This window comes from Solanum pennellii, chromosome 8 (genome assembly GCF_001406875.1).
Source record: "Solanum pennellii chromosome 8, SPENNV200".
Lineage (NCBI taxonomy): Eukaryota > Viridiplantae > Streptophyta > Magnoliopsida > Solanales > Solanaceae > Solanum > Solanum pennellii.
Window position 1 is genome coordinate 36,190,671 of NC_028644.1, and position 72,089 is coordinate 36,262,759.

General features: G+C 35.6%; 1 long non-coding RNA gene and 1 pseudogene across 1 annotated transcript; both read left to right on the plus strand.

Moving 5' to 3' along the window:
• Nucleotides 1-584: 584 nt before the first annotated feature.
• LOC114078476 lies at nt 585-2,736 on the plus strand. Its single transcript, XR_003580155.1, has 2 exons — nt 585-1,102; nt 2,561-2,736. It is a non-coding gene; the product is annotated as an uncharacterized LOC114078476 (long non-coding RNA).
• Nucleotides 2,737-35,755: 33,019 nt separating this feature from the next.
• Nucleotides 35,756-44,763, plus strand: LOC107027603 (annotated as a pseudogene).
• Nucleotides 44,764-72,089: the final 27,326 nt, after the last annotated feature.

The window sequence follows — 72,089 nt, forward strand, 5'->3', positions numbered from 1 at the left end:
AAAATGTCTATGTGATAAAGAATATGTTTAATTCTATTTGGAGAGTAAAAAATGTTGACATCTAATTTTGACCGACCTTTAACCAATTTTAGGAATATTTTTCGATTAAATACGTATTTTTAAAATTTATTTAAAGTTTAAAATTTTAATCGATTTTGCAAGAAATTGATATATTTCAGTATATTCTGTAAAAATCATTGTGAAACTTTTAAAATTATTAATGATTTTTCGAATGTTATAAATTTAAGTGATTTCCAATTATAAAAAGTATTTTAATATATGTAGTATTTTCACTAAATAGTAGTTCCTAAATCTTCCTCAAAATTATTTAAATCCTAGCCTATTATATATCCTTTCAATTTCAGCCTATTCAATTTCAATTTTTATTTCAGTCATAGCCCCTCTTTCATTTCAATTATAGCCAAATGAGATTTTAATTTTGGTCAATCTTTGAATCCAAATCTGAAAACCCTATCTATTAATCCTAACCATTGATCTCTTTATTTAATCTCAACCCTCCATAAATTTTTATAATCTATAGTTGGGATCAAATCTCCCAACCTTGCTATCTTAATCAAAAGACCTAGACCTAAACATTTTTTATATTCGTCCCCTCTCTCAAAGCATACCGCCGCCCCTCCCTTTTAACCCTTTCTCCCATCGCCTCTTCCTTTTCCGGCGACGGACAACGGCTTCGGCAAGACTCACCACCAGTAGCTTGTGGCAGCCGGTCCTCTCTTCTTCTTTCTCCTTTCTGCCTTCTCTTTCCGGTGACCCATCTTCCTCTCTCCCTCCACTCTTTTCGGAGCCTCTCTCCTCTTCTTCTCCCCTCTCTCGTAGTCCCCCTTCTCCCTCTTTCTCTCCTTATCTCCTCTCTCCCCTCCCGTCTCTTCTCTTCCCTTTTCTCTTTTCCTTTCTCTTATCCTCTTTGCAGGATCAGCCCAGCAACGATGGACGCCCGCGAGGAGAGCAGCAAGAAGTCGCGGGCGAAAAACCAGCAGTTGCGATCATCGGTGGGAGCAAGCAGCAGCTCCGCCCAGCGTGAACAGCAACCAGAAACAACGAGATCCGGCGCGGTTAAAAGGTTTCAGGTTTCTTGAAGGTTAGTTCTTGTTTAAATTTATTTCATCCTTTAATAAATTTGTTAATTTGACTACTAAAACTTAGGATTTATTTTTCATGTTTGCCTCTATGTGGGTTTACTGGTAGCTTTCTAATACTTGCATACTTGATTATACTATGAATTAGTAATTTCTTGTTCTTAATTTGTTCATAAGATATTAGAAATCTTCTCTTACTCTCCTCCCTTCTTGAATCTGATTCGGTGGCGATATTAATTGGCTCCAAATCGAGCATTTCCTTTTAGCTTTCTTACTTTTTCAATTAATCTTGGAGTTATTGATGATTATATCATTTGACTTACTAATATTGCTCTGTTGACATTTACCGTTGGTGTAAATAACTATAGATTGCTTATATGACGGATTAATACATATTTTTCATGTAATACCGTTCTCTCACTGTTTCTCCTCCCTCTTACTTGCTTGATTGATATCGATTTAGTGGTACTAAGATGATTTTGTTGCCTTGTACGAATCCTAGAAGATTTTGTGGTAAGGTGATTTTTGCTTATTAATGTTTGGTAGTTGATTGTAGATGCCTTAATTAAGGCTGATTTGATGCTTACTTATATATATTCAAGTAAATTTATATTTGGCTGATCTTGAAATAGTATTGTTATTTTGACTTCTCTGTATTTAAGGAAATATATTAGTCTTCCTAATTTATTCTTTTTTGTTTATTTTGGTAACATAATAATAATTTAAAATCTGATTTTGACTCTTCTTTATTTAAGAAAAAAAAATATTACTCTGCCTAATTTAATTCCTATTAGATTCCTTACTTGTCTATGTTTGATATACTATTTGTTTTTGAAAATATTCTGATAAGGAAAATACATTTTAATTGATTCCTTAAAATATTTTTTTTACTTATGTGCACCCCGCTCTTTGCTATATAAAGAGACTCATTTCACTCACATTGAGTCTCTAACAAGTTTTTCTCACAATTTCACATCTTGAAACTCAACACTAACTCTTGCTACAAGTTCTCTCATTCTCTCATTACACTTTACTCTCTCATTCTCTCCTTGATTTTCGGAAATACTTTAAATTATTACTCCCTTTTATCAAAAAGAAGGAAATAATCTAGTAAATCTTTGAATCATCCTTTGGCCCCTTTATTGTTGTGTTGATGTTGTGGATCCAAAACCTTACTTAATACTTCATTGTTGATTCTATAATTCTGCATAATCGGGTATTTCCTTATATTAGTCTAAATTTGATTTTGCATAATTATGAATGTTGTAGTGTATTGAAAAACGAAACAACAAGAAAGTATCCGAGTTAGTTTCATTACCCTTTCCCTTTATGTGCGACAATGATGATTCTTTATCTATTTTGGTGTGTTGTTTCTGTGAAAGCAATCGGTTATTATGAATATTTTATACTATGATTATTTATATTTATTATATATCTGCGTCACATTACCCTTTTAGCAGGTTTGAATTTAAGATTCAAGATTTGGAAGAGTCGCCAAGGGAAGGAAGATTAGAGAAGACGATTTTATTTGGCATATGTCCTTATGTATAATTGTTAATTTTTAATAATTTATAACTCTCTAACTCTAACTCTCAATAATTAAAAAATATATAAAATAAAATATTTGGGGGGATCACCTAAGGGAAGTGGATTTACATGCTACTTGTAGTTAGAAATCACTCCTATAGGTATAATGCGATTTTAAATATTTTAACCACCTAAAATTCTTGTTTATAGGTGTTGTAATCTAACAAATTTTAAACATTCTTAATGCTTTGTTTGTTAATTAGTTTTAAAATAACTAGATTCGAATAATTTTTTAATGATAAAATTAAATCCTAATAATTAAGTAGGATCATCGATTAAATGTTAAAAAATATGTCATAATTTTTCAACATTGTCTTATCACGTAGAAATCATGTCTAAGGATTAAAATTTTCATATCATTTAGAGTTACAAAATCATGCCTATATGTGTTGCTCCGTGCTGAATACCTAGAAATCATGTTTATAGGTTTGTAAATAAATTTTTGGCATATCCATAATTAAAATAAAATTTGTTGTGCATATTTTTGCCTTTTTTAAAATTAGCTAATATTATTAATTAGTAATCTTATTTGTCCTCTTGAAGATTTACGCAATTATGATGCAATATATTTTTTTAATAATAATAATAACAAAAAGAAAGGTCTTGATGCATTTAACAAATTTCTTGAGTTTTAAATACATTTCATAGTAAAATCTCTACATTTAATTTATTGACTACATTAATGATCTACTAGTTTTTTTTTTTTACAAAAATTTACAACGCGTTTTTTTATTCATTGTTCAATCCTCCTTTAAAACTCTAGATTGATTATGACATCTGTTTTTTTAAAAAAACATATATATAAATCATAAGTACTTTCTCCTAACCTATCGTTAGTGGGAAAGTCAAAGGAATTACGAGGTCTAATTCCAATTTTTTTTAAATTAAGCCGACGCGTTCCCGAGAGTACCACCTACCCATGATTTTCAAAAGGGATTATGTGTATTTATATGTAAATATTTATGTACCTATATGCAAAATAAATTCTTTTTTAAATCATCTTCAAAATATAAACTTTTATTATTTTTCTAAGACCGACCTCAAAACCAAATTGTTTCTATTGGTGGAGGAGCGTGATTAACAATATCGTGGCATCATCCCTATAAAGAAATAAATATTTTTTTAGAATAAAAATTTCTATTCAAAACTTACTCAATTTTGCAAAACTTTAGTTTCGAACATCATATTCTTGTTTGGTGTAGCATAATAAATTAAATTGAGCTATTTTCTATATGTTTTGTGCATATTATGTCTTCTTGTTTATCTCTTTATTAATTGCTTAATATTTGCAATATTTTTTTATCACATAGATCGTTTGCTCAAACAATAAATAATTAAAGTAATCTTAATTGTTTAGTAATTTATTTGGGGTAGCTTAAAATAAAAAAAAGTAAAAAATTTATTGGCTTATCGATTTGTCGATTTTGTCTCCTCGCTTATCTTTATTTGATCGATTAGTATTTTTTGTGTTTATTATTTCTATCACATTTTTGCATGCTCAGATAAGCAATTAAAATAATAACATGAACTATTTGTTTGATTTGTTCATCACATAGTCTCGTATATGAAAATAAATAAAAATGAGCTTCATTGTTAATTTATTGCTATCACCAAGCCTTGTATGTTAAATTAATTAAAATAATAAAATAGTCTTAATTGTTTTATATTTGTTATCACTTAGCGAGCATGCCAATTAATTAACTAATAAATGAAGTGACCTTGATTGCTACTTATAACCCCCACATAGATTGCATGAGATTCGGTCGGGACCCACATTTGTGGACCTTAAGGGATGCCTAACACCTTCCCCTCGAGGTAATTTGAACCCTTACCCTAATCTCTGGCTCGTTGACCTTAGCTAGAGTAAGTTTGGTTAGATAGGTGCCCTAACGCGCCTTAATTCATTAGGTGGCGACTCCAAACTCAAAATCCCAAAGGAGTTGTTAGGTCGTGCACAAAACCCGCTTTCACGAGAAAATGGGGCGCGACAAAAAACTTTTGTAATTTTGTACTCCATGTGAAATTTATTTGTGTCTAATTTTTGTAGACTAAAAGATTTTTTGTATTTTTTACTCTTGATAAATCAGACTTTGCAATTGGCTTATATGAAAACTTCAGTGTTATGTCTTGATTTTCTATAAACTTCAACGTTGTATAGAAATAAATTGTACAAATTTTTAGTCCTTATTGTTAGTATTCTAAATAATAAGTGGTATATCTATTTGTAATAGTTGAAAAATACTTGTGACTTAGAGTTTGTGATTTTGTGTCTCTATGGAATGAACTTGACATTGTGTAAACATTGTCAAAGAGAATTGCAGCACTATAATTCTTTCGTAGAATAATGTTTCCAAAATAAGTTTTATGTTAAAATATGTGCAAAAACTAATTTCAAATACTTGAAAACTATTTTTGAGATCATATTTAAAATGTGGATATTTTGTGTATGATAAAGTTACAATTAGACTTGGTGTCTAATTTAAACTTGGAGCACAAGATATTGTTTCTATGATACTTTTGTATTATGTTAGACCCACAAAATTATTAGAGTATATTTGGTATTTTGGTAGTTGATTTTATCGTTTACTAGTATACGTTATGACTAGTATGAAACTACTAACTTATACGTATACTTGTTCAAAATGTTTGTGTTCTTTTATGAAAAAGTGCAACTTGAAGTGATTGATTTTTCTTGAAAGATATGTCTTAGAAAATATAACTATTTGTATAGACATGAATATTGTTAAATAGTCATTTGTCATGTTTTGTAAAAGAAGCATTTGGATTACATTGCCTTTATTGGACCCGATGAAATTTTGTTCATGGGTAGTTCTATTACAATCAAATAAGAAGTTATGGAAAGGTCCTTTTTAAAAGGACATTTGAGGAGGTGATGACTCTAAATAATGTTTGTATCGCACAAAATTATATGAAATATGAACAAAATTTTAGTGAGAAAAAAGATACCTCACGAAGAGCTTGTCAAACTCAATATTTTTATTTGTTCTTACTTGCTTGAGTCAAAGTGTTTGACATAAACAGTTGGTGCATGTCATTTTCAAAACCTTCTAAGGAAAACTGATCAACTTAGAAGTTTTGTCTAACTTCGAGTGCAATAAATAAAAATGTCATATTTGTGTGGAATCTAAGTATGATGAACATTCCTAGAAACTTGTTTTAAAGAATTCTTATCTCTTAGTGACATTTGTTATATGAAGCCAACACCATCTGATGGTGGAACAAAAGTATCTCATAACTTTCATTGACAATTGCATTAACTGTCTATTTGCTGAAAGGTAAGGATGAAGCAATAGAAATGTGTAGACAATATACTATCGAAGTTGAAAATTAGTTGGGAAAAAGATAAAAAGTGATAATAATGGAGAAAATGAATCTCCTTGTGCGGAAATATGTTTGGAAAGTGGATTTATCCATCAAACTACTATCGTATTCACCTCAATCTAAAGAAAAATGGAACATTGAATGAAATAATGGATGCGTTATTATAAGTTCGGGTTTACCATAAAACTTTTGTGGAGGAACTATCCTTACTACAAAAGGGAACAACAAAAAGTTGTCTTTTCAGAAAAAAAGCAATTTTGTTTGTTCAGGAAACAATCTATTCCATATAAGAAATGAAAAGGAAGAATCCAACTTGAAGTATTTCAAAGTGTGGTGGTGTCTATCCAAAGTCCAAGTTTCTATTCCTAAAATGATTGAAATAGGACCTAAGATCGTGGAATGTAAAATTAGACTTGACTAGTCTAGTGAAAGGTCTAAACGACCTTGGAAAGAACAAAAGGAAAATGTACTTAAGAAAGAGGTTTAGAGACGTAGTAAATGTGGACGGATACTCTCTTCGAATATAATTTTGTTATATTTCTTGTGTCTTATGTAGACTCATCCTTTTCGGCAGATGGTGTCAATAGTAAGATGGATTCAATCTTGAGCAATCCTATTAGAAGTTGGTTGATTTTCCTCCAGGAAATAAAATTTTGGGTTCAAAATGAACCCTCATAAAGAAAATGAAAGTCCATGAAACTATTGGCAAATATAGAGCAAGACTTCGTGTCAAAGACTTTAGACAAAAACAAAATTTTGATCTTGTTGATATATATACTCATCAATAAGTAGAATTACATCCATTCGGATACTAATATTATTAGTTGGGATATCTGACCTCCAAATTCATGAAATGAATGTGAAAATATTTCACTTAAACGAAAAATTGGAGGAATAAATTTACATGGAACAACCCGAGGGTTTTATGGTTACTTGTAAATAAAAGAAAGTGTGCGAACTTGTTAAGTCACACCATGAGCTAAAACAAGCACCCAAACAATGACATAAGAAATTTGGTCAAACCATGTTGGAAAATGAATTTAAGAATGGTGGAAAAGATAAATGTATGCACATTAAAATCACAAGGTCATTGTTTGTTTGTATATTGGTGATATGATGATCATTAATAGAGACACTAATGTCATAAATGTTACTAAATGTATTCTAGAAAGCAAGTTTAGAATGAAAAAATCTTGGAGTTGTTGATGTAATCTTAGGTATAAGAATCCTTAGAACTCCATAATGTTTAGCATTTTCACGGTCTCATTGCATTGAAAAGGTACTTGACTAGTTCAAATAGTTGGATGTCAATATTGTCTAGACTCCGATAACTGTGAGTTTAGCATTTCAATAGAGTGAAAGCAAAAGTGACTCACAATTCGATTGTGCTAGAGTATTGGGAAGTATGTATATCATGAAGTGTGTGCAATCAGATAAACTTAGTCAGTTCACAAGTGATCCTAATCAAACTTATTACATAACAATAAATAGTGTTTTGGAGTAGTTAAAAAATACTTAAAACTATGACTTGCATTATAACAATATCAAACAATATTGAAAGGATATAATGATGCCAATTTGAGTCACGAATAAATGATGTAAAATCCACAAGCAGATATACATTTACTCTTGGAAGAGGAGCAACCTCATGGAAATTTTTCAAAAGAGACATGTATCGCTAGCTCTACAATGATCTTTGGGATAGGTTCTCAAGATAAGGTCGGTGAATAAGTTGAAAGACTCCAGAATTTCTTGATAGATATTCTTTTTTGTCCCAAACCATTGGCATAAGTATGCATACACTTTGATGGTCAAGATGCAATAGGGAGGGCATGGAGCATGATGTATAATGAAAAGTCTCGTCATATACGACATAGACATGATACCGTTAGAGAACTACTCCTTAGTGAAATTATCATAATTGACTATGCAAATTCAATAGAATAATTTGTCAGATCCATTTATAAAAATGCCTAACTAGAGAGAAAGTTTAAAGATCATATAAGGGAATGGATTTACGCCTTAGGACAAGTCATCATTGCGGTAACTCTATCTAGCAGACTGGAGATCCCAAGAGCTATATTCAAGGAGAAAAACAAAGTTGTGAATAACGGTTCAACATTGTCAACAAACTCTATCCATTTTCATGATGAAGACAATGCTCGGAGACAAGGATACAACATTAAGGCTTGTTAATGAGTTAATAAAGTTTAATGGTTTTATTGATTTGCTAAGTTTGGCAGAGTTCACCAAATAGTGTTCTTCACGATAACATGGTTAGAAATTGATGTACCGTAGTTTTATGATACTTCTAATGCTTTTTCCTTAATTTTAGTATATGTCTAAGGCCTTTTTTGTAGTAGTTAATATGTTTTTCTCTGTGTTTGCAGGAAAAATGTCCAGAATGAAAACGCTGAAGACTGTGCTGAAATCTGCAAAATTGATGACCTACAGAGCCACCGACGGGCCGTTGATCCTGTGAAGGTCCGTAGGTGATGATCGTCGACTGAAGGTCTAAATAGCTTAAATGAAATCGGGGAAATTTGTCCAAGTGTGGGGCTACGGAAGGAGAGAGGTCTGTCGATGGACCGTCATGGCTAACCATCGGTGGTAACAGAAAGTAGTCCCAGTACCCGACTTGAAGAAACCACTAATTATGGAGGAACGGAGGCCATCGACGGACCGTAGGTCCACAGACGGGCCGCGTTGTTAGTCCGTCATTCCATTGACAAACCGTCAGTAGGGTCGTTAATGGCAGACGCATTTTGGACATATTATTTTTCCTTAAATATAACTCCTTTTTATTTTAGGACATTATTATTTTAAATAGGACTAAAACCCTTATTTTGGGAGTTAGACTCTTTACTAGTTTTCATATTTGTGTTATTGGAAGTTAAACTTTGGTTTTCTGGAAAAACATTAATTTTCCGGAATCGTTTATTTCATATTTTAGTGAATTCATGTGATATTTTTGGGTTTTCTTCAAACTTGTTAAAGTAAGCGCGTGATTTCTTGCTTAACAATTATGAATTCTGTAATTCTTACCATGGGTAACTAAATCCACAACTAGGGTTGTGGGACCATGGGTAATTAAAAAGGAAGTGCATACGTTAGAACTTGCCCTATTTCTACTTTCCAGACCAAGGAGGTAGTTTATAGGAAAACAATTATCAACATAGATTTAGTATACACTATATAATATGCTAGTTTAAATTGGTGCAATGTAGTAACTTAGTCATACATTGAATATGATGCTTAATATGAGGTAAAGGTAAGGTTTAGTAAAGTAGACACACGTAGCCGGACCAAGGTATGGAGTGAAATTCTCTTGTTGCCAAACCAAGGAATTAAGGATACATAACTTACCACTTTGCATACAAGATACTAGGAAAGGATTCTTTTAGCTAGGATTACTGTGTTATGAACCTACGGGGAACACTTACACCCTAGTTTCTCTCATCACTTGATAAACACTAAAGTTATAAACTTGCTATTTGACTTACTTAGAAATAATTAAACATTTTTGTTTCACAACCCCCCCCCCCCATTAAATTAATTGTTTTCATAAAGGACTTGACTAAATAGATGTAATTTTACATTGAAGTTAAGTCTAAATCATTTTCCTCGTTGGATCGACCCCAACCTAACAATTGGGTCCCTTCCTTAATACGCCCGCTTTAACTTCTTCAGGGAAGTATCAATTTAAGCGTATCAAATTTTGGCGCCGCTATCGGGAAAAGTGGCTTTTAGATTAACTTTAAGAACATTACCGAATTTTAGTGTACAATTTCCTAATTTTACTTTTTCTTTTTGGTTTTTTGTCTCTCGCAGGTCTAGCTTTCAAGTATGCCAAGTACATGGAGTTGAGGAGAACCAATACTTTCACTTGATCAAGAACTAAACTGTACACTTCGTAGAATGAATATTCAAAATAATCCTGCTTCTATCGATGATGAGATCAACCATCAACCTCCTCCACCGGTTGATGCTCATAACCAAGTGATAGTGGAGAACCCTAGTTAGGGAACTATAAGGAGGCAACCTCCTGCCCATGCCCTCAAGAATACTATAGGGTAAATGTTAACATTACTGACTATGACGGGCCACTTGTCCTACCTCTCTACCACATGGTCATACCTTAGTGGTGACTAGTAGCTTAATGGAGATGCATAACATTAGAGGATTGTTTTCGGGGCTACCATCTGATGATCCACATGCTTACATCGCCAAACTGAGGTGGATGTGTAAGAGTTGTATAGGGAGACATAACTTGGACATGGACATCATTGGGTTAAGAGTGTTCCCTCTCTCACTTACAGGAGAGGCTGCTATATGGTTTACTGAGCTTCCCTATAAATCGATCTATACTTGGAACCAATTGAGGGATGTCTTCTTAGCACATAACTATCTGGTGTCTAAGAATCTAAATCACAAAGATAGGGTGAACAAATTTGTGGCATTACCAGGGGAGTTAATAAGCAGTTCTTGGGATAGGTTTATCTCATTCTTGAGAAGGCTGAGTAGTTAGAGAAAATCTCCTGAAATAATAAAGCTTGGAGCACTAGGAAGTCGGATGCTGGGAGAAACATTTTTGCAGTGCAAGTTTCACATAACCCAGCACATATGAGATTCGTGCAAAAATGGCTCAAATGAGAACTTAGCTTGGGTTGGTGTTAAAACATGTCACCAGGGGTGCAGAAAAGGTAAATGCGGTGAACTATTTGGCTAAACCACCACCACTGGTTGATGAGTACTACTATGAAGAAGATTCTTATGTAGTGAATGAGCATACGGGGGGTTTCCGGCCAAACGCCGAAGGCTCCAATCAGGACAATTGGCGCCAAGGTCAAGGAAATCAATGTCTGAACTATGGGAATTACAATTGAGAGGGTCACTATGTCCGAGATGGAAACTACAACCGGGAAAACAACTTCAACCGGGGTAACTATGGTAACGGAAACTATTGGAGTGGGCCCTATGTTCCACGTCAAAATTGGGAAGTTGCTATAGGGATAGTGGAGGTAGTATGGCGCGAGTTGATGATATGTTGCAGAAGATGAGGAGGAGGTTTGATGCTAGTGATGAGAATGCCAAAGAGTTGAGAGGTGATTTAGCAAATATTGGGCAAAAAATATTGTTGCACATGCAATATCAATTAAGCACCTTGAGTTGCAAATGGCCCAATTGCCTTCTACTGTGAACCCACGCCAACCGGGTACTCTTCCTAGCAGTACCGTCCAAAATCCAAAAAATGATGGACATTGTATGGCAGTCACTACTCGAGGGGGTTAGCAAGCCATTGACCCACCTATGTCGTCTGGCGTAAAAGATAAGAGGAGAGGAGATTATGTGGTAGAGGAAGTTAGTGGTGATTTGGTAGACAAATTGGGAAAAGAAGCTGAGATACACCAAAGGTGACTCCCATTCCTAGACCACCACCTCCATTTCTGCAAAGATTGGTGAAAAAGACCGAGGATGGTAAGTAACGGTGTTTTATTACTATGTTGAAACAGATTTCCATAAATGTCTCTTTGATAGAAGCTCTTGAACAAATGCCCAATTATGCCAAGTTCATGAAAGATATGGTCACTAAGAAGAGATCGATTATTTTTTAGGATGATCAGCGGATGTAACACTGTAGTGCAATTGCTACAAGGTCTCTTGTGCAAAAGAAAGAAAATCCGGGTGCTTTCACTATTCCATGTACAATTGGGTTGTTACACTTTGCTAAAGCATTATGTGATCTTGGGGCAAGCATTAGTCTCATGCCTCTCTCTATTTAAAAGAAGTTGAGTTTGGGTGACCCAAATCCCACTGTGATGCGGCTACTGATGGCCGATCAAATGGTGAAGAGGCTTATTGGGATACTCCATGATGTGCTAGTAAAAGTGGAGTCATTTATTTTCCAGGCCGATTTTGTGATTCTTGATTGTAAGGTGGACTTTGAGGTGCCCATTATTCTTGGGAGGTCGTTCCTTGCTACCGGTAAGGGTAGATGAATTTTTGGTTGAACAATGAAGAATTGACTTTCAACATTTGTAGGTTCATGATAGAGAGTGGTGAGTTCCAATCCGTATCTGCGATATCCTAGAAGGATGAGAGTTCGTCTGAGGTACAAATAGAAGAGTGTCTTAGGGTCGAGGCACCAGCGGCAGTGATCTGGAATTTTGAGAGTGATTGAATCGAAGAGTATGGGTCATTGGTTGCGGCATTTGATCGAGGTGATGTTTGGTTCAAACCAAAGAAATTGGATTTAGATATGAAATATCACAAATCTCCACCCGCGAAACCATCTATTGAGGAGGACCCAAAATTGGAGCTTAAGGCTCTACCACCTCATCTGAGGTATGTTTTCTTGGGGAAAGGTGACACTTTGCTGGTAATTATTGCATCAGATTTTAATATGCAACAAGTAAAGTGTTTGGTGAAGTGCTGAAGAGGTTCAAGAGAGCTATTAAGTGGACTATTGCGGATATTATTGGGATCCCTCTCAATATTTGTTCACATAAAATAAAACTCAAGCCCGATCATAAGCCCAGTATTGAGCACCATAGACGTTTAAATCCACCTATGCAAGAGGTAGTGAAGAAGGAAATTATTAGGTGGTTGGATGTTGAAGTCAGATATCCGATCGCTGATAGTAGTTGGGTATGCCCTATTCAGTGTGTGCCCAAGAAAGGAGGAATGACTGTGGTCCCTAATGACAATAATGAGCTTGTTCCAATGAGGTCGGTGACCGGATGGAGAGTGTGTATGGATTACCGGAAATTGAATGCATGGACTCAGAAGGACCATTTCCCTATGCCCTTCATAGATCAGATGTTAGATAGGCTTGTAGGAAAGGGGTGGTATTTTTTTCTTGATGGTTATTTGGATTAAAACCAAATCTCTATTGCACCGGAAGATCAAGAGAAACCACTTTTACTTGTCCTTATGGAACTTTCGCATTCAAGAGGATGCCCTTCGGGTTATGTAATGCACCGGTACTTTTCAAAGATGTATGATGTCCATAATCTCCTATATGGTGGGGGACACCATTGAGGTATTTATGGATGATTTTTCTATTGTTGGTGACTCATTTGATCATTGTTTAAATCATTTGTCCGAAGTTCTCAAAAGATGTGAAGATTGCAACCTTGTGCTAAACTAGGAAAAATGTCACTTTATGGTGAAAGAGGGTATTGTATTGGGCCATCGCATCTCAGAGAAGGGCATAGAGGTTGATCAAGCTAAAGTGGAGGTGATAGAGAGACTTCCTCCACCCATCTCTGTAAAAGGTGTAATGAGTTTCCTTGGGCATGCGGGTTTCTACCGGAGGTTCATCAAGGATTTTTTCAAAAATTTCACATCCTCTGTGCAAGTTACTTGAGAAAGAGTGTAAACTTTATTTGGATGAATCCTATCTGAAAGCACTTGGAGAGATTTGAAGGAGAAGTTGGTGTTTGCGCCCATTATTATTTCTTTGGATTGGAGCAAACCATTTGAGGTTATGTGTGATGCTAGTTGGGTTGCTCTTGGTGTAGTATTGGGGAAAAAAAGGTATAAAATCCTTCACCCCAGTTATTATGCCAGTAAGGCCCTTAATGAAGCTCAGAAGAACTATACTGTGACTGAACAAGAGCTACTTGCGGTGGTATTTGTCTTCAAAAATTTCCTCTCCTATTTGCTTTGCATGAAAAATATAGTGCATACTAATCATTCTGCCTTGAGATATTTGATGGTAAAGAAGGATGTGAAATCGAGATTGATTAGATGGGTATTAATGTTGCAAGAGTTTGACTTTGAAGTGATAGACAGAAAAGGGACAAAAATCAAGTTGCCGATCACTTGTATAGATTAGAGGATTAAGCTATTCGAGAATTAGGTGAAAAGGTTGAAATTGATGATACTTTCCCTGATGAGCATGTATTGTTCGCTTCTCAAGACTTGATTCCATGGTTCGCCAATTTTGTGAATTACTGAGATAGTGATATCGTCCCATCAGACTTGTCCTTTCATCAAAGGAAAAAGTTCATGCATGATGTGAAAAAGTTCTTTTGGGATGAGCCACATTTATATAGGAGTTGTTCTTATGGTCTTATTCGCTGGTGTGTGCCGGAATTTAAGATGTTGAGTGTTTTGGAGGCATGTCACTCCTCGCCTGTGGGTGGGCATCATAGTGGTATCCGGACTGCCCATAATATCTTGCAATGTGGCTACTATTGTCTAAACATCCACCAAGATGCTCATGAATTCACAAAGGAATGTGATAGGTGTCAAAGAGATGGAGGTATTTCTAGATGGCAAGAGCTCCCTTTAAATCCTATTCTTGTAATTGAGTTGTTTGATTGTGGGGCATTGACTTTATGGGCTTGTTAGTTCTCATGGGGTTAAGTATATTCTTGTGGCGGTTGATTATATATCAAAAGGTTGGAGGCCATAGCACTTGCAAATAATGAAGGAAAGAGTGTCACCACGTTCTTGAAAAGGAACATATTATCCAGATTTGGCACCCCCAAGGTCCGTTATTAATGATGGGCGATCCCACTTTTGCAACAATTTATTCAAAGGGTTATTGGAGAAATATGGGGTTCGCCATAATGTCGCCACTTTTTTACCATCCTCAAACTAGTGGGAGAGTTGAGGTGTCAAACAGAGAAATTAAGCAGATTCTAACGAAAATGGTGAATGCGAGTAGAATGGAATGGTCACAAAGGCTTGATGATGCTCTTTGGGCCTACCGGATAGCATACAAGACTCCCATAGGTATGTCTCTTTACCAACTTGTATATGGGAAGGCTTGTCACTTGCCGATTGAGTTAGAGCATAAGGCCATGTGGGCAATGAAGAAACTGAAGATGGATTTGACTGAAGCAGCGGACAGAGGTTGAATAGGTTAACTGAGCTTGATGAGTTTTTCTTGAAGGCATATGAAAGTTCAACCCTCTACAAAAAAAGATGAAGAAGTACCATGACCAAAAGATTGAGAAGTGCAATTTTGTGGTTGGGGATTTGGGGTTTTTATTAAACTCTAGGTTGTGGCTATTTTCGGGCAAACTCAAGTCCAAATGGACTGGTACATTGTTGATCACTGAAGTATTTCCTCATGGTGCGGTTGCGTTGGAGAATAAAGAGGTTGTAAGGTTCAAGGTGAATGGACAAAGAATCAAAATCCACATAGGGCATGCAGAAAATGCGAATGAAGTGGTTGAGGCATACCGTCTTGATGAAGCCTGAGTAAGCGAGAGTCCTGCGTCGTGCCGCGACGTTAAATCGAGCGCTGATTGGTAGGCAACCCAATATGTATCCTCTAGCCAACAATAGGTTTTTCTTGATTTTCTAGGAGTAGTGCGTTATTTCGGTTTTTACTTCATATCATGTATGCATTTTCTTTAACTTTCTTTTTGAAGTATTGGCTAGAGAGTAGACTAGGTCCTTGACTAAAAGGTGTCAGAAAACAAAAAAGAAGATTAGCTTATTGGGTGTTCAATGTGCAGGGACCAAATCACATGAAATTTGTAGAAACTAGTCTGGTGCACTGATCGACGGACCAAGCGACGGACCGTCGTCCCATCGACGGACCGTCGATGGCATCCGTGGATCCCAAGTATGATTTCTATTTTTCCTAAGTTAGGGAACAATCGACGGAACAGTTGATGGACCATTGACTAACCGACGGTCCATTGACGGGGAATCGTTATTTCTCCAGACCCAATTACCCGACCCGACCCGACCGGCTATATATTGAATTTTTAAACTTTTCAGTTACCCCACCCTTACAAATCCCCTTCCCAATTGTTTCCCTCCCCATTTTCCTTCAACTCCTCCACTCACTCACCTATTTACTCCCCCCTTAAACACTCTAATTTTCCTCTTCCCCAAATCCCCATCAATCCCAAATGTTTTTCTCTCCCAAATTCCCATCTGTTTTTGTCTTCCTTCCGGTCGGTGTTCAAAATTTGGCTCGGTGTGGTTTCCTGTAAAAATTCATCTCCATAATTACTCCACTACAGTACAAAGGTATGTCATTCTGCTCTACTCAATGAATTCTTGTTCATTTACATGCTAAATTGATGTAATACGTATGTGGGTCTTGACTTTCTGACAAAATTGCATGCTTGATTGTTGAAACTGAGTTCCTAGTCCCGTCGAATAATGAAGAGTGAATGGGTTGGGGGTTTATTGTCAAAATGCACTGTATTTTGAGTTTTGTTGTTTCTGACTTAGGGTTTGAAGGTGCTTTAGAATCTAGGTTTGAAATTGTGATAATACATGCCCTCCGAAAGACGAAATGGTTTTTTAATGCCAGATGAATTTAATATATCTTAGTTTGATTGAACATTGTTCATCGGGGTACCAACCATGGCTTACAAAAAATCTGTCTGACCAATAGTACGAGACCCATCTACGGAGCGTCAGTCAGTCCATGGACCATCGATGGGTTCCGTCGATATCCACTCTCCATATTTGCCGAATTCTTGAACGATTGATGTAGTCTACAGTCCGTTGGTTGGTCGACGGACCATTCTGCACGTCCTTCGTCTTTAACAGAACCCTGATTGCTGAGGGTTCCTAGATTTTTTTTCTAAGTATCTACCTACGGGGGTCCTGCAAGTCCGTCGTCTCTAACAGAACCTTTAATCATGCAGCTTTCAAAATGTTCAGTAGGTGTTCATCGACGGACCTTCATTCCATCGATGGACCGTCTGTAGTGCCCGTCGGTCAGTCTTGTAATTCTGAACTGGACTATATTTTGTGTTTCCAAGTTTGGTATTGCTTCTGTTGGGTGTGTCAGAGGTTTACACTGAAGCTAATAACTCTCTTTTGCACCAATGGCTCCCAAGCAAGACCTAGTCTACTCCAGAGGATGTTCAAAGTCCATTGCACCTTCACATCGTCTGGTGATTGGCTCGGACGATGATGATGATCCAAAATATGTGCCACAAGGCACCTGGACATCGACACGTGCTTCTAGGTTCACTCGAGGCATGCCTGGGAAGGTGGGATCCGGCGTAGTCACTGCCTCCAGTCTTATGAGGAGCGCACACTGACCGACACACTGTCTGGGTCTGCCGCTGGTTTTGAGGGAGTGTCTGGCTCTAAGAAGGCTTCCGGGTCTGAGGAAGCATCAGCTTCACGTGTTCCCACTATTCCTCCTGCACCGGTCCATTCTGCCTCGTCTGATGAAGTTGACAATGTAGATTCCACTCCAGCACCCTTGATCGATGTCTCCTCACCGATTGTTAATTAGCCCAACCGGTGGTTTGTAGAAGGACAATACTAGGTGCACAGGGACGCCAAGTTTCTCGATGATAAGGAGGTCATGACTCAGACTCTGACAGTCGAGCGGCGAGTTCTTACAGGGAGTCTTTACATTGTCCCTGATATACATGCTCTCTTCACCCGCCATCAGCTAGAGTGGATGGACAGGTGCATTGGACGCTACATCAAGGAGGTGGTGTGAGAGTTCTACGCATCTTATGTAGCGACTCTCTGATTTTCCCTAGATAGGCAGTCTAAACCTGCTAAACAGGCACCACTTGATCATCTTCGAGTCCGTGGCCGTAGGGTAGAAATCCCATTACCTACTATTTGACGGTTCTTATACGGCGCTGACATAGGTGCTACAAGGGAGATCCTTACCTCCGAGTTTGACTATCGGTGGAGGCTGATAAAGGGGGCCTTTCAGTGTGATGCGGGGCTGATAGAGACCACCAAGAGGTGGATAGCCACCACCATGTGCCCTTTCCCCTGCTTGATTTTTTAGTTGTGTAGGTCTGCTAGAGTGCCCATATGGCATATTGACATTCTCAGGAATTCTACTGGGACTGTTGATATAGGTCTCATCAAGGATGAGGCAAATGAGGCAGCACCCCACAGAGGGCCCAGAGTAGAGGTGCACCCGCTAGGTGAGAACTTGGAGGAAATGGTAGAGCAAGCCCAAGAGGATAATCAAAGTACATCAGATCCTACCTGAACAACCCCAGTCGAGTCTTTTCCGGGTACTAGCATAGCCTGAGTTACTCCCGCTCCACTCCATCTGCAGCACTAGTCCCGATTTTTAAGGTCGAGAAGTTAGAGTCCTAGATGGCCACACTACTACACCATATCCATCCTTGGGTGCAAAATTCCATTGTTGAGGCGGAGGAGCAGATTGAGAAGAAGATTGCCCAGCAAATTCAGCGGCAGATGCTGGCAGTCAATCAGTGACTTGACGTCTTCGACTTAAGAGTTCTCGCACCGCCATCCCCTACTATTAACTTAACGACTCTCTAGGATGCTTTGGTGAGTGTGAGGGTTGTCGTGGATTCCATCCTAGATGAGGGGGAGTCTGAGTCTGAGGCAACACCTGCAGAGGATACGGTGCTTACTGCACTGTTCTAGACCACCGCTAGTCCACTGCCTTCGCCACGTGAGCATGCCAAAAACCAGAGAGGGTGATGAGTTTCGTGCTACGAACAGAGAGTGTACTGAGTTGGAGGCTTCAAGGAGAGTCTGTTGATGGATTAAGAGGCCTGGCAGATGAAGGCTCATGAGTTGGCTGTTGAGGCGTCTAGCTCCAGGATTGTTGATGTTGAGAGAAGCACTTACGAGGGTGTTGTTATTGGTGGGGACACTACCGATGGTGTCCCTACGTCCGAGGGAGTGGGTTCCAAGAAACTGGACCCGCCAGCTTGTTGATCGTCGGCGCAATGCGCCTTAGGTTTGCTTCACCTACCACCTTGTTTTATATTTCTTATGCATTAGGACAACTGCATGTTTTTTTGTTGGGGGTGGGGTAAATGGAAAGTGAGTGCTAGGGTGAAGTCTGAGTAGCCCAACTCATGATCCTCTCTTGGGGTTTTCTTGCCTGTGTTCTTTTCCCCCAAGAGACTGATTATTTTACTGTTTAATCGGCATGTTATTACCTTGTTCAAAGTATGTGTGAAATCTGAAGCATGATGACTAAAATACAATGATATCCTGTCTAAAATGAATGTTTGCATGATTAGGCATAGTGAATATTGAATTTGTTGGCTCTAAGCATGACATAGAGGTACACCATTGCATGACCCTCGATGTAACGCTCGAACTAGGTGGAAGATAATCTAGTAGGGTAATGAGGTGTTAAATGAGTGTGAGGAAAGTTGAATAGTCCACTGTTGGTACCTATCTAGAACTTTCCCGGTTAGTCCTTGTTAAACATAGGCCCTTGTTAAACATAGTCAATCTTTAGCCTGAATGAAAGAAAACCAAATGAAATTAATCCTTTTTAATCCAAATAATTTGAGATTATAATGGACTTTTCTTTTCTACCCCAACTCATGTTTTCTGGGTACAATGTATTGGCCCTGGTCCCTCCTTGGACATGTGGACCTCAGCTTATGCCAAAAGCATAAGTTGAGGGTGGCTAATGCAGAAACAAAACTCGTCCTGGCCCTGACCCAACCTTGGTTATTGTGTACTTTGACTCATGGCAAAGCCATGAGTTGAGGGTGGCTATTAAGAGGAATGTCCTGGAAAGCGGGGGTTGAAAGAATTATTGAAAGAAGAAAAGAAAAGTGGCTCAACCAAAGTTGAAATCAAGTGAAAATTTTAAAATTTTGAAAATAAAAATGAAAGAAGGGTCATTTGCACAAAAGGAAAAAGAAAGGAGAAAAGCAAGGCAAAAGATATAAAAGATGAAGAGTAGAGCATAATAAATGATGAAAAGGTAGGACGCTTAGCAGTTATGTCAAAGAGGGCAACAAGTTTCTGAATGCATCCAAATGTACCCTACCTGAAATCTGAGCCTACTTTACAAGCCAAGAAAGTCCTTTCGGTGATCCTGAGAGTCTAATATGGTGAACTTAAAGCAGTGAAAATAAGGGCAAGCTATGGACACAAGTATCAACTAGGTGTGAATTGGTTCTAAGAGTGAGTGTTGAAAAGTAATCCTTATACTCAAATTGAAATCACTATGTGAAAAAGGAGGATGTTGTTTGTAAAGTGAGGACACTAGTTGCAATATTGGAAAGTTGGTACCTTGGTGAAAGAAAAAGATGAGAGGTGTCGGTGCGTAGTGAGTCTATGTCATGGTCTAATCCACATGAATAAGCCTAATACATAGATCATGCATAAAAACAATGAAAATAATCGGGATTGATAGCTAGATTATTGTGAAAGCTTAAAAGAAGATACTTTTGTACAAAGGTGTTGTGGTGAGTCATGGTGCGTCACTTGAGGACAAACAACGAATTTAAATTGAGGGTGTTGATGTACCGTGGTTTTACGGTACTTCCAATGCTTTTTCCTTAAGTTTAGTGTGTGTATAAGGCCTTTTTGTAGTAGTTTTAATGTGTTTTTCTCTGTGTTTGAGGGAAAACTGTCCACTACGAAAACACTGAAGAATGTGCTGAAATCTGCATAAGTGATGGATGACCTACGGAGCCACCGACAGACCGTTGACCCTGTGAGGGTCTGTAGGTGATGATCGTCCACTGAAGGACAAAGAAGTTGAAATCAAAGTAGGGAAATTTGACCAAGCGTGGGGCTACTGAAGGAGCGACAGTCCGTCGATCCACTAACAGACCATCATGGCAAACCGTCTGTGGTAACAGAAAGTAGTCCCACTACTCGGCTTGAACAAACCACTCAATATGGAGGAACGGAGGCCATCGACGAACCGTAGGTCCACTGACGGGCCGTGTTGTAGGTCCGTCGATGGTAACAGAAAGTGTTGAAAAGTTGAAGCTGAAAAAGATTTGAAGTATGGACCGATGGAAGTTGTCGACGGTCCGTCGTTCCATTGACGGACCGTCAGTAGGGTCGTCGACGGCAGATGCATTTTGGACATATTATTTTTCCTTAAATAGAACTCCTTTTTATTTTAGGACATTATTATTTTAAATAGGACTAAAAACCTTGTTTTTGGGGTTAGACTCTTTACTATTTTTCATATTTGTGTTATTGGAAGTTAAACTTTGGTTTTTGGGAAACACTTTAATTTTCCAGAATCGTTTCATTGAATATTTTAGTGAATTCAAGTGATGTTTATGGGTTTTCTTCAAACTTGTTAAAGTAAGCATATGATTTTTTGTTTAACAATTATGAATTGTGTAATTCTTAGCATGGGTAACCAAATCCACAACTAGGTTTGTGTGAAGCATGGGTAATTAACAAGGTAAAACTAGCTAAATAACAATTCTAGAATAGGGTCTTGCATGTACTGATAATTCTTTCTTTTAGAAGTCTTTTTAACGAGTGCACACGTTAGAACTTGCCCTATTTCTACTTGCGGTACCAAGGAGGTAGTTGATAGGAAAAGAATAATCAACATAGATTTAGTTTACACTATATAATTGGCTAGTTTCAATTGGTTCAAAGTAGTAACTTAGCCATACATTGAAGATGATGCTTAATATGAGGTAAAGGTAAGGTTTAGTAAAGTAGACTCACGTAGCCGGACCAAGGTACGGAGTGAAATTCTCTAGTTGCCAGACCAAGGAATTAGGGATACATAACTTATCAGTTTGCATGCACGATACTAGGAAAGGATTGTTTTAGCTAGGATTACTGCGTTATGAACCTATGGGGAACACTTACACCATAGTTTCTCTCATCACTTGATAAACACTAAAGTTATAAACTTGCTATTTTTATTACTTAGGAATAATTAACATTTTTGTTACACAACCCCCCCCCCCCATTCAATTAATTATTTTCGGAAAGGACTTGACTAAATAGACGTAATCGTAGATTGAAGTTAAGTCTAAATCATTTTGCTCGTGGATCGACCCCAACCTAACAATTGTGTTCTTTACTTGATACGACCACTTGTACTTCTTTTGGGAAGTATAATTTGAGCGTATTAGAAATCACATATGTGTGTGTGAAGTGTAAGCCGCTTCGAAGAAAATGATTTTTAAAAGCCCATCTCTCTATACACTCATGAAACCAGGATGTGTTCATGGCAGAAATGAACACAACCGTAAGAACCATAAATGGTAAAGGTTTAATTGTGTGACATATGGTTGTTTAAGTATACACCAAAGCTCGACGGTTCAGAGATATCGCATCTACCGATTAACTGAGTAAATCCGACATGTGTTCGCTGCAGAAAGTCCAAGGAGAAACCTACTTATCTAGATGCAATTAATATTGCTTGTAAAGTATACATACTAGTAAGATTCTTCGTCTTGGAGTCATTCCCCATTCATGTAGTGGATTGTTGGGTTTTAAATGGTGTGAATGGAAAATGAAGAGTTGCGACTATTATGAAGAGACGGGACTTTTATGAAAGATTGCGACTTTTATGAAGAGTTGCGACTTTTATGAAGAGTTGCGACTTTTATGAAAAGTTGCAACTTTTATGAAAAGTTGTGAATTTTATGAAGGTGACGACCTTTCCGAAATATTTTGATTTTTTCAAAGGTTTTGTGACCTTCTGGTAAGGTACAATAAGAACCTTTTCGCACTGCCCTTTGTTTTCTATAAATTGAGGGATTTCCTCTCATTTTTAAAAGAGGTTTTTCTGGACTTCTTCTTCTACTACTAAATCTAGTACTCTAAGTGTACTTTACTGTCGTTGACCGACTCACTGACACCAGCGTTTTGGGGATCAATACACTGGTGATTGAGATTATTCTATCTTGGGAGTACATATTCCAAATCAAACCTCGGATATTAGATGAGAATAATTTCCTTAAGGGGACAGTGTGCATTCAGTGGGCTTGATTTTCTTTCTATGCTTCCAAATTCTGGTATGTGTTACAAATTTTAGATTAGTGAATCAATTTTTGTTCTGCTGTTCTTCACTGGTTCATTAAATTTTGGTAACTTCGTGTTTCTACAAAGTTTGTTTGTGTCACGCCCGGATTCTGGAATCCGAACGTGACCGACGTCGTTAACCTCTAAGAGGTCGCAGACAAGCCTCTTAGCATTCGTCATAACATGGGATCATTAAAATTTGCGGAAAAATTAAAAAAAAATTAATATACTAAAGTATACTTAGACTTCATACTTAAGATTTATAAAAACATACGGTAGTCTAAAAAATTGTCTCACATATATAAAATCATCTAAAGAGTACAAATCTAGACATAGCCAATAATAGTTAATATGCCATATTGGCTTTAATACAAAAGGGTCCAAAGAACATAACGGAATAATGTATTCTAAAAACTACTAAATTTTCATAAGGCTGTAAATTGAAAAGGTAATGTCCCGAACTTGAGGACCTACCATGACTTGGAGAAAGAGTTCCAAGCTTCTTCAAATCGACCTCCTTAAGCTTCAATGGACGGAACCTATAGTTGTAGTATTGTAAAGTAATGGTGTTAGTACGCCATATGTACTAAGTATGGGTATATGCACATAACACATAGGGACATGCATGAAAAAGAATCATTTATCATATCTTTAGAAAACATGCCAAGCTATATAAAAATCTTTAATGCACATATCATATAACATATACAAGATAAGGATTTCGTTGACATCAAACATGATTATAATTATCAGAATCTTATCATAAAGTCACATTAAAAATTCATATTCAACACATCATATAAAAATAACATACAAAACACTTACCACTGATCCTATCCCCAACCTACAAGTGCAATGGTCATGTGAAGCCCCATAACCCCACATAACCAAGTAGATAAGATAGGAGACCATAAGTAAAGCTTTGCTTCATATAACAATGTAACTCAATAAAATATTCATTATAAGGATCAACATTCATGTAAGAGTAACATCATATATCATAAACATATATCTTTCACATCATTATATTACTTAAGAACAATCTCCTAGGACTTCCCTTAGAGTCAACTTTTGCAATGTCTAGGTAGCGTCCCATACCACTACCTATACTAAGCAAACTCCACAAGTAACCCTAGTCAATGATCGTTTACTTGTCTTTCATTTTCCATGAGGCAACATACGCATTAACCAACATAGACCATGTGAGCTAAACATGAATTTCGGTGTCATCAAACCCCACACCAAAAAAAGGTGGTCTACTGGCCATAGTAAAACCTACATGACATAGCTTTCTAGGTGGAAACATAGTTCAAGAACTAGGAGATGTATTAGAGACCCATAGTTTCACATTACATGGAAGCCTCAATCTCATGAGAACTATTGTGAACCTACCTTCCCCTGGGCAAGGGACACTTCGCACATCTAGTTCATCGGTACTTAGCTTAAGTCCCTTTTCTTGAAATAACCTTTAATTAATTTTTCATAATAAACTTATCATAGGTCATAGGAGATTATCTCCTTGTATAACATGATCATGAGCTCTTTTAGATTATATGAGAATTGTCCTTTCATAGTAACCCTTCATACGTGAGATATACATGGTATAATCATCTTGTGTAAAGCGTACAAGAGAGTATCATGACTTTCATATTCATGTTCTTATCATAATCTCACGATTTATATGTTCATAGCCAGCATATTCACATAGAAACATCATACATACTTTCATAACATAGCATCAAGAATTATAGGCTAACATAAACATCGTATAGTAATCGCAATTTTAGAAGACTTACCTCTTGCTTCCAAGAATATTATTCATCATGCGATATTCATAATAATACTTGGTGAAATAATCAATAAAAACTCATAAAATAATGTACAAGATCAATACATAGCATAGGAGAAGGTAAACGGGTCATTAAAGGGTTCATTCAAACCTTAAATTCTCACCCTAACAATTACATGTTATAATGTCATAGAAACAATCATAGGAAACCATCATATAGGTAAGAATGTACTTCACACTAAATTCAAACATAATTAGCAGAATATACTAAAAGATTCATGCGAATTCAGATATATAAACATTTACTTCTTATTGAATAACATAAATCTAGGGTTAGGAAGAAAATCTGTTTTGTAGAGTAAAAACCCTAGAATTGAAGCTCTTGAAAACCTATATTGAAAGGACCCCTTCGGGAAAGGAATCCCAAGAGTTATTACCCATACCTTATTGATGAATAATCCACAAAATCTTGATTTGAAACTTTGAAACCCCTTCGTCTTCTTCCTTAAGTTTTTCTTGTTCTTCAATGGAGATTGGAAAAGAGAGCATTCTTGAGAGATTAAGAGAATTTTGTTTGATCTTATTTGGGACGTGTAATTGTGGTATAAAACTGACCTAAAATCTTTATATCGACGTCCCAAGACTTACCCTAAAGAACCTCCACTTAAAGTTCCCAAAACGCCCCTCATAGATTGACTAGAATTAGAAGAACACTTTTATTTAACCGAAATCTGGATATTGCTTAGTGGTTTCAGTTTTGACCAATTAAATTAATTAATTAAGTTGATAATTTAATTAATTAGGTAACCTAGGGTAATTAATAAAGTACCCCTAAGTTGTTAGGACCATAACCAACCCTTTGGACCATCCTAGGTTAGGTACTAGGATGTTTCTTAGTTAGTTACTTGTCTAGTATAAGGATTTTGGTTTGAACATTTTAATTAATTAATTAAGTTTCTAATTTATTTAATATTTAACCTAGGGTAATTACTAAAGTACCTATAACCAACCCTTTGGACCATCCTAGGTTAGGTACTAGGATGTTTCTTAATTAGTTTCTTTTCTTAATGTCACCCGGTTAGGTCTTAGGTTGTCGGGTCCCTTAGCTAGATATTTTTGGTTGGTCATAGGTTAGTTAGTTAGTTAGTTAGGTACATTAGTTAGTACCTTGAATCAGTTAGGAAGCTTGTCCCCACGTGATTCTACATGTCTGCCACCTAACCACCCTCATCGATTCGATTGGGGCTTGTCTCTTGGCCGTTGGTAGCACATGTGTTGCTGCTCATTACTTGTCCAAGGACCCTCACTATGTCCTTGGGCACTGATTAACCTACATGATCATTTTAAATTGTTATGTGCTATGGTACCTAGGCCTGGCACATGGGTGCCTCGTACCTAATGTGTGTAGGCGAAGAAAATAAGAGTTACATAATTTTAGCTTAGGGCCTTCATTTCAGGTACAATCCCTAAATAAGCTTGGTTTAAGTTTCTTGTTTAATATATGAAATTTTCTAACACCCTTAAGCCAATATTCTCCAATATTCCCAATATTACTTAATATTGGATATTGGGATGCCTATGTACCCACAATACCTATTCTAAAAACCTAATAGGCTCTTCGACAAATACATTTTCTGGGAACATCATTTTAAGCATTATTAAATATACTAAGCTCTAATCTAAGTCATGTAATTTCCAGAGTGTTATAGTTGGAATCAGTAAGATTCTTTAAACACATATTAACAACAATTTCATATATATTTTCTAATCTATTTCTGATTCTAGTTTCTCGATTAGTTTTAATTTTCTCGTTGTGAAAATATTCTTAAACTTTTTTGTCTTACCACATTATTCAAAGTTTTGTTCTAAATATGTTAGGATTACAAGTTGAACAACAAATATTTCGTTTGGAGTTCAGGGACTGGCTCCTTGTACCAATCAGTGCACCAAGGTCACCTGCCCTTGCCAATTTTCAGTACATTGCTCTGTCTAAGTTCTTTTAAAGTGTACATTAACTCCCTATCAATTCTAACTACTCTAAAATACTTCTAAACATCTAAAAATCATCCATAACATGAATGATAATCTTGAGTTCATAATTAAAATTTAAGGTAGATGTAAGAATCATGTCTTGAGAGTTCTTCGAGTAATTACAAAAAACCTTTTACAAATTGTTTTAAAACTTGTTTTAAGACTTTACATTGAGTTTGAGGAAGATTAGATATAATTTAATTTTATTTAAAATGATTTATGTGAACTAAGTATTCCCAAGTGAAACTTTTTTGAATTTAAGAAAACAGGAAACATCGATTTCCAAAAGAGTTCATGAGCAATTTTAAGTACTGTCTCTTTTAAGAAAAAAACCTTTTGAGTAACAATCTCAAAGTTTGGGAACAGAAACTATTTTATTTTAAAAATAATGAGAGAACCTTTTGAGTAATAATCTCGAAGTTGGGGAAGAGAATTTAAAAAAAAAACATAACGAGCTAAGTTATATTTTGGGAGTAGTACTGAGTATCGATATGGGTGTGAGTTCTAACAAATCCACCACCACCCCCATAAACCATGCAGCCAGTGTGGGTAGTAAAGGTCGTACTTTATAGATGATTCTTTGTTGCTTTTTAGTATAGACTAGTAGATCAACTTACTTAGTAGGTTCTATACCCCGGCAAAGTATAGGACATTCTAGTACCGTGGGCTAGAAGTTGTATTGTCACATAACTCAAAGTGATAGTTGTCAGTTGAAGAATCTCCCAAATAGAGTTATATTGTATTTTTGCACATAAAAGAGTATAATTGTATTTTTCAAAACATTAATTTGTAATCTATTATTGTTTTTTTTATATTGCATCTTTATTACTACATTATATTGAAATGAGTTGAGTTGTGATGGAATAAGTGTTTCATCAATTCCTATTCAAGCTTATGTCTTGTTTAGATTACCTCTCACATGGTCGTAAATTCCATGTACTTGTGCCATTTGGCCTCCATCTTTTATGATGTAGATACATGTAACTAGGATCAGCATCTAGAGCTTCGTTGATCCAGTTCAATTTTAGAGTATTGGTGAGCCTCCTTTCTTCCGGAAGATCCCTTCTTTACATTTTCTTTTCAAATTTTCAGTTTTTTAGGATGATCGAGAGTCTTGTTCTGAAACCCCTCAAAGTATTAGGCACTTCATAGATAGATAGACATTAGTTCATGAGTCTTTTCATTTTCAGTTGTTCATGTTGAGACTTTAATTGCCTCTTTCATCAAGTTGAATGTTTCTTTAAACATTTCTAAGTTTATCTTTTGAGACATTTGAGTTACAGTATTTTTTAAGTGATTTTAAAATGAGTAAGTCTTCCGCTAAGAGTTAATTCATGCCAAGGGTTCACTTGGGTCCAACAATGATTCTCGAGTGCTGGTCACACCTAAGATGTAAGCTCAGGGCATGAAAAACTTGGTATTAGAGCACAAAATTCAAGAGTCCTAGGGTGTCTATGAAGTCGTGTCTATAGAGTTCTAATTATCGGTGTGAAGCGCGCCACATCCATAATAAGGAGGCTGCGGTATTTAGGAACTATCTCACTTCTTTGATACTTTTTTGTGTGATAGAGTTCATCTCTATAAAATTTTCTTTCTTATTCATGCTTGCATGTATTTTTCAGATCATGCCTCCATGAAGAGCTGTCCGAGATCTTCCTAATAGGAGGAATGTTGAGGATTAAAGGTTACCTAATGCACTAGAAGTGCAACCCAAAGAAGAGTTCACTAATCATGTGTTTCGGGATGCTATCCAGATGTTGAGCCATGTTTTGACTAACCAACCTTGGTAACAACAAAAGAATCAAGAGGATGTGGCTGACACATCAAGGATTGTGAGTTCTTAAGGATGAATCCTTCAGACTTCATCGATTCAAGTGTCAGTAAGCATCCGGAGAACTTTGTGGAAGAGTTAAAGAAAGTGTTTAAGGTGATGCATATTGTTGATGTTGACCGAGCGCAACTACCTGCATACTATGTGAAAGGTGTTTCTAGAGTATGGTAGGACCAATGGAAGAAGAATTGTAATGACCCAAGGGGTACACCCACTACTACAAAAAGGGCTCTAGCGGCAATAAAAAATGACATTAGCGGCAATAGTAAATGTCGCGACATCCTTTACTGGCCATTGATCTTTAGCTGGTGTTTCAGGGGTTGGCAAAGCCTTTGTTGGTCATTCTCATAAAATACGGTAAAGGGTAACATTTATAGCTGCTAAAAAGTATTACTTTTAATGGCAATTGTTTGCGGAAATTATTTTAGTCGTTAAATCAAATTTATAATGGCTAACTATGCTCTTTAGCATCCATTTTTATAGCCACTGGATACAATTGAATTGTCGCTAAAAGCTGATAGTTCTAATTGCAATTTTTCTTTCCAATTTGAATATCTACGATCCAAAAATATTTTATCATCCATTTTATTATTCGAATCCTTTTCGACAATTATTTGGCCACAATTATAAAGGCTATACTATGCATTGTGAAAACATCATAATTTCTCCCTTCAGCATCCATTATATGACCAACAAATTAAATTAAATTGATGCTAAAATTCACAAACTATAACACCAATTATTTGGCTACTACTAATGTTGTTACTGAAGAAACAATTTCCGTAAGTGCTAACATATTACTTTAATATATAAAACAAAATATATCTCATTAAATATATACAAACTAGTAAATAGATAAGAAATATCACAACACAAAAATAAGCTTACATTATTGGAACTAATATAACTAATCCTCTAGAATGTGTCTTCAAATATGTTCCGCGACTCTTCGTCATATTAAAATCTTCCACATTTGCAATTTTTGAATATTTGTATTATTTGAAATAATAGAATAAATTTGTCAAATGGTTGAAGTGTAATGTGAAAATTTAACTTGTAGTACTAGAATATAACTTATTTATAACATTGTTGAAAGAAATAAATAATATATGACAAAGCTTCAAGATGCTACCATTTCTTATCAACAAAATTGTCTACCACAAGTATTGCAGGATTTGTTAGTCATTTACCTTTGTAGTGATCAGTGTAGAGAAAGTAGTTGTTATTGATTTTTCCTACCAACTGAGATGAACTACAAAGTGTTGTCCATCTCATTTTATGATATGATTTGTACAATGATGAATACATTGTCAGTAAGTTCAAGAAATATATGAACATTAACCTTCGCAGTTGGAGTTACCTAATTGCCCTTTAGAGTTGGAGGAGAAGAATTAGGTATCAAAATATCTAGAATAACAGTTGTAGTCATCCAGATATGATAACACTTACTTCATAAACATTGTAAATATTTCTTGAAAAAAAGAAGAATTTAGTTAAATACGAGTAACGTAGATGTCATGCATTTGACCAAAGATACAACAATATCATAATAATTGTTGGGTTATGGGCCTTTTTCCCTTCCTATGTGGATAAATAAAAGCCCAATTTGGACCAACCCATTTTTGCCCATAGGCCCATTCTTATGAGGCAAATATAAGTCTATTTAGGTCTTATTTTCAGACATACAAAGAGTTTTTTAGCAGCCAAAAAGAGAGAAAGAGAGCAGATTTTCGCAGTCAAAAATTCAGCCCTAACAGCCAACTTCAAATTGCGATTCCCGCTTCGTTTCTTGTCCGATTGAGCTGATTTTTGGACAGCATATTATATTCATCTCAATATTTGATTAGGAACTGACAGAGTTGGATTTGGTGGCCTGCAGCTTCAGTTTTGCTGTCGTGAACAGTAGCTGCGAAATTGGTGATTTTGCTCCTTTAATTCTCTAGATTTGGTGCAATCTTATTTTGTTGTTGCTCGTTGTTTGGCACTTGTTTTGTGGCCAATTTTGGAGAACAATATTGTAACTCTTGGTGATTATAGTGGAGCTTTTGGTCCCGTGGTTTTTTACTCTTCACATCGAAGGGTTTTCCACGTAAATCTTGGTGTCTTGTGTGATTGGTTTATTATTGTCTTGTTATATTTGTTTGGTTGAATTACTTGCTGCCTTACTATCATATTGCTTGTGGTTGTTTGTCTTCTCTTGGTTCAAATCGAAAAGGGAAAGTATAGACTTGGGTATTCTTCCGCTGTTATCCTGTCAGGCATTCTTTGTTAGTGCCTTGTCTTTCCCAACAAAGTGGTATCAGAGCATTGGTTATTGTTGATTGTCGTTTTGAATGATGGAGGCAAATATGAGCAAAATGGTGTGTTTAAATGGTAGTAACTATCATATTTGGAAAGGCAAGATGAAAGATCTTCTATTTGTCAAGAAGATGCATTTACCTGTGTTTGCTTCTAATAAGCCTCAGTCTTTGAATGATGAAGAATGGGAATTTGAGCATCTGCAGGTTTGTGGCTATATTAGACAATGGGTTGAAGATAATGTTAGAAATCATATTGTGAATGAGACACATGCCAAAAGTTTGTGGGACAAGCTCGAGACACTTTATGCTTCGAAGACTGGCAACAACAAGTTGTTCCTATTGAAACAATTAATGAATATCAGGTATAAAGAGGGCACTCCTATTTCTGATCATATTAATGATTTTCAGGGTGTTCTTGACCAGCTGTCCGGAATGGGTGTAAAGTTTGATGATGAGATACAGGGACTTTGGCTTCTTAATACTCTGCCAGACTCTTGGGAAACTCTTCGAGTTTCTTTGACTAATTCTGCTCCCAGTGGTGTTGTAACCATGGAATATACTAAGAGTGGTGTCTTGAATGAAGAAATGAGAAGAAGATCTCAAGCCTCATCTTCTTCAGCTTCACACTCCGATGTTTTGGTTACTGAAGATAGGGGGAGAAACAAGTCCAGAGGTCAGAATGATAGAGGTAAAAGTAGAAGCAAGTCAAAGTCTAAATACAAGAATATTACATGTGACTATTGCCACAAGAATGGGCATATCATGAAATATTGTTACAAGCACAAGAGAGATATGAGACAACAAAAGAGAGAAGGCGATAATGAAAATCGTGTTGCTGTTGTTGCTAATGATGATCTTCTTGTTTCTTGTGATGCAAATGCCATTAATCTTGTTCGTGATGAGTCTAGCTGGTTTGTGGATTCTGGTGCTACTTCTCATGTCACGCCAAAGAAGGAATTATTTTCTTCTTATACTCCAGGTAATTTTGGAACGTTGAAAATGGGCAATAATCATGAAGTTGAAGTTATTGGCATTGGGACAGTTTGTTTGGAAAGTAACAATGGTTCCAAACTAGTTCTCAATAATGTCAAGCATGCTCCAGATGTTCGCTTGAATTTGATTTCTGTGGGATATCTTGATGATGAGGGTTATGTTAATACACTTGGTGTTGGCCAGTGGAAGCTTACTAGAGGTTTGATGGTTGTGGCCCGTGGTGACAAGTTGTCTAACTTGTATGTATTTCAGGGCTCCATGTCCAGAGACTCAGTAAATTTGGTGGAGAATGATACTTCATCAGAGTTATGGCATAGAAGGCTGAGTCATATGAGCGAGAAGGGGATTGATAGTTTGGCTAAGAAAAATTTGCTTTCTGGAGTGAAACAAGCAAAGTTGAAGAAATGTGTTCATTGCTTAGCCGGTAAACAGAAAAGAGTTTCTTTTCAGAGTCATCCGCCTTCAAGAAAGCTTGATTTGCTGGAGTTGGTACATTCTGATTTGTGTGGTCCTTTTAAGGTAAGATCTCATGGTGGTGCACTTTACTTTGTGACTTTTATTGATGATCATTCTCGCAAACTCTGGGTATTTCCTTTGAAGTCCAAGGATCAAGTACTTGATGTGTTCAAGAGTTTTCAGGCCTTGGTTGAAAGACAAACAGGGAAGACATTGAAATGCATCCGCTCAGATAATGGTGGTGAGTATATTGGTCCTTTTGATAGATATTGCAGAGAGCAGGGTATTAGGCATCAGAAAACTCCTCCAAAGACTCCTCAGTTAAATGGTTTAGCAGAGAGGATGAACAGAACTCTAGTTGAGAGGGTTAGATGTATGCTTTCAGATGCTAAGCTGTCAGATTCCTTTTGGGCAGAAGCACTTAATACTGCTGCTTATGTTATCAATTTATCTCCTGCTGTTGCTTTAGATGGTGATGTCCCTGACAGAGTTTGGACTGGTAAGAATGTTTCTTATGATCATCTTAGAGTCTTTGGGTGTAAAGCCTTTGTACATGTTCCTAAGGATGAAAGGTCAAAGTTGGATGTTAAAACTAGGCAGTGTATCTTCATTGGTTATGGTCAAGATGAATTTGGCTATCGTTTCTATGATCCTGTTGAGAAGAAACTTGTTAGAAGCCGTGATGTTGTGTTCTTTGAAGACCAAACAATTGAAGATTTTGACAAAGCTGACAAGGCTGATTTTCAGAGTAGTGAGAGCTTAGTTGATGTTGATCCAGTTCCTTTGACTATTGCACCGGAAGAAAATCTTCATAATGATGAAAATCAAGTTGATAATGAAGATGGTGATCATGTTCAGAATGACTGGCATGATGTTGTTGATGCTCCAGTGCAAGATGATGTGGTTGTCCAACAACCAATTATAGATGCTCCAGAGAGTTCTCTCAGACGATCTAGTAGAGAGAGAATTCCTTCATCTCGTTATTCTCCCAATGAGTATGTACTCTTGACTGACGGGGGAGAACCTGAGAGTCTTGATGAGGCCATGGAAAGTGAAGAAAAAGAAAGGTGGTTTGATGCTATGGAAGATGAGATTAAATCCTTGCATGATAATCATACCTTTGATTTGGTTAAGTTACCTAAAGACAGAAAAGCTTTGAAAAACAGGTGGGTTTTTCGGGTGAAACATGAAGATGGTAATCCAGTTCCACGGTACAAAGCTAGATTAGTTGTCAAGGGATTTAATCAGAAAAGGGGAGTTGATTTTGATGAGATATTCTCTCCAGTTGTGAAGATGTCATCCATTCGTGTGGTTCTAGGCTTGGCTGCAAGTCTAGATTTAGAGGTTGAGCAAATGGATGTTAAAACTGCTTTCCTCCATGGTGACTTAGATGAAGAAATTTATATGGAGCAACCGGAAGGTTTTGAAGTCAAGGGTAAAGAGAATTATGTTTGCAAATTGAAGAAGAGCTTGTATGGTTTGAAACAAGCTCCCAGGCAGTGGTACAGGAAGTTTGGTTCTTTTATGAGTCAGCAGGGCTTCAAGAAGACTTCTTCAGACCATTGTGTTTTTGTGCAAAAGTTCTCTGATGGTGACTTTATTATTGTGTTGCTTTATGTTGATGACATGCTTGTTGTTGGTCATAATACTTGCAGGATTCAGAAGTTGAAGCAAGAGTTGAGTAAGTCTTTTGCTATGAAAGACTTAGGACCAGCAAGGCAGATTCTTGGCATGCAGATTGTCCGTGATAGAAAGGCCAAGAAATTGGTATTATCACAAGAGAAGTACATTCAGAAAGTACTTCGCAGATTCAGCATGGACAAAGCTAAGGTTGTCAGTACACCTTTAGCTATGCACTTCAAATTGAGCACGAAACAGTGTCCTTCTAGTGATGATGAGAAGGAAGATATGAAGAAAGTTCCTTATGCTTCAGCTGTTGGTAGTTTGATGTATGCGATGGTTTGTACAAGACCGGATATTGCTCACGCTGTTGGAGTTGTTAGCCGTTTTCTTTCTAATCCGGGAAGAGAACATTGGAATGCTGTGAAGTGGGTTATGAGATATCTCTGTGGCACTTCTAGTCTGAGTTTGTGTTTTGGTACAGGGAAGCCTATTCTTTGTGGTTATACTGATTCAGACATGGCTGGTGATGTTGATACTCGCAAGTCTACTTCAGGGTACTTGGTTACTTTTGCAGGGGGAGCTGTGTCTTGGCAATCTAGGTTGCAAAAATGTGTTGCTCTATCTACTACAGAAGCTGAGCTTATTGCTGTCGTTGAAGCTTGTAAAGAATTGCTTTGGATGAAGAGATTCTTGGGGGAACTTGGTTGTGCTCAAGAGAGGTATGTGCTTTATTGTGACAGTCAAAGTGCTATACATCTTGGCAAGAATTCTACGTTCCATGGTCGGTCTAAACACATTGATGTGAGATACCATTGGATTCGAGATGTGTTGGATTCTAAGTTGCTTGAGCTTGAAAAGATTCATACAAATGACAATGGTTCCGATATGATGACTAAAGCTTTGCCAAGAGGGAAGTTTGAAGATTGTTGCATGGTCGCCGGGATGGCGGTCTCCTCTACATAGTCGTGAGGGGGAGAATTGTTGGGTTATGGGCCTTTTTCCCTTCCTATGTGGATAAATAAAAGCCCAATTTGGACCAACCCATTTTTTCCCATAGGCCCATTCTTATGAGGCAAATATAAGCCTATTTAGGTCTTATTTTCATACACGCAGAGAGTTTTTTCAGCAGCCAAAAAGAGAGAAAAAGAGTAGTTTTCGCAGTCAAAATTCAGCCCTAACAGCCAACTTCAAATTGCGATTCCCACTNGCGATTCCCGCTTCGTTTCTTGTCTGATTGAGCTGATTTTTGGACAGCATATTATATTCATCTATATCTTTGATTAGGAACTGACAGAGTTGGATTTTGTGGCCTGCAGCTTCAGTTTTGCTGTCGTGAATAGTAGCTGCGAAATTGGTGATTTTGCTCCTTTAATTCTCTAGATTTGGTGCAATCTTATTTTGTTGTTGCTCGTTGTTTGGCACTTGCTTTGTAGCCAATTTTGGAGAACAATATTGTAACTCTTGGTGATTATAGTGGAGCTTTTGGTCCCGTGGTTTTTTACTCTTCACATCGAAGGGGTTTCCACGGAAATCTTGGTGTCTTGTGTGATTGGTTTATTATTGTCTTGTTATATTTGTTTGGTTGAATTACTTGCTGCCTTACTATCATATTGGTTGTGGTTGTTTGTCTTCTCTTGTTTCAAATCGAGAAGGGAAAGTATAGACTTGGGTATTCTTCCGCTGTTATCCTGTCAGGCATTTTTGTTAGTGCCTTGTCTTTCCCAACAATAATCCTTATTCTCCATCAGAGACCTGCTTCCAACGCCTAAAGTATTTTCTTAATGCATTGCCCAGGGTAAATTACATTTAACTCTCTTGCTGCTATTTAACTACCAACAACATGTAAAAACTTCTTTAAGGATTTAACCAAAGCCTTGCTAGACACCTTAAACTTCCACAGAAATGTGAAAACCAATTTCGCCCTCCTACTTTGTAGTGCCTAATCAACTATTACTTTAAAAGGTAAATGGTTTTTTTTTTAGTCAATCTTTAGTCTATGGGTACAAGAAGCACAAATAAGTGCGACTCTTGAAAATAATTGATTTAAAATTAGATAAAACTTCAGAGATCAACTACATTTTAGATTTCTCATAAATAATTTTTTTCCATCCTTCCTTGCAAATCAACTTAAGATAAAAAGAAGAAACTGTGATTTTTCCTGTGCCTAGGATTTAGCTTTATGTTCCCTTTTTACTTCTTTTTGAGAAAAATAAAAGAATATCTTCATAAACAATTGTACCTAGATAGGACCAAACATCTTTTTTTCTTTAGTTTGACTGCTTATTTTAAAATTGAGGTCATACAAATACACTAGGATTAAGCAACAGACACAAGTCAATATCCATGTCCTGGTATTCAAAACCCTATAAAAGAATAAAGCTACACACAACCTTTCAGATATTATAAAAAATCATCAAAGTAACACTAAGTAAAGCTTTCAGCAAAAACATTGGCAAAAATTTACCTAAAATTTATTTACTTGGTTAAACATGGGAAGTCCAACAACAAATACTTTATCATACAAAAACTAACTTTACACCCTTTTTTTTAGAAGGTAACAACTGCACTAACTTAAACTTTTTTAATCACACTATATTGTCAAGCCCACCTTACTTCAATAAGAATAGTTATCTTAGCATTTTAATTTCTAAACAATTTTATTGCACAAGGATGAATGAAGTTAAAAAGACTCCATCTCAACAAAAAAATCAAATCGAGCTAATAAATAATCAATTTTGAGGTCTTGTTATGTTGAGATCTGGAAGTAATATAATTTCTTATCGAGGAGCTGATTACAAGTATCCTTATTTCTCTGGGAATAGCTTCAAGAATAGCAGTGGACAAGATGATACCCCAGACTTGTCCATGGGTATGGAAGAGCATATAACTAACTCATCTGGCATGGATGCGGTAAAATCTGATGCATCAGACACAAAATATCCTCCAGGTGTAGGTTCTCCAGACAGAGTTCGATTTGAATTGCCTTCAGAGTCAAAACATACTGAAGAAACAAATAAGTTGCTAGAAGGACTTGGTCCTCGTTTTACCGATTGGTGGGGTTGTGAGCCACTGCCTATCGATACAAATCTTTTTCTTGTTATTATGGAGTAAAACCTAAATTCACAAATAATGAAATGACCACATTGAGGAGACATTTTCCTTGCCATTTTGCATTAGGTAAGTTTAATCTCATTTCAGACTGTTATTTAACTAGGAAACACTTGTTATACTTGTTGGATTTTGAAAAAGTGTGAATGGAAAATGAAGAATTGCGACTTTTATGAAGAGTTGTGACTTTTATGAAATATTGCGACTTTTATGAAAAGTTGTGACTTTTATGAAAATTTGCGATTTTTATGAAAAGTTGTGACTTTTATGGAAAGTTGTGACTTTTATGAAAGGTGACGACCTTTCTGAAAGATTGTGACTTTTCCAAAGGTTTGTTACCTTTCCGATAATGCACAATAAGAACCTTTTCGCACTACCCTTTGTTTTCTATAAATTGAGGGATTTCCTCTTATTTTAATATAGAATTCATGGACTTCTTCTTCAACTACTAAGTCTAGTATTCTGAGTGTACTTTACTACCGTTGAGTGGTTCGCTGACACCGGAGTTTTTGGTATCTATACTTTGGTGATTGAGATCATTTTACCCTGCGAGGTCATATTCCAAATCAAACATCGGATACTAGAGGGGAATAAATTCCTTAAGAGGACACTGTGAATTCAGTGGACTGGATCTTTTTCCTATTAAATATTTCCAGATTCTGGTACGTGTTTTACAAATTTTAGATTTGTGAATTAATTTCAGTTCTTCTATTCTTCTGTTCTTCACTGGTTCATTAAACTTGGTAACTTCGTGTATCTGCAAAGTTTGTTGGAATCAGTAAGATTCTTTAGACACATATTAACAACAATTCTTCTCTAAGAAAAATATTTCGTATATTTTTTTTAAATCTGTTTCTGATTCTAGTTTTGCTACTAGTTTTAATTTTCTAATTGTGAAAATGTTCTTAAACTTTGTTGTCTTACAAAGATGTTCAAAGTTTTGTTCTAAGTATGTTCGGAATAGAAGATGAACAACAATGTTAAGGAAATTATTATACTGTTAATATTTTTTTGTATTCTACTGATTGAGAGAATCTGATCATGGAAGTAGAAGATAAATGCATTACTTATCCATAATTCATTGCTTTGTCTTAGCAAAGTTGAAGTGAGAATGTAACAAAAAAAAATTTATGGTATTCCGTTTAAAGATTACCAGGTAACCTTCTTATTAAATTATCTAAGGAGGAAAATAGTTTCTAAGAGTAATCATCTTTGATTTTTTATTTTTTTTATTATGTGTATCTTTGGAAAAAGATTTGCAAACCATATGTTGTGGAATGAATTTTACTTCGCAGATATTGTTGCTTTTAAAATTCTTTAGTTTGCAAAAATGAGAGATGCATAGTTTTGTTTGATAAAATAGTATGTCAATTGTTATAGTTGGAAGACTATTTGATAAGAAAAACATTTCTATGTGATAAAGAATATGTGTTATTCTGTTTGGAGAAAAAAAAACTTTTGTAGTTTTATACTCCATGAGAAATGTTAGTGTGTCTTATTTTTGTAGACTAAAAACTTTTGTGGTTTTATAATCTGGATAAATTGAACTCTACAATTGGTTTGAAGAATATGAAAACTTCACATAATAAGTCAATGTTGTACTTTTGATTTTCTATAAACTTCAATGTATTATAGAAATAAATTGTACAATTTTTTTTGTCAGTGAATTAGAATTTGTGATTTTATATTTCTATGGAATGAACTTTGACATTGTGTAAACATTGCCAAAGAGAATTGCAGCACTATAATTCTTTCGTAGAATAATGTTTCCAACATTCAAATATATGGAAAAACTATTTTCAAATACTTGAAATATATTTTTGAGATCACATTTGAAATGTGGGGGTTATTTTCTTAGGATTAGACTTGGTGTCTAATTTAACTTTGGAGCAAAAGATATGAAATTTAATGATACTTTTGTATTATGTTATACCCACAAAATTCTTGGAGTATATTTTATTGTGGTTGTTGAGTTTCTCTGTTACTAGTATATAGTGTGACTAGTATGAAACATCCAAATTATATATATACTTGTTCAAAATAATTGTGTTCTTTTATGGTAAAAAAAAACACTTAAAATGTTGTGATTTTTCATGAAAAGATATTTCTATTATAATAAAAGTATTTGCATAGACATGAATATTGGTGAATAGTCATTTGTTATGTTTTTGTAAAAATAACATTTGGACTATATTGTCTTTATTGAACCCGATGAAACTTTGTTCATGGGTAGTTCTATAACAATCATATTGAAAGTTATGGAAATGTCCTTCTGAAAAGGATATTTGACAATCTAAACAATGTTTGTATCACACAAAATTGTAAGAAATAGGAACAAAATATTAGAGAGAGAAAAAAAGCTACCTCTCGAAGAGCTTTTCAAACTCAATGTTTTTATTTGTTCTTACTTGATTGAGTCAATGTTTGTGACATGAACACTTGGAACATGTCAATTACAAAACCAAGTTTTTGTGGAATCTAAGTATGTTGAACATTCTTATAAATCTGTTGAAAGGAATTCTAATCCCTTAGAATTGATTTACACTGACATTTGTGATATGAAATTAACATCATCTCATGGTGGGAAAAAGTATTGTTACTTTTATTGAGAATTTCATTATAAATGACTATGTCTATTTGCTGAATGGTAAGGATGAAGCAATAGAAATGTCTAGACAATGTAATATCGAAGTTGAAAATCAGTGTGAAAAAATATATAAGAAGTGATAAGAATGGAGAGTATAAATCTCATTTTGCAGAAATATGTTTGGAAAGTGAAATATCAAACTACGACCATATTCACATCAAATCTAATGAAAAACCGAACGTTGAAAGAAATGATGGATGCATTATTATAAGTTCGGGTTTACAAAAAACTTGTGTGGAGGAACTATCCTTATTGCAAAAGGGAACAACAAAAAGTTGTATTTTTAGAAAGAAAGCGACTTTGTTTGATCAGAATACAATCTTTTCCATATGAGAAATGGAAAGGAAGGAAATCCAACTTGAAATATTTCAAAGTGCGGGAGTATCTAGTCAAAGTCCAAGTTCCTATTCCTTAAATAATTAAAATAGCACCTATCACTGTGGACTGTAAAATTAGACTTGAGTAGTCTAGAGAAGGGTCTAAAAGGCCTAGGAAATGAAAAGGATAATGTACTTAATAAAGAGATTCAGAGGCTTAGTAAAATGTTAAAGGACATTTACTTCCTTCGAATATGATTTTGTAACTTTTTTGTGTCTTCTGTAGACTCATCCTTTGGAAAGATGGTGTCAATAAACAATATTGAAAGTTGATTGATCTTGTTCAAGAAAATAAACCTTTGGGTTCAAAATGAATCTTTAGAAGGAAAAATAACAGTTGATGAAACTGTTGAAAAATATAAAGCAAGACTTTGTGTCAAAGGCTTTAGAAAAAAAATAAGATTTTGATCTTGTCGAAATATATACTCGTTAGTAATTAGAATTACATCCATTCGGATGCAAAAATTATTACTGTGGTATATGACCTCCAAATTCATCAAATGAATGTGAAAAGAACTTTCTTAAATATAGAATTGGAGGAAGAAATTTACATGGAACAACCCGAGGGTTTTGTGGTACCTGGTAAATAAAGAAAGTATGTGAACTTCTTGTTAAGTCACATTATGGAAGCACCAAAACAATGACATAATTCAATCAAACCATGTCGGCAAATGGATTGAAGAATGATGGAAGTGATAAATGTGTTCACATTAAAATCATAAGGTCATTGTTTGTTTGTATATTGGTGATATGTTGATCATCATAGAGACACTAATGACATAAATGCTACTAAACATATGCTATAAAGCAAGTGGAATGAAAATTATTGGAGTTGCTAATGCGGTCTTAGATATAAGAATTCGTAGAACTCCATAATGTTTAGCATTTTCACGGTCTCATTGCAATGAAAAGGTACTTAACTAGTTCAAATATTTGAATGTCAATATTGTCAAGTGTCCGATAAATGTGAGCTTTGTATTTCAAAAGAGTGAAAATAAAAGTGACTCACAATTGGATTGTGCTAGATTTTTGGGAAGCATGATGTATATATCATATAGTGTGTGCGATTAGATATAGCATTTGCTATTTTAAACTGAGTCCGTTCACAAGTGATCCCAAATAAATTCATTAGATGACAATAAATAGAGTTTTGGAGTATTTAAAATAATACTTAAAACTATGTCTTGCATTATAACAATATCCAACAATATTGAAAGATATAGTGATGCAAATTGAATCATCGGAAGAATGAAGTAAAATTCACGAGTGGATATGTATTTACTATTGGTAGAGGAGCAGTCTCTTAGAAATACTTCAAAAGAGACATGTATCGCTAGCTCTACAATGATCTTTGAGCTAGGTGCTCTAGATAAGGTCGGTGAATAAGTTAAAAGACTCCGGAATTTCTTAATAGATATTCTATTTTGCCCAAACCATTGGCATTAGTATGCATACACTTACACAGTCAAGATGCAATAGGTAGGGCATGGAGCATGAAGTATAACGGAAAGTCTCGTCATATACGACATAGACATGATACTGTTAGAAAACTACTCTCTAGTGAAATTATCAGAATTGACTATGTAAAGTCAAAGGATAATGTGTCGGATCCACTTACAAAAAGGCCTAACTAGAGAAAAAGTCAAAAGATCATCTAAGGGAATGAATTTACGGCTTAGGACAAGTCATCATGGCGGTAACTCTATCTAGCAGACTGGAGTTCCAAGAGCTAGATTCAAGGAGAAAAACAAAGTTGTGAATGACGGTTCAACATTGTCAATAAACTCAATCCATTCTCATGATGAAGACAATGCTCAGGGACAAGGATACAACATTAAGGCTTGTTAATGAGTTAATAAAGCTTAATGATTTTAATGATTTGCTAAGTTTGGCAGAGTTGACCAAATAGTGTATCTACGCGATAACACGGTTAGAAATCATCTATGTGAGTGTGAAGTGTAAGCCGCTTCAAAGAAGATGATTGTCAAAAGCCCATCTCTCTATACACTCATAAAACCAGGAGGTGTTCATGGCTAAAACGAACACAACCGTAAGAACCATAAATGGTAAAAGGTTAATTGTGTGACATATGGTTGTCTAGGTATACATCAAAGTTCGACGGTTCAAAGATATCGCATCTACCGATTGACCGAGTATATCCGACATATGTTCACTACGGAAAGTCCAAGGGGAAACCTACTTATCCATATGCAATTAATTATTGCTTATAAAGTACACATACTTGTCCGATTCTTTGTCTTCGAGTCATTCCCCTTTTATGCGGGGGATTGTTTGATTTTGAAAAGGTGTGAATGGAAAATGAAGAGTTGCGACTTTTTATGAAGAGTTGTGACTTTTATGAAATGTTGCGACTTTTATGAAAAGTTGTGACTTTTATGAAAAGTTGCGATTTTTATGAAAAGTTGTGACTTTTATGGAAAGTTGTGACTTTTATGAAAGGTGACGACCTTTCTGAAAGATTGTGACTTTTCCAACGGTTTGTGACCTTTCCGGTAAGGCACAATAAGAACCTTTTCGCACTACCCTTTGTTTTCTATAAATTGAGTGATTTCCTCTCATTTTAATATAGAATTCATGGACTTCTTCTTCAACTACTAAATCTAGTATTCTAAGTGTACTTTACTGTCGTTGAGTGGTTCGCTGACACCGGAGTTTTTGGTATCTATACTCTGGTGATTGAGATCATTTTACCCTGGGAGGTCATATTCCAAATCAAACCTCGGATACTAGAGGGGAATAATTTCCTTAAGGGGACACTGTGAATTCAGTGGACTTGATCTTTTTCCTATTAAATATTTCCAGATTCTGGTACGTGTTTTACAGATTTTAGATTTGTGAATTAATTTCAGTTCTTCTATTCTTCTGTTCTTCACTGGTTCATTAAACTTGGTAACTTCGTGTTTCTGCAAAGTTTGTTGGAATCAGTAAGATTCTTTAGACACATATTAACAACAATTCTTCTTTAAGAAAAATATTTCGTATATTTTTTTTTAAATCTGTTTCTAATTCTAGTTTTGCTACTAGTTTTAATTTTCTAATTGTGAAAATGTTCTTAAACTTTGTTGTGTTACAAATATGTTTAAAGTTTTGTTCTAAGTATGTTTGGAATACAAGATGAACAACAATACTTACTCATGTATTTTTATCAGGAAGAAACAGAGAACTCAAGGATTGACTGCTGCAATTGTTGCAATTGTGATGCTTTGGGATGAATTTTAAATTGCAAAAGTTTCTATCAAAAGAGGAGTTAAGAACACTAACAGTGAACTGATGGCAGGAGGGTTGAAAGTTCTTGAAATTAGTTTAGTCCTTTGATGAAATACTTTTGTTTTTATTCAACACTTTGGTCTTTTCAAGAAACTGACTATACTTTGTAAAACTTATCCTATTGTGTTTCACATAAAAGTAAAATTTGCAGTGGCTGACTGGAGGAACCTTGCTCTCGAGGGATAGGGAATTTATTGTCTTCTACGAAGGGAAGGACATCTTTCCCTCTGCAGTCTCTTCATAAATAGAAGAACGGAGAAAGCAGGTTTTTTGTAGTGGAAATTGGAACGGTGTAAATTCATCAATAGTAAATGCTAAGGAAAGGAAACAATCCATTACAGGAAGTGTTCCTGATGATGGACATGCACACAAAAATAACCAGAAAGATGTCAAAGAAAAAAAGGAACTTACTTCCATGGAATTTGCTATCAAGAGAACTATAGATAAATTAACGATGGTATGTGTTCGTAATGGTTGTGTATGTCCACTTTCTTTCCGATTCTAGTATTTGTGTTTGAATGTTTTAAGTTTTCATGTCAGGCATTGGAAATGTCGAGGCAGAGAAGCTACTTCTAGAGCTTGAGGAGGATTATGTGTCACAATAATCAGATAAGGATAAAAGGGAATAACTGAAGAGAAAACATTCATGTTGAGGAAGATTGGCTTGAGAATGATGTCATTCTTACTTCTTGGTGAGTGACTCAGTACTGCAAGCCTGTTTCTTTTGCCAACACATTTACGTAAGTTGAATAATGTTTTTCTTTACTCATACGCAGGTAGGCAGGGATTCATTGATGGAACAGACGAGAAAATGCACCTTCATTGGAAGTATAGGGAATTGGTGAAGGTAATAAAGGGAGGAAAAACATTGAAGAGGTCCACCAAATAGCTATAATGTTAGAGGCAGAGAGTGGGGGAATACTAGTTCTTGTTGAGCGAGTTAATAAGGGTTATGTGATCATGTGTTGATAAGGGTTATGACATATGGTTACATTATGCAGGAAGGAAATGAATCTATAGTAATATTTCCAATACTGAAAAATATGAACTAAATTTTTTGAAAAGTATACTACAATGGTAAGGATTGTCAAGATCAACGATGGATTGAGAATCTTAAATGGCATGGGCTAAACAGAGAAATGAGAGAGAAGCAAACGTACAGTATGACACGAGGGATGTACTTATTACATATGACAAGATAGAAACTGCGAAACCCTCCAAGCAAAGTAGAGACATGTGGAGGAAATACTAAGACAAATAGTGCAAGGCTTTTTTAGCAGAGGCAACAGGATAACTTTACTAGTAGATAAACTTAAGTGTTATGAAATATTATCCTTAGAAGAGCAGATTTTATATAGTAGGGAAGATGAGTTCTTAGAAATTGGGTCATTATGTACAACGCGTGTGTGTCTTGATTTGGAATTTCGTTCTTAATCTGAACATAACTCTACTTTGATGATAAATGTTTTACTTTCTATTCTACTGTTTTAATTAGCAATTGTGAGGCTGATGAAGACAGAAAAATAAGCATGTTTCAGGTTCAAAAAATTTGCCCCTCGTTAAAAATTATGGAGGCATTCAAGCACTCTCTAAGTATGTTATGAAGAGTGAACCTATTTGGTGCTTGGACACTCATCAGTTCTAAATTTTGTTCGACAGAAATTATATGTACTTTGCGAAGTTTCATATCTGAAGGACCAAATCTCGGTTCTATGTAAGATTTGGTAAGTGACATATATGTCCTAGTATGTCTTAAGTCTACTTATATAAACATGATCCAGTTTACTTAGTTCTTTTTTATGATTTTTCAAATACTAGTTTCTGGACACGTGCTTCGCACGTGTGTTCCTTGATATGTTAGAATGACTAAAATGCAATGAAAACATATAGTGTGTAAACAACATGTAATGAATAATATAATATAAAAATTATAAATAAATCTTTAATAATATAACCATAAAACACCAATGAGGGGCACATTTTGATGTTTCAAATTAGTTCTTTTTAAGCAATCTACTATAACTTTTAAACTTTGGTTAATAGTTACAAACTGTTAATAAAGTTACACATGGCTAATTTAAGCTCAAACAAGTATTTAGACTTACGACTTCATAGAAAACTAAATTAAGATGTCTAATAGAGACGAAAAAAACACAGAAAAAATAGAGAAGGAAAAAAGTACAACGTATACATGCTTCATAAGACGTTGATCAATAATAATGTAGATTAAAAAATAAATACAAAATTAGTATATAATATTTCGAGTTCTTATTGACTCTTTCTGCCATATCCTATCAAATTCAAGAGTCTTCTTCATGATATACGTCGATAACATAAACTATTTGAACATACATCAATTTGAAAATGTCTCAGTTTTTAAAAAGTAGCTTATCGATTATGAAATTGAAATCTAAATAAAAAATAATATTAAAAGAGAAGTAAACATAAATTGTAAACAAACAAGATATCTAGCAAAATTATGGATGACTAATCATTAAAGCTACAAAAATCTCAATAAGAAGAATGAGTTACTCCATCAATAACCATCAATTTTTTGTACGTGTCCCTACAATCCACATTAATAAAAGAAGTAGAATAATATATTGTGATAATCTATGAGCTGATACAATATGAATAAGAAAAAAGTGATATTTTACGTGACAAAATACAATATACAAATATAAAATTCCAAATAAATTCAAGAATTCATAAAACAACAAACCAGCTAAAAAAATAGTCATCTAAAGTGATAATGATGAAAGTAGGATACAAAATATCACTATTAAAATCTTATATAATATTATTATAATTAAACAAAAAAATAAGATAAATGGTACCTGAAAATCGCCGAAATAATCTCATCAAAAGGAGGTAATTTGTGAACAAAAAATATTCCTCCATTAGTTAGAGATTTATATAAAAGAGGCTTAGGAGCCTCACCATTTAGTTTTTTTTAAAAAAAAAAATATTTATAGGAATTATAAATGGAGACCATAACTTAAGATTATTAATATCATTAACTCATAACTGAGTATTATTAATAATTAAAGAGAAGATGAAAAGTTGTCGAATTTATATATTTAATGAAATAATCATGATCTTATACATGGGGAGATGGAGGGTTGCTCTTTTTACTAACTAATTTAATATAATTTAATTTAATCATAGTAATTATAGATAGAGAATAAAACATTAATCAAATTATTTAGACATTTAAAATCTCAAAAAAGAGAATATATATATATTATATATATATATATATATATTATAGAAAACATGTATTATTAAATTAGATATTTTAATTAGGAATTAACCTAAGAAAGTGCAAAAGTCTATCAACATTTTAATTAAAATGAAACAATTTAATATTTAAATTAAATAGTTAAATGTTTTATAATATTTTAATTTATAGTAAGTGTAAAATCGTAATTCAACTTTTAACTTTTTTTGTTCCCACTTATAATATTATATGATTTGGAGAGAGGTCAGATGGTATACTTCAAAAATTCCTTAATGACATTTTCAGGAATAAGAATATTTTCAAGCGTGTGAATAAATAACTCAAATCCTAAAGACTAAGCTTCAATCACTAACTAGAGCTTAAACTCTCTCCCACAATAACAGTTGATGCAATAAAACTTGGCTTGACCTGAAGTAAGATGTTAACATATGTATTATCTGTAGTCGAAGATGAAACGATAGACGTAATAATTGAGGATGTTTATTCTACTATTGTTCCTCTATCTGTTGAAATAATTACTCTACCCCTTACACATAAGAAACTAGAAACTAGTTTTCATGTCATTACTAAAAAAATTGGGGAGTCTGCTGATCCGCCACAACTTTCGTAATGTAAACAAGGTAGCACACGTTTAGGCGAGCCAACAGACATGTCAACCTACAACAAAACCAAGTCGTCTTTCTTCCATATCCACCTTCTATGTTGATGTTTTAATGATTTGACAAACTTTGGAGATGATTCAACTTGAGTTACCCTAAGAATTCTTTTTGATAGGGGGAACTGGTGAATAAGTATGTTATCATCAAAAAGGGGGGAAAATGTTAGTTCGAAGCTGAGTTAAGATGATAGCTCGAACTTGATAGGAAGTTTTGATGATTTAACAAACTTATCGATCTAACAAGGAACCAAATCCTTGTTATTGGAATTGCTGACAATAAGATGGATGATAAACTCAGTGTGAGGTATATTTGTGTGCTATCATCAAAAAGGGGGAAATGTTATATTCTAGGTGTTTTGATGATCCTCACAAATGCGGGGACCTGGTTCCTGGCAGAGTGCTCTCGTCCAGATACAAATGTGGTACAGTCATAAAAGTTGTCATGTCCGGTGGTAGGTGAAAAGTGCAGTATCCTACACCAATAAGAAAAGCGGACGAGATTGTACGTTCAGTATCTCACAAATGCAGGGACCTGGTACCAGGCAGAGTTTCCTCCATCAAATACATAATTGGTTACAGCTGTAAAGCTGTCACGTCAGAGGTTGGTAAGGCGTCAGTGTACTACACCAATCAGAATGGAGGAGGGTGTTTGTCCAACGGATAATAACTCTTTATGTTTGATACTTTTAGCATGACAAACACCATATTATATTCATTCATCCAAAGAAGGAAGTCAGCCAGCAAGCCTTTTCAAGAACTCATATAGAAGTTTGCAAGGGACCTGGTTCCCGCAAGCAAGGGACCTGGTACCCGCAAGACTGCGACGTGAAAAGGACGAAAAGACAGCTGTCAGAAAAGCTGTCATCTCTGATGCGGTAGGTGCACAACTTTTCCAACAACAGGCCTTCAGCCAATGGGATGACTTCAACGAATTTGTGGGAAATTATATTATCTCTTTCCAACAAACACAAATTCAAGACTTGGCAAATTAAACTTGGATTTTCTCTGAAAATTCACAAGCTTGAATAGAAGGCCATCTTCAAGAAAGAACGTTGCTCAACTCAACAGAAGGACCTTATAGAGTAAAGAAAAATCTTTGTTGTATTTAGAGCTTTGTGTCTATGTATTTACATTGTAAATATGTTCCTAATCTATAAAGGATTCAGATATTTGTTTTGGGTTTGTAAAAGTCTAAATCAGTTAAGGTTAACTGATTTAGTGGGCAACATTGATTTGTTGCCTAGTCAAATTCTAAGTCATCTAGAGTTAGGTGGTTTAGTGGGCGGTGTTGTATCCGCTTAGGCTCTTCAAGTAATAGGTAGATTACTTGATCGTGAGATTAATAACTTTTTCTCACATTGATTGTAACCGGGTTTCGCTTTTGCTTGAGAAGATTAATGAAGACGGTTGTAAATCCTATGCAACAGGTCGTGGTTTTACTCCCTTGAGCAAGGAGGTTTCCACATAAACTGCCTGTGTTGTGTTCTTCATATTGTTTAATCTTCTGCACTGTTTTTGCTGTGTCAATGGACCTGGTCCGTTGACTGGTAGTGGACGCACATATTCCAACAAGTGGTATCAGAGCGGGTGCTCTCTAGTTGGTTAACACCAAGAGAGATTCCTGTGGAAAGATGGTTGCTCCACTCAACAGAAATCAAGAAGCATCAAAGAAGGAGTTGAAGAAAGAGAAGTCTCTAGCTATCAAGATTATATTTGGTGAAACTTTTGATGAAGATAAGGACATGACATGTCTCACGAGAAGGTATCAAAAATGGGAAACGAAACATAGAGGCTTACAAAACGTAGAAAACTCACACAGAGCTGTAAATGCAAACCACCTGTGCCACAAATGCGGAAAGACAGGGCATTTCATCAGAGATTGCCCTATGCATAAGGTTGAAGTTAAAACTTATCAAAGACCTGGAGGAGAGAAAGTCAGAAATAGGGAACTGGTCCCCGATAAGAAAGTAAGAAAAGTTGCTGCTGGCTACATCATGAAGAAAGCTTTTGATGTATGGGGAGACTCCTCAAGTGAGTCATATGAATTAGAATGTCATGTAGATGTACCCATGCTTGCAGTCAAAGGTGATAAAGATGTGTTTGAGGACACATTTTCTTTGATGGCAAAATCTGATGATGAGGAAGATGAAGAAGAGGTAACCCTTTCCGGTCTTAAACAAAACTTGCATGTTTACTGTGTTAAGAAGTTGAGAATTCTAGCTGCTGTTTTGATTGACTCTATCATTGAGTCAACAACTGAAACAGAGTTGATGAAAAATAGCCTAGATATTCTTCATGAAGAAAAGATAGCTTTGGTTGACCAAATGTCTATTGTGAAAGAAAATGTAATAGTTCTGGAAGCTAAAAATCTAGAACTCAAGAAGAGATTGAAGATGTTGAGTGAGAAATCTTGCAAAGGAAAAGAAGAGGCTAGTAGAATGGAGCTAGAAGCTAGTCTGAACACTGCTGAAACAAAACTTGCTATGGCCTTGGAGAGAAATAATCAGTTGGAGAGGGACCTGGTCCGCGTCAAAGAAGAACTGAACAAATATCTCAAATGGTCCACATCTTCAAAACAAAGGTCCTTGTTACAATCTCCAAAACAAAAATGTGTCTATGCATGGCAATTTGTTATGCTTTCATTGTGTTCGTGAGGGTCACTTGAAGAAGGATTGTCCAACTTGTAAAAGGAATCAAGATAACCTCGCAAAATCTTCTGAACAGAGGAACAAGAAAAGGAAGAGACTTGGTCAACAAATCAACAAGCAGAAGAAGGAACCTTTGTCAGCACAAGAACTTGCAGAAGAAGGGACCTGGTAAACAGAAGAACTTGCAGAAGAAGGGACCTGGTAAACAGAAGAACTTGCAGAAGAAGGGACTTGGTCGTTCTTCTGTTCCTAAGTTGAAAAATATCAATTTGCCTCACTGGACAAATAATTCTCTTATCACTCCTTTAACTGCTTACTGGGAACTCCAACTTAAGTGGGTTCCCAAGGCTAACACGTGATATGACATTCTTGTGAGAGGAAGTGGCAACAACCAGTGTCGATTCATGAATGGTGGATGCTAAAAGCACTGTACTTCCTCTCTCTCAAGGCACTTCAAGGTGGAGGTGTTGTATTTGGTGATGGAAAGAAAAGGTATGTTTTTTTTAAAGACATGTTTGGAAATTCTATGGAATACACCATTGAGGATGTGTACTATGTCAATAATTGAAGTACAATCTTTCAAGTGTTTCATGGATTTGTGATGAATGAAATTATGTGAAGTTCTTATTCGAAAGAATGTGTGGTCACTAACTTGCACTCTCGGGCGACGATCTTGATAGTTGAGAGATGCAAGAACATGTGTATTGTTGATATGTTTACTGCTCATCTCACTGAACTTAATGTTCAAGGTAAGAATGTTGAGGTATGACAGAAGAGACGTGCTCATGTGTGTGTTGCTTTGCTTCACAAACCTGTGTCGGGGAATGTGCTCCAGTCTGCATAAAAGGATATTTGCAGATGACAAAGGTTGTGACTGATGTTAAGGAAGAAGCAGATCAGACTATTCTTCAGGTGAAACATGCATACTTTTAATCTTCCAAGAACTTTCGGCTGAAGTGGTAAATACTACATGTTGTGTCGACAAAATGATGATATTGAGAAGTGATCTCAATATTGATGAAAGAATAACTGTGGTACACTCTTCCTCCAGCAAGCCTTATCAGGGGTATACTAAAAATGATCATGTTTTTGTTGATGAGTTTGGAAGAGTTTAGAAGTTGCAAAGAAACAAGTTTCTGAGATGGAAGGGTTGCTTCAAAATAGAGAGATGGTCTAAATAGTGAGCTTGCTGAAGAACATTCTCTTCATGAATCAAGCAATCTCAAGGAAGCTGCTGCAGATAATGAACCTGATGAGGGACCCGGTCCTCTAGACAGTGTTGTACAAAGATGATGCAGTTCAAACTGATAATGTGAGTGCTGAAAGTGAAAATGAAGAAACCTATCAAGCTTAGTTTGCAAGAAGCAATGTATGACAACTAGATTCCCAACAAGCTTATAGGTTGTCCAAGTTCCTCTTCAACAATGACTTCAAGTGAGGTAAGTCAAAAACCCTCTCCTTGAATATACTAGGAAAGGAGTTGCTGATCGTTCAATTGTATATCAATGAATTCATCTTTGGAGCTATTTTTTGAATTATTATGTGAAGAGTTTGTCACATTAATGGGTAGTCGGTTCTAAATGATTACGATGAGAGAACTCTTCTTAGAGCTACAAATTCAACAAAACTCAAAAGGTACCGTTGGTCGTCAAGAAAAGTACATTTTTGAGCTGCTCAAATGGCTTAACATACATCAAGTCAAGAAAAATATTACAGAGGCACAATGTTATCATGATGTTTTGCGAGCAAAATGGAAGATCGAGTGTCTTGAAAATCTTCACTGAAGTCCTAAGTTAGGACTAGTGTGTACTCACAGTAACATAGGTGAAGAGAAGAAGATCGCACAACGTGATCAAGGCAATTGTTGTTTTGAACAAAGAAAGGGACCTGGTACCAGATGAAAGAAGCTGCTGAAAAGGTTTCATGTTATGAGTGTCTGGACAATTCATACTTTTTGGGCACTAACTTGAAGCTGGATGTTGATGAACAGGGTTCAAAGACTCGACTCATGTACAAAGAAATCACCTTTGTAGGCTACTAGTACAATTTGAAGATTTTTTGAAGAAGACAGGGGACCTGGTCCTATTCTGTCCAGCAGGAGACAGTTTGAGTTCGTGTACATGGTGATGTTGTGCTAAGTATCAAGATGATAGATTGAGTACCTCAAGAGTGGATTATGTTATGCGCTGATCTATCACTCATGTGGAATTAAAAGGAAACATCTTGAAGCTCATAAAAATCTGGCTGAATAAATCAAGGTGATGATGGAAATGCTAAAACCTTCTTGAATGGATCTTACCTGACGGAATCAACTCTTTCATGACTATGAAAAGGGAGCAGGTATCCTTGCTTTTCGGTTATGTATGTTTTAGCAAATTCAGTTTCATACCTTTTGTAGGTATACACACATGGAAAAGAGGATGAAGAAAAAGGGAGGTCAGTTTAGATCTAGGCAATGACATTCAGACTACATAGAGGGACTTGGTCCTTTCTCGAAGGTTAGCAATCTTACCATTGCAGTTTGAAATATGCATGAGAACCAATGAAATTTCCACATGTCTGTCCTTCAGGAATCTGACTGTTGTCTCATCTTTTGAGTGCCAAAATGATACCTTATTTTCTCTTTCTTTATATTCCATATTTCTTTCTATTTTCCCAGAAAAATTGAGTTGCCTTCCAAATATCAAGGTGCTTCAAAATTTTCTTTTCTCTTCTTTTCAAACACACTTCAAATTGTTAACCCCTTGATTCTTGCTGGAGAATTCTTCGATGAAAATGTTGTAAGTGTGAAGAGGGATCTGTTCCTCCATGAAAAATGAAGAAGTGGAAAAGATCATGCTAAAAAAAAAGAGAAGTTGATATTTTTAGAACTCAAAGTTTTCTGAAGAGGAAGGTGTAAAAAAAAGAAAGAAAATCTTCTTGGTTCCTCAATTGTTGATCTATTCATCTCGGAGGACTTGAAAAACTCAGGCTGGTGTTGGAAGCTATGACAGTTGCTCGTGTTAACTGGAATACTGAAATGAGTTGTTTAAAAGTCCAGCTTCTGAAACAACACTATCAGAGGGACCAGGTGCCAATAAACAATAAAATAAAATAAAAATTGGCAGCCCTGAAGGTTTAACATACAGGTTGGGCTATACATCATGTTGTACGCTAAGAAAAGATTCTTGAAATCTTATGCTAGGGATATGCTCTACTAATTCTATTCATTCAATCCCTTGCCTCTAAATCATCCCTTCTCTTCCTACCTCTCTTTGTCAGTCCTCATTTCTCTCTTTGGGCATTGTTCTGGTTTTCATTTGTAATCTTACTTGCAATGCTTTGATGACTGATCTTTTGTTTATGAATGTTAAATGTCTTGTTTCTACTGACTTGTCTCATTACTTTATGCCTTTTACTCATGCTCAGTGTTGCCAAGTGTCCATGAATTTGCAAGAATTGTATTTCTGTCAACTTGGTTTATAGCTTTAACCCTTTTTTATGATGTCAAAAGGGGGAAAGTTGTTAAGGTAAGGTATGAGATTAATAGGTGTTATAACTGCTTGAAGAAGACATGGTCACATCGATAGGAGGAATCAATGGTAGCTATTTGAAGACATAGGTCATACTGATAGGGGTAATAAATGCTTGCTGCTTGCTACCTGATGAGGACCAGGTCCTGTCGATAGGGGGAAGAATATGTTTGTCATCATCAAAAAGTGGGAAGATTATATATTGATGTTTTGATGATTTGTCAAACTTTAGGGATGATTAAACTCCATTTACCCCAAGAATTCTTTTTGATAGGGGGAACTGATGAATAAGTATGTCATCATCAAAAAGGAGGAAAATGCTATGTTGATGTTTTAATGATTTGACAAACTTTGGAGATGATTCAACTTGAGTTACCCTAAGAATTCTTTTTGATAGGGGGAACTGGTGAATAAGTATGTTATCATCAAAAAGGGGGGGAAATGTTAGTTCGAAGCTGAGTTAAGATGATAGCACGAACATGATATGAAGTTTTGATGATTTAACAAACTTATCGATCTAACAAGGAACCAAATCCTTGTTATTGGAACTGCTGACAATAAGATGGATGATAAACTCAGTGTGAGGTATATTTGTGTGCTATCATCAAAAAGGGGGGAAATGTTATATTCTAGGTGTTTTGATGATCCTCACAAATGCGGGGACCTGGTTCCTGGCAGAATGCTCTCGTCCAGATACAAATGTGGTACAGTCATAAAAGTTGTCATGTCAGGTGGTAGGTGAAAAGTGCAGTATCCTACACCAATAAGAAAAGCGGACGAGATTGTACGTTCAGTATCTCACTAATGCAGGGACCTGGTACCAGGCAGAGTTTCCTCCATCAAATACATAATTGGTTACAGCTGTAAAGCTGTCACGTCAGAGGTTGGTAAGGCGTCAGTGTACTACACCAATCAGAATTGAGGAGGGTGTTTGTCCAACGGACAATTACTCTTTATGTTTGATACTTTTAGCATGACAAACACCATAATATATTCATTCATCCAAAGAAGGAAGTCAGCCAGCAAGCCTTTTCAAGAACTCATTTAGAAGTTTTCAAGGGACCTGGTTCCCGCAAGCAAGGGACCTGGCACCCGCAAGACTGCGACGTGAAAAGGACGAAAAGACAGCTGTCAGAAAAGCTGTCATCTCTGATGCGTTAGGTGCACAACTTTTCCAACAGCAGGACTTCAGCCAATGGGATCGCTTCAACGAATTTGTGGGAAATTATATTATCTCTTTCCAACAAACACAAATTCAAGACTTGGCAAATTAAACTTGGATTTTCTCTGAAAATTCACAAGCTTGAATAGAAGGCCATCTTCAAGAAAGAACATTGCTCAACTCAACAGAAGGACCTGATAGAGTAAAGAAGAATCTTTGTTGTATTTAGAGCTTTGTGTCTATGTACTTACATTGTAAATCTGTTCCTAATCTATAAAGGATTCAGATATTTGTTTTGGGTTTGTAAAAGTCTAAATCAGTTAAGGTTAACTGATTTAGTGGGCAACATTGATTTGTTGCTTAGTCAAATTCTAAGTCATCTAGAGTTAGGTGGTTTAGTGGGCGGTGTTGTATCCGCTTAGGCTCTTCAAGTAATAGGTAGATTACTTGATCGTGAGATTAATAACTTTTTCTCACATTGATTGTAACCGGGTTTCGCTTTTGCTTGAGAAGATTAGTGAAGACGGTTGTAAATCCTATGCAACAGGTCGTTGTTTTACTCCCTTGAGAAAGGAGGTTTCCACATAAACTGCCTGTGTTGTGTTCTTCATATTGTTTAATCTTCTGCACTGTTTTTGCTGTGTCAAGGGACCTGGTCCGTTGACTGGTAGTGGACGCACATATTCCAACACCACCCTAGTGAGTATTATCTAATATAGCTTATGATAGAGGAGAAAAATGTATTACAAAAGAAGTCCCTCTTAGCACTAGTACTAAACTAGTCTAGCAAATATCGGAAACATCAGTATATGTAATACATGGGTTATTGTAGCATGGGCAATGTAACTAATGTTTAATACCAACATATGATATCTTTCTGTCCGGCACACACACAAAATATATATATATATATATATATATATATATATTAGGTAAAATGCATAAGTACTCCCCTCCTAAACATGTGTCCGAGATTCCAGAGACACACTTATACGATACTAAGGTCTTATTATTCCCTTGAACTTATTTTATAACTAATTTTCTACCCCTTTTAGGCCTACGTGGCACAAGCTTGAAAAAAAATTCAACACGCGCTGGGTCCACAAGATAGTGTCACATAGGCCGAAAAGGAGTAGAAAATTATTTATAAAATTATTTCAGGGGGGCAATAAGACCATTGTATAGTATAAGTGTGTCTCTAAGATTTTGTGCATATGTTGAGGGGTACAGGAACATTTTCCCATAGCATTATGATGATTGATGTTAATACACTTTGGCTGATTTGTCTACCTGAATTTCTTACCTATACTCTTTTATCTCATTTTTTTTTTCTATCACACCTCTGTTTCTTCTCTATGATTTGATACCAATAATATGGCATCAGATTTTGCTTTGAATAAATTTTTTATTATATTTGAAAAAAAGTAAAAAGGTATTCTGGTCCTTTTAAGACCTTCAGGCGCACAACCTGAGAAGTTGTAATATATATTTTTAAGATTTTAGCAACTATAACTCCCCATTGTTATTATCAGCAAAACCCCAATATGCCTAACAAATGGAAACATGGACTAGGAATTTTTACGATTAAACATACAACAATATAATGCAGAGAGAATAGGACATCCTTATCATTAAACTACAAACCAACTGTAGAATAGATAACAAAAGTATGTCATACTTGGACAAACAATTCCAACATAGTTGAATTCATATCTCAATTATTTGTTGATTCAATTAAGACCATCCGTATACATCAATGACACTCAGAAATTTTTTGAAAAATCATGAAAATAACAACCTTAGCAAACAGCGAAATCAATGAATAAAATAACATATGAAATAGATGAAGAATCAATTGAGTCACTTTTTCCCATCAATTTAACAGAAGACGCATATAAAAAATCCGGACTTAGTAAACACGGAAAAACATTATTTTGACAAAAAAATGTCCATATTTGGGTATCAAAACTCACAAATAGATATGGCCTTTGGGTACTTGAGAAGTAGAATATAGTGCCTACGAATTCAAGAAATTGAAGGAGAAGATTGACATCTGCAACAATCGTCTTGTTATGCGTCGGAGATGGTTGATATGAGGAGCAAGATGATTTTGTTTGTTTCTGGGATTTCCCGTTTGTCAAGTAAAGAGGGTAAAGTTGTGATGGTGATAGGGGATATAGACATAGCAAGGTTGATGATCCATGTGCAAAAGGTTGAAGAAGATAAGTTGAGGGATACAGAAGAGTTTTGAAACAAGAAGGCTAAGACAGGAAGTCAAGGAAGGAGAAGAGTAATTCAAACCGGTCTTCTTTTCAACACAACCAAAATGGACCTGCTCCATCATATACTAGTGCACTTACACCAAGGAACATAAGTGAGTTTAAGAATTAGAATTCACAGAACTTCATAGCTACTAGACCTGCACAATCTCAAGGTTGTGTGGCACAAGGAGGTAATGGGACTCCTGCATGTGCTAAGTATCGTAGGAACCACTCAGGATTGTGTTGTGATTGCTCCTTTGGTTGTTTCAAGTGTGTTCAAAATTGTCACTTCATGATAGAATGTCCTAAGAACAGGAAAAGTAGTGGTAATAGGGGCAATAGGGCCCAATCTTTAGATATTCTTCATGATAGTCATCCTATATCTATTTCACCATATAGATTGGCTCTAGCTGAGTTGAAAGAGTTAAAAGAGAAGTTGAACGGTCTTCTTGAGAAAGGTTTCATTCGACCAAGTGTCTTTGGGGTGTTCCGGTCTTATTTGTGAGAAAGAAAGACAGTTCACTTAGGATGTGCATAGACTACCGCTAGTTGAACAAGGTTACTATCAAAAATAAGTATCCTCTTCCTAAAATTGATAATCTCTTTGATCAAATTTAGGGTGCCACTTGTTCCTTAGATCTAGCTATCATTAGTTAAGAGTAAGGCAGAGTGACATTCTTAAGACAACTTTCAGGACCTGCAATGGTCATTAAGAGTTTCTAATTATGTCTTTTGGCCTAACTTATGCTCTTGCAACGTTCATGGATCTAATAAATAGAGTGTTTAAAGCCTTATCTAGATATGTTTTTCTATCAAATTCATTGATGACGTTCTAATTTATTTGAGGAATGAGGAAGATCATGTTAGTCATGTCAAACTCTCAAGGATTGAGAGTTGTATGCTAAATTTTCTAATTGTCAATTTTTGCTCGATTCTTTGGCGTTCTTAGGTCACATTGTCAGGTGATGGGATTTGAGTGGACACTCAAAAGATTGAAGCAGTGTAGAACTGCCCTATACCCATATCTCTAACTGACATTACAAGTTTCTTTTGATTGGCTTGCTATTATATAAGGTTTGTCGAGGGGTTCTACTGGATTTCATCCCCATTGACTAAGTTGACTCAGAAAACATTTAGTTTTAATAGTCTGAAGCTTGTGAGAAAAGATTTTAGGAATTGAAAACTAGGTTCACTACCTAGTGTTGACTTAACCAGAAGGTAGGCAAGGGTTTGTGGTATATTGAAATGCGTCCATAGTTGGACTGGATTGTTTATTGATGCAGAATGGAAAAGTCATAGCTTATGCCTCCAGAAAACTTAAAATTCACGAGATGAATTACCCAACCCAGAATCTAGAGTTGGTTGTTGTAACGACCCACAAGTACACACTAGAAGTTAGAGCATTCTTGAGTCTCCACACGGCATATGAGACTCCGAGAAGTCTCACATAAGTCATTCGTGTCATTCATTGCATAATATAGACTCTAAAATAAGTAAGAATTTAAAACTTTCTTCACACACGAAAAAATCTTTCAATAACAATATGCAAGCGGAAGACTTTCATTAAAACAATAAACCTTTACAATGTCTCATTGAAACATATATACTTTGGAGTACACAACACTTGGGACTAAGCCCATACAAGACATAAAAGAAAGACTAAGACATAAAAGGAACATGTGGATATTGTCCTCGAATCGATGAGGACTCACCATTACTCCATCTTCAACCCTTAGAAACCTATCCATCCTCTATGGCATATCAAGACTTCCAATTTCCTACACTTTAGTCAAAAAGGGAAAAGAAGGGGTTAGCATATTAGATGCATTAAGTATGGAAGCCATGCAAAAACCATGAAAAAGGAATATTTAGTAAAATAACATGTTTTTCATGAAATTTAATATAAAACCTTCATAAGAGTTTAAGAGACATCAAACAAGTCAATAATCACAATATAAGACACATTCCAAATTAAACTCAATTAATAGAAATATTACACTAACCTTACAGTGACTTCACTGTAACTTTACATATAATTCACACATCACAAGGTAAGATCAAAACGACATCAAAACACATAAACATACTAACATTGATCCCCTACTAAGGTTATCCTAAGACTCACCTAAGTAAGATAGGAAGTGGCCGCTCATACAACCCCTTCACACACACCTAGATGATCCCTAGGACTACCTAAAGTAAGTTATTCTCAATACATCACATATCACACCAATTCACATAGACATGAGACTATCCTACCAAAGGTGATTCTAAGGTTCACTTGAGTGAGTTATGGAGATACAACCCATACAATCCCTTCATACACACTAAAGAGATCCTTTAGACTACGTAAGATAAAATTATTCCCATTGTACCAATTAGACTCCCTACCTAAAATTACTTTAAGTCTCATCTAAATAAGACATGAAGATAATGCCCATACACCCTCCTCCAAACCTACCTAAGCAATCCTCAAAGCTACTCTAGATAGATACCTCTTCAATTGACAAGTCTTTACTTACGTCATTAAATTCACTAACTCATTTAGAAGACATTCACCACTTAAAGACATTCATCTAATGGTCTTGCTGAAGACCTAGGGACTCACATACTAACATCTTCCAAGCCTATTCTTGCAATGTCTAGATAGCGTCCCATACCACTACCTTAACATCATAGAACTTATCCAATACTAGCATGTATCCTATATGATGAGAATAGACTTTAACCGACATAGACCATGATAGCTAAGAAAAGAATCCAGAGTTATGACCTATTCTGATGGAGGGTGTTCTACTTTCCAATGGTAGAATGAGGACACGTCCCATGTAATCACATAGTTAAGGAACATCGAAGGTTTGTCTGTTCTATATTCTCATATTTCAAGTAGATATACTTCCCAAAAATAATCACTCAATGCTAGCCTTTTTTGTCATAGAGTAGTTCAATAAAGAAGTATATGAAAAGGTTCCATATCAAGAGTTCACAACCAAATCATAACACATTACAAAGCAGGTCCCCTAGGGTTTCCTTACAATGGTTAAGAGGATAGCTCAATGATTTTCCTAAGGATGATTTCATGTTGTTCCATCCAATCAACCCTAAGTCCACCATTCACACGAGAAGGATACCATTACGATTTTTAACTTCAAGGATATCATAACCTTTGTTCTAGAAGATTCCACATAAAGGACCTTCTTAACTATATTCAAGGTCACAAGTCAATCACATATACAAGACTAAGAATCTTTAGCATACTAAGTCAAGGAGTCACATATTCACATACCTTTCATGCATTAAGAAGAGGGACTTAGGTTTACCTAGTAAAGACACTACATTCTCATAACACATGTTCATAATCAAAGAACCTAGTCACTTGCTCTTGACACATTCACTTACAACTTCATCATATATCATCACTTAAGAAGAATTATAACATACTCATTCACATAAGATCATACAAGCACTAATAAAGTACCTTAGTGTACATTTTCACAATTAACACATATATCATATCATGCTTCAATTCACATCTTCATACAATCCATAGAACCCCATGCATGATCATCTCACTTCATAAACATATTCACACATACCCTCCATATAAGCCCTAAGCATGATACTAATACAATTCACAAAGTAATGCCGAGGAGGCCACATCTTTCACAAAGGTAACACATAAGCACCACCACCATAAGTGGACCATACCAATCATCATCATAATACAAGATCTATACAACATAATATAATATAATTAGGTCATCATACCACAAATACACTCTCACGACTTCAATCCATAGCCCAATCAACTAACTCAATAATCAAAGGTTTTTACCAATAGTCATGATCACCAATTAAATTCAATAAGCTTAATATAAAATGAATATAAGAATATACAATAGTCATATAATAAAATTTATACAGCCTATAAACTATACAATCATGATCTATACATAAAACAATAGCCCTAAGCAATCTACACATGAATTCATTACTATCTAGCCATAATCAATTCACCCATAATTTGATCAAATTGAAAGATTTTATAAGATCAAGGGTTCATGGAGAATTTCATTGAAAAACATCAATTATACATCAATTATATCATATCTTAATGTTTGAAAATGTTTCATCCAAGAACCCAAGACTTAGAGTAGATATCGGATTTTTTCATCTTTTTAAAATCCATGAAATCATCTTTGAAATTGACTCTAAGGTGATAGAAAGCCTTAGATGAAGAACTCTCATACCTTATTAGAAGAATCCAAAGAAAATTGAAGAATAAAATCCATTGAAGATCCATCATCAAGCTCCATCTTCACCTTGAGCTCTCATGGTGATTTTTGGAGAAACTTTGTGAGCGAAAGGGTTTTGATCTAGGTGCTAGGATCTAAATGTGAGTTTAATAGCTTAAATACTCTTAAAATAACCATACACACCTAAAAAAACCGTCCTCCTATTTTATAATACTTCGGATGAATTTTCAAAAAAAAACCCAAGCCTTACAATGAAGCAGGCAATTTGCAGACACCATCGACGCCCTACCATCGATGGGCCATCAACTGGACGACGCCCCGTCTTTTGGGGTCCGTTGGTTGGGTATGCAACTCCCATACTTTCAGGATACAAGTACCCACCCATCAACGGGCCGTCGCCTCATTGACTGGCCATCGTTTGGGGGTCGTCGATTACCATTGCTTGGCAGTCTGCCTCAACAAGTTGGGGTCCTCCTCTAGGACCCCTTGTGGGTCCTAGGTGGTGTCGTACCCAGACGTTAAAACCCTAAACACGCATGTATAGTTCTTAGGAACATCACCAATCGAGTTCAACATAAAACAAGCCACGCAACATGCTAAAACATATCCGAACTCACAAGAATGTCTAAAGGCTAACTTTTGAACGTTACCAGATGTTCTTGGACGTTTTACCTCTAAACCTTACCAAACTAAACATGATGAATGTAAACACTATTATCAACCATACAAGGACCTCATAAACTCATTACACAGACATAAGCACATGAAAACACATAAGGAACATAGGTGACTAGTCGTCGAAAGTCTAGGTCGTTCTTTGACGTTTGATGTCATACTTAACCAAATATTTAGTCTTAAATCATTTAAGGATTTCAAAACTTTATGACACACACATTAAGCCCTAGTTTCACCTAAGTCATTTTAGAGGTGTTACATTCTCCTCTACACGGACAACATTCGTCCTCGAATGACACTTGCTTCTTTTTAGACACTATCAAGAGATGATTAACTCAAGACTTAGCAGCACATAACCATACCATATATCACTTTCACATAAACAAGAGACTCACAACACAAAAAGAAGCTAGAAACTAATCTACGACTCATCGTGTCATTAGACTCATATTCATCCTTTTATTTAGGAGAAAATTCATTCCAAACACACTATCATGCTCATATACATCAAATATAAACACCAAACCACCATTTTCCACCAAAGAACAATTTATTCTTTTTTACAAAATCTTTACAGTGACCAAAAATTTCCTTACAGTGAACATGCTTCACAATCTAACAAATGCAACCCTTAAAAAATTCCTTTTAAATAATCAACAAACCAATATCATATAAGAACTTAGACATGATCATTATTCATCTTCTCAAAACAATTAGCAAACTACTCTAGATGCACATGAACCATGAGGAAGATGCCATGCATGAAAACACATTTTCTCATTCAACAAGAACTCAACCAAAACATGCATATTATAAGGAGAATGTTTGGAAACTCATTTTTCACAAATTAATCCAACATAAACCAATACTAGGAACTCTTTGTTTTAGGCTTGAACAAACACATACAGAAAGGTTAAGTGTACCTCATGTAATACCTAAAAAATGACTTAGGTGAAGCTTGAGACTAACATTTTTTTCATGAGGGTGTAAGGTCCTATAATGGTTTATAATGTGGCATTTAGGAAGTGTCTAAATATCTAGGTGCATTGGAAGTCAAACGTCAAGGGATGACCAAGACGTTCGACGACTAAGTCACCTATGTGTCTCATATGTTGTTATGTGTCTATATGTGTGTTTCATGAGTTGATGAGGTCCTTATATGTGTTATTATAGCTTTTATAGGAAGTTTGTCAAGTTTCATGAAGTTTGGAGGTAAAAAGTCCAAGAATGTCCATACGTTCGAAAGGTTTGCCTTAAAATGACCTTATGTGTCTTGGCATGTTTCATCAAGTTTTACGTGTTCGTTTTGGATGAAATTGATATGGGAGGTATTAAAATCATATACGAACATATTCGGGTTGAAAACTTCCCGGAAAACGTTCCCAAGGACCAAACAACGGTCCTTGAGAAAGGACACATGTTGGTGGCCAAAACTGCCCAAGGCAGTCCCACCTACAGATAATAAACGACGGCCAGTGGCCTGGTCGACCCCCTCTAGGTGGAGGGAGTCGATGGGTACTTATTATAGGGAGCTTAAGATCCCATTTCCAAGCCTCAGTACAAAACGACAGCCACCAGGACGGTCTGTTTATAGATAAACGGTCCGTGTGTGGCCAAGTCGTGGATGTTCCTACAATTTGCTTGCAGTGAAGCGGTAAATTGGTAAATTCACACCAAGTACAAATAAGATTTTGGGAAGCTACGTAGGGGAATTTTAGGTATTTTAAGTGGATATTTAAGTCCTAAATACCTAGATGAATTCATTCTTCCAAATCAAAACCCCAAAATCTCTAAGAAATTTCTCTAGAAGTTCATTGAAGCCAAAACTCAAGGAAGAGCTTGGATTGGAGATTTGAGTGGTAATTATACATCCAACTGGTGGATTAATATCATTGAGGTATGGTTTTTGATCTTTGAAACTCTATTCATCAGGGATCCCAAAATACAAACAGATTTCTAAATTTTTCCAAAGATGAACTTGTCCAGTTATATGATCTATCCATGGTTTCTTGCATTAATGGTTTTAAAGAATTGTATATTTATTGAATTGTTGTTAATTATATTATTTTAATAAAATTAACATATGAACCCATGTCATTGATGAACCCTAGTTTTTGACTACTTTATGAGTTAAGTGATATTGTTTTAATGCTTATGAATTCTAGTTTAGTTTTCTATGGTCTATTGAATGATGTAAGAATTGTATTCAATTGATGTGTATGTTGTCTTATATTGATAAATATATATTTAATTGACCTATATTCATTGATTATTATAGTTTTTATACTAAATTGATGTTCATGGCTATGGGTAAGGAGGGTCTTATGGTATTGAATTGGTTGATTCAGCTATGGATTGAAGTGGTGAGAATGTATTTGTGGTATTCTGCCCTAATTCTCTTTGTTTTATTTAAGGTACCTTTTGAATTGTGTTATGATTGGTATGGTCCACTTATTGTGGTGGTGCTATGTGAATGATGTGGCCTTGTCGGCGTTACTTTATGTATATTAAAGATCATGGTCTTGTCCGCACTACTTAAAGTTTTATGATGATTTGTGTAGTTGATTTATGTGAACCATGATCATATTTATATACATGTGAGTAATGTGAAAGTATGTGTTTCTTCTATTGTTATTAGGTGATCATGTTAGAATATGACTATCTCCTTATGTGTGTTTTAGAGTTAATGCATGATTATTCCTACATGATGATGTTATAGTAGTGCATAGGATGACTTAAAGATGATAATGTTTATTCCTATGTGCTTCTAGAATGATATGCAATATGTGCTAAAGTGAAGTATTGGCGTCTTGTGTGGTTGACTTGTGTCCCTTACTTGATACATGTATGAATGTGAATATGAGATGTCTTGACTTAGGATGTTAAAGCCTATTATCTTGTATGTATGAATAATATTAGACCTTGAATGATTTTAAGAAGGTCCTTTATGTGAAACCTTGAACCTAATGGTAATGCTATGAACCTTGAAGTTGAAAGTCGTAATGGTATCCTTCTTTGAAATGAATAATGGACTTAAGGTTGGTTGGCGGGAACGACATGATAACATACTTAGGGAAGTTATTATGAGCTATCTTTGTCGCCATTGTAAGGAAGCCCTACGGGACCTCTTTGGTAGGGTGAATGTGATTAGATTATGAACAAGATATGAAACCCTTTATATGAACCTTTGATGTGAATTACTCTATGAGAACAAAGGCTATCACGAGTGAGTATGGTAAGGGAAGTAGCTCTAGTTAAATGATTAGGCTAGAGTGCAAAGTAAGTCCTTCATATTTCTTAACCATGTTCCTACATGGGATGTGTCCAAGTTGTACCATTAGCAAGTATAACACCGTCCATCGGAGTAGGTTACAACTACGGATTCCATGATTTGCTACCATGGTCTATGTCGTTTATTGTCTATTCTCATCATGTGGCATACCTACTAGTATTGGATAAGTTCTATGAAGTTTAAGTGGTGGTATGGGAAGCTATCTAGACATTGCACAATAAGAATTGGAGGTGTTAGTGAGAATTACTAGGTCTTCTCCAGAACATTACTTGAAGTCCTTATGTGATGAATGTATCTTAAATTAACTAATGAATGTAATGACTTAAGTTAAGAAATCATGTTAAATGTATACGTACTTATCTAGAGTAGTTAAGGTTTGTCTAGTTAAGGTGTGAAGGGGGCATATGAATGGTCACTTCTTACCTTACCTAGATAAGTCTTAAGAATGACTCTAGTTAGGAAAGTTGGTTGATTATGTGGACATGATCCAAACTTAGGTCGTCTTAAGGATTACTTAGGTAATCTTGAAGAGGTCAATCATGGGCATTCTCTTCTTGATTTACTTGAGTAGGTTTTTTGATAACCTTTGGGAAGAGAATGTCATATTATGTGAATGTTATGGTGTTAAGTGAGAATGATCTTATACTAGGTAGTTTAAAGGATCTCTTAAGTGTGTGTGAAAGGGATTGTATGGGCGGTCGCTTTACAACTCACTCAAGTGAACCTTAGAATCACCTTGGTAGGAGGATCTCATGTTCATGAGTTTGGTGTTTTGTAAGTGTGTGTACATTCATTATAGGTGGACTTAAGAATCATTTAAGTGTGACTAGATAGGGTGTATGAGTGGTCTGTTTTTGTCTTACTTAAGTGAGTTTTAGGATAGATTTTAGTGAGAGGATTGCATGCTAGCAAGTTTTCTTTGTGAAGTTGAGAAACCTCACTATAACAATGAATTAAGTCGCTGTAAAGTGGCATGGGTCTACTGTAAAGTTCATTTAAAATGTGATGAATTTCTTAGATGACTTCTTATATGTTTCTAAGGTGATAAATATTGTTCTTATTATTATAGTATGATATTTAAATCAAAAGATACATACTTCCAATAAATGTCCATTGTCATGATTTTTATGCATTATGTCATACTTAATACATGTGTTTGTACAAATTCCATGCTTTTATCTATCTCTAAAGTGATTCATACGTGAAGGTGATTTTGGAGAGGTAAGCTTGGAGTATAGGATCGTTCAATCAAGTTGAAGTATGTCCTATTTGACTTAAGGGCGTAGATGTCTTTTATTTCTCTTATTGAATCATTGTAAAAGACTTAGCAGTACTATATTTCTGTTGTATGGGCCGTGTCCCAAGTACTCTTATGTCTATGGTTTTATGAAATTAGACTTAGTATTTCCTAGGAATTTTATCTAAAAGAGTTTTGAAAGACTATGCAAAGGTTTGTGAAATTTTTTAATTCCTCACTACTTTTCTATTTATATATGTGACGAACGATACGAAAGGGCTAGTACAAGACTTTTGAGAGGTAAAGTACGTTGGTTGCATTCCGAGAGTCTCATATCTTCTAGGGTGTGGTATCGGGATGTGATACCTCACTCCAAACAACCATACTCTTCATCATACTCCCCCACTTAGGAGAAACCCAATCTAAGGTGAACATAAACATACTGCAAGGAGCTTCCTCAAGGAACCTTAAACCTTGCTAACACCTTCTAACCAAAGTCTATCTCATGAAAACCATAGACTCTCAAAGGTCTAACCATCTAACCACTACTTCCCCCTTGCTAGGAGAAACTCATCTTTACCCCTTTCTAACCTCACCTCCTTCCTTGCTAAGGTTGGATCTAAACAACTTTAAACAATCTCAACAACCACTCCTTCACCTTTCTAACAATATACTTCACCATTTCTTCCAACTAAACTACCCTTCACAAGGTAACTCAATTAATCTAAGGTCATCAACACAATCTTCCATACCCTATCTAACAAGTCACATCTCATTTTTTCTCTTCCTCAACTCAAACTTCACAAAGGTCACGCTCAAAGGACTATCCCGAAAGGAACAAGGGAAAGACACCATATTCAAAGCTCTTAGGCACGATTAGAAGAATGAAGAAGTGAAACTTTTCCTAGCACCCAATAGCCTCTTACTCATAATGTGGCGCCCTTCACATTATGACCAAGACTCTATTGAATGTGGTTTCTGAGACAAACTAAGACACTCCTAAACCTTATGCTCTGATACTAACTTTGTAACGACCACAAGTACACCCTAGAAGTTAGAGCATTCTTGAGTCGCCACACGACATATAAGACTCCGAGAAGTCTCACATAAGCCACTAGTATCATGCATTGCAAAATATACACTCTAAAATAAGTAAGAATTTAAAACTTTCTTCACACACGAAGAACCCCTTCAATTATAAAATGCAATCGAAAGACTTTCATTAAAAAAATAAACCTTTATAGTGTCATATTGAACCATCCATACTTTGGAGTATACAACACTTGGGACTAAGCCCATACAAGCAAAAAAATAAAGAGTAAGACATAAAAGTAACATGTGGATATTATCCTCGAATCGATTATGACTCACCAATACTTTAAATAAGAAGAAAATTAAATAAAATATATCCAAAATATAAAAAACTCAATATCACAAAAACTGATGACATAAAATTAGATCAATTAATAGATAATATAACAAAAAGAATATAAATTTATTCAATATTTAAAGATACAACGAATAACGAGAATAACAAATACAAAGAAAAACTTACTGAAATAATTATAGCGAAAAGACAAGAATAAGGACATTAGCGAAATAGACTTAATAATAACATATTCGCAAGAATTTGTAAAAGATCTATAATAGCACAGAGAAAAACTATTTTTTATCTAGAAATACAAAGAGAAAGTTTATAATATAAACTTCAATACAATCTATAAATGAATAAGGAAGAATACGCGATAGATGAAAAAACATACGAAAACTATGATGGATTAAAAATAAAATAATATTTTCTAATCTAGGAAGAAGATATAGGAAAATGGGTGACAATCTAAATTTAATGTTAGAAAAAGAAACGGTAAAACTAGAAGAAGTTTAACTGCTATGATAAGAATAAGAAAAGAAAATGAAGAAATAGATAGGAAAACGGAAATCGAAAAAATAAAACAACAAGCGAAAAGGGAAGTACAACAATTAAAAGAGGTAAAAAATACTAAAATAATAGAGCTAGAAAAAGAGTTAGCAGTATTAAAAGAAATGTATGAAATTAAACAAAGAGAAAAAGAACAAAAAATAAAATTAGCAAATTTAAATTCAAAGAAAAATTGCAATTAGAAGACGAATTAGAATAAAAAGAAGAAAATATCCAAGATAATCTACCCGAAATAAGAATTGATGCAATAAACAACGATGATCTAGAACAATATTCGAAAACAAGCGAAACATATACAGAAATTTTAGCAAATATAGATAATGCAAGGAATTTAGAAATAAATAGAGGAGGCATAGACATGGATGAAAAACCTAGCACATTAGGAGTAAAAAACCCAAAAATCAGATATAGGAAATTTTAGCAAATATAGATAATGCAAGGAATTTAGATATAGGAAAGCTTGAAACAACACAGTGTTGTCAAAAATCACATACTTATGTGAGGTGAAGAGAATTAGAGTTTGAGGTGGATAATTGGGTTAATTTTAAGGTTTCAAACATGAAGGGTGTTATGAGGCTTTGAATGAAGAGGAAGCTTAGTCCCCAGTTTATTGGTCCTTACAGGATATCCAAGAGATTGGCAATGTAGCCTATGAATTAGAGATTCTGTTAGAATTAACAACAATCTATCTGGAGTTTCACATTTTAATGTTCAAGAAGTGTATGGACAATCCTTCACTTATTATTACAACGGAATACATTTATATTAAGGATAGCTTATCTTATGAGGAGATTGTTGTACAGATTCTTGATAGTCAAGTTTGCAAGTTGAGAACCAGGGAGGTAGCTGTAACATCCCCAAAATGAGTTAGGGTGTCTATAGACTCACATGTGCCTATAAGCTTGTTAAGTGTTAATAGAGTGTTTTTAAGTATGCATGATTGATTTGAAGTGATTTGGAAGTCAAACATCAAGGGACGACCAACACGTTTGAGGACTAGTCACCTAAGGGGCCTTACGTGTTTTTATGTGATTATGTGTGTTTCACGACATAATGAGGTCCTTGTATGAGTTATAATGATTTTTTAGGCAGTATGGTGAGTTTCATGAAGTTTAGAGGTCAAACTCCAATACGTTTGAAAGATAGACCTTGAGACGTGCATGTGTGTGTCTTGAGTGTGCCTAGCATTTTTTGACGTGTTCCGTGTAGTTATTTGGGGAAAACCTGATGTGGAAGGTTCTTGACTTTTTAATTTTCATATTTACGTTGAAAACGTATGGGTATGACTCCTGAAGGGCCCCGCAAGAAACCCTCAAGAAGGACCCAAAGGCTGTCGAGACACTGCCTTGGCAGTGTCAATCAACTCAGCCAAACAACGCGTCATTAGTTGAATGATGCCCCGTCGATGGGGGTTCATCGTTTAGGACATATGCTGGTGAAGGATTAAGTCAGTTGACATGCCTCAGACCCAAACAACGGCCAGCAGAACGGACTATATATGGACTTACTGGGCGTCGATGGGTCCGACGATGCAGGCTGTGTCAAACAGCCAGACGACTGTTTTATTTAAAAGGTGAATGGGAATTTCACCCCACGTTCTAACCTGACCCTACATTGTTTATTTGGTTATTTTTGGGTGTGTTTATGTGATAAAACACGTGACAGCCCCATTCCTAATTCAATTCACACAAATTAGACTTCCCTCCAAAAATATTCTATCTAGAATCTCCATTGAAGGTGAATTTCAAGAATAACTTGGAGCTTGGATTTGTATGGGTTCATCAAATTTTAGTGTTTTTCTTCTTTATTAAGGTATGTTGATCCTTCATCTCTAGTTATCCTTCCATCTAGAGAGTGAATCTCAAAGTTTTCAAAGAAGTTTCATGATCAAATCTCTTCTTATTCAATCTAGCCATGGGCTCTTTCTCAAAACGTTTTTAAAGGCTTACTAATGATGAATTGAAGTTAACATGTTGATTGTAACGTGAATGTTAATCCAATTGCATGATGAACTCATGCTCCCTTCAAAGTCTAGATTTATCCTATGTATGGGCTTTGTGATCTTGAATGTATATCTATTGAATTATTATTCTAGTACATTGAAGTGCTTATATCAACTGCCTAGTATGTGTATTGAGTGAATTGTTTATGAGTGACCCATGAACATGAAGGTTTGAATAAGGCTAGTCTATAATGTAGTATTTTGTGATCTTGATGCTAGCATGCTTGTTGTGAGATTCAATTATGTTAAAGTGATGGTTAGCCACTACCTATGATGTAATGTGATTATGAATTATATGTAACGGATCCAATGTGGATCAAGTCTTGATAGTTCTAATAAGAGTATCCTATGTTATTCTACATTCCATGAATTCCTAATATGTAGCATGCTTACCGTGATCTTGAGTTTAGTGTCAGTTGTAGTAGTATTTTTGTTTAGGTTATGATTTCTTTATCTACTGCCATACATGTATATTGTTGATGAACTATGAGTTATGATCAATGCAAGGGAAAGTGGTGAGTGGCCTATATTACTCTATTTCCTAACGATTGATGAATGCAATGTAGTCAATGTAACGGTGACTTTATAGTACATGAATGTAGTATTTCGTTTGTGTAATACTTGTAGCTACTGCCTGATATACCGTGGTTTCACGGTATAATTAATACTTTTTCCTTAAGTTTAGTGTGTCCAAAAGCCTTTTTTGTGCTAATTTTTATAGAAGTTTCTCTTTGTTTTGCAGGAAATCTGTCCAAAGCTGAATGCGGAGATTTTGAGCGAAAAAATGCAGAAGAGACCACCTACGGAGCATATGACGGTCCGTCGTGCTTGTGACGGTCCGTAGGTGGCAGCGTAGTGCAGCTGCTGAAGGAAAATGGGGAAGTCTGACCAGTGTGGGATTACGAAGCTTGTGACGGTCCGTTGTGGCTATGACGGTACGTCCTGCAGGTTCATCGCGAAGTTCAGAGAAGTGATCCCAGTACCCAGATTCCAAGAGTTGAAGTGTTTTGGAACGAAGACCCTCGACGGACCGTTGTGCCTATGACGGTCCGTCATACTTGCCGTCGAGGGGAATGAAGAGAGCAGCAGAAGAAATTGCACAAGTATGGGACGACGGAGTCCACGACGGTCCGTCGCGAGGTCCGTTGACCCAGCCGCGTTTTGGCAGATTTCCAGCAATTAGAATCCTTGTTTAATTAGGTTTTTGTTTTTTTATAAATAGTTCAAAAAACCTCGTTTTTGAGGTTAGACACCTGATAGTTAGACTCTTAGATTGTTAAAACTCCGTATTGGTAAACATTGTATTGTGAGATTCTTGATAATCATTAGACTTTTCGTGAGATTATTGATTACTTTGAGAATTCTTGCAAGTGATTTTTGGTGATTAATCAAGCAACCTTTTGGATTTTATTCTTTCTCATTGAAGTAAGTACATGAATTCTTATTTAATATATTTGAATATTGTGTTTATGGCTATGAGTAACTAAACTCCATAACTAGGGTTGTGGGAACCATAGGCAAATAATGAGATAAACCCTAGCTAAAATAACAATTCTAGAATAGTGTCTTGCATGTATTAATAATTCTTTCGCTTAGAAGTCTTTTTAACGGATGATCAACGTTAGAACTCGCCTTAATGCTACTTGCCGGACCAAGGAGGTAGATAATAGGAAAAGAATTATTAACATAGATTTAGTGTATACTATCTAATAGGCTAGTATTGATTGGTACGAGGTAATAACTGAGTCAAATATCGAATACGATGCTTAATATGAGGTAAAGATAAGGGTTAGGAAAGCAACACACGTAGCCGGACCAAGGTGCAGAGTGAGATTTTCTAGATGCCGGACCAAGGATTTAGAAATACATAACTTATCACTTTGCATGCAAGATACTAGGAAAGAATTGTTATAGTTAGAATTATCAAGTTATAAACCTGTGGGGAACACGTAAAGCCTAGTTACTTTGATTAATTGATTAAACTCCAACTGTCAAAGCTGTTAAGTGTCTCTTTCAAGTTCATTATT